This window comes from Chiloscyllium punctatum, chromosome 8, assembly GCF_047496795.1.
Source record: "Chiloscyllium punctatum isolate Juve2018m chromosome 8, sChiPun1.3, whole genome shotgun sequence".
Taxonomy (NCBI): domain Eukaryota; kingdom Metazoa; phylum Chordata; class Chondrichthyes; order Orectolobiformes; family Hemiscylliidae; genus Chiloscyllium; species Chiloscyllium punctatum.
This window is the reverse complement of record NC_092746.1, coordinates 59894581-59966669: the sequence shown is the minus strand read 5'-3', so window position 1 is coordinate 59966669 and position 72089 is coordinate 59894581.

The window sequence follows — 72089 nt, the reverse complement described above, 5'->3', positions numbered from 1 at the left end:
CTGGATACATGGGTTTGGACAAGTGTGACAGCTGGAGGCAAATGTTATTAGAATTTCAATGTAATATATCAGCACAAAAATATTCTGTCGAGAAGCAAAACCAATAATGTGTGATAATCTGACTTTGCGAATGCAGGATGATGAATGCATCTATAATTTATAATCAGGATATTTTCATGTTTAAGTTTGCAGGCAAAGCCAAAATATTTATGCAATGTTAGACTGATTCATAGAGTTGTTACATTTTCATTTCCACTGTAATTGCAGCCTCTTTGTCATTGCATCTGAAAAACACTGATGGAAAATAGCTTTAGGCTCCACTGACACTTGAGCTTGACTGGAAATAAAGCTACACACTGTCTGAATCTTGAAAGCCATATTAATCCAATTGAATGAATTTAGAAACAGTCATCCAAATGTATAGATTTACCAGCAAAGCAGTAAAGTCTATTTCCAATTTCACCTAAGATTAGACTCTCCACTTATATTCTAAGATTTGATACCAATTTTCATCTTCCTATTGCTATTCTACAATTACTAATTACTGCTTAAGAGTAGCTACCCAACATTTCCAACTTTTTCCCTAAGATAGCACAGGTACCCATGAAAAGGAAGCAGTTCAAAATGGTGGAGTTATTCATATTGCACACAAACAACGGTGTAAAGAGTTACTAAGAAATAACTCAATCTTCGTCCAGATGTTTGAGTGGACTGTAATAAATATATATTGCCATTAGTAAAAGGCCATTTAGTTGGTGATCAAAATGGTTTCCATCGAGGATATTCATATTGTGGATGTGTTGTAAACCTTTTTGCGATAAAAATGGCTTAGAAATTGCATGATTACAACTTACAATGAGGGGCTATGTGTATTGTTTATGGCACTGTGTTTCTGTTGAAATTGGCAAAAATAAAGTAGCAGCAAAATGATCCATATCATTCCTGCTTCCTTTAGACTGATTTGAAACAGTTTGGCCACAGCGCCAATCATATAGATCTAAGACTGTATCAAGTCCAGTATTAAGAACAAGAGAATCACGAGTATAAGACCATCAAATGTAGGGGCAGAAGTCAGCCATTCTGGTCATTTAAGTCTTCTTTGCTTTTTAATGAGAACATGGTTAATCTTTTAATCCTCAAGTCTGCTTTTCTGTATTTTCTCAAATCTTTGATTTCCATCAGTCTATACTTGGTCATCAGTAAAACAATGGAGGGAGTGATCAACAGTGCCATCCAGCAGCACCTACTCAGGAATAACCTGCTTAGTGACACCCAGTTTGGGTTCCACCAGGGCCACTCAGCTCCTGTCCTCAGAAGTTCAAACATGGGCAAAAGAGCTGAATTCCAGAGGTGAGGTAGGAGTGTCAGCCATTGGCATCAAGGCTACATTTGACAGTGTGGCATCAAGGAGCCCTAACAAAACTGGAATAGCAGTGGACAAACTCACCATTGATTGATTGGAATGATACCTGGCACATAGGAAGATGGCTATAGTTGAAGGTTAGATATAGTTTGTAGAAGAAACATTACTGCTTACAGACTAATGGATTTTACACCAAGTCCCCTTGCAGCCACTAAAGTGTTTTATTTTTTAAAAAGGCCTTTCTTCCACACTAACTCTAGTGTTCTGAGATTGTCATCATCCATTTCTTCCATTCTCTAATCATTTCAAGTAACAGAAAGAGCAGTCCGCATATCTCATTTTAAATGGCAAAATGAGACATGTAAACTATTTTTCATAGAATCCCTACAGTGTGGAAACAGGTTCTTCGGCCCAACAAGTCCACACCAACCCTCTGAAAAGCAACCCACCCAGACCCATTCCCCCACCCTATTATCCTAAATTTATCCCTGACCAATGCATCTATCCTACACATCCCTGAACACTATGGGCAATCTAGCATAGCTAATTCACCTAGCCTGTGCATCTTTGGATTGTGGGAGGAAGCCAGAGCACCCAAAGGAAACCCACGCAGACACTGGGAGAATGTGCAAACTTCACACAGATAATCGCACTAGGCAGGAATCAAACTCTTGGGGATGGGGTTTGAGGGCAGAGGTACGGGAAATGGAGGAGGTGCAAGTCAGGGCATTGTTGATCATGCGGGAGAGGAAATTATGGTCCTGGAATTAGGAGGACATCTGGGACGTCCCCAAGTGGAATTGCTCCTCCTGGGAGTAGATACAGCAGAGGTGGAGGAATTTGGGAATAAGGAATAGCTTTTAGGGGGAGGTGGGAGGTGGTATAATCAAGGTAGCTGTGGGAGTCAATGGGTTTGTAACATGTCGGTACTGATTTGTAATGGGAGAGGTGTCAGATGCTCCAGTTTAATTTGAGGTCAGGGTGGAAGATGTGGATGAACTGGTCGAGCTCCTTATGGGAGCATGAAGCAGCGTCATTACAGTCATCGATTTATAGTGGAGGAAAAAGTGGGTGATGATGCTAGTGTAGCTGCAGAAGAGGGACTGTTCCACATAAACTACAAAGAGACAGGCATAGCTTGGACCAATGCAGGTACCCATAGCCAACCCTCTGGTTTGTAGAAAGTGAGATTGAAAGGAAAAGTTGTGAAGGGTGAGAACCAGTTCTGCCCGGAGGATGAGTGTGTCAGTGGAGGGGAACTGGTTGGGTCTGCGGGAGTGGAAGAGATGGAGAGCATTCAGATCCTCCTCATGGAGTGTACAGGTGCCGAGAGACTAGACATCCATGGTGAAGGTGGATGAGCCGGGGAGCTGAAAGTCATGGAGAAGGTGAATGGCATGGGTGGTGTCCCAAACATAGTTGGAGTGTGCCCATAATGCCCATAATTTTAATGAACTGTGAATTTGTACAATGATTCAGTGTAGTTACATAGACTAAAGGCTATCATACAAGCTTTCAGAACAAGTGTGTGCTATGCCTTAAATGTATTCACTAAGTCTGTAATCATTTTACACCTATTCTGAGGAGCCTACAGTTATAATCTAAAATTGTGACGGCCATTTTTTTGCAATCTCTTCACTCAGATAATTTTACCTTCTAATTTACGTTCATAATTTAAATGCATATAGGCTCTAATGCAATGCTGGCAGAATTAGGAAATAAGTCAGTTTCCTTGTTTCCACTGTTCTACTTCAATACTGTCCCCAGTTACTATTGCTGAAAATGTGTTGCTGGAAAAGCGCAGCAGGTCAGGCAGCATTCAAGGAACAGATGCTGCCTGACCTGCTGCGCTTTTCCAGCAACACATTTTCAGCTCTGATCTCCAGCATCTGCAATCCTCACTTTCTCCTCCCAGTTACTATTGTCCTAGTATCTTTCCAGTTCTGACCATTATCCTAAAGTCTCTTTAGAAACTTTTTAAGGCACTGTCAAACACATCAAAATGATAGTATTACAAGGTGACTAGAATAGAAATTAGACTGGCAACACATGGAAATCCTTTTTAAAACAAAATACCCAATCTGGTTTTGATTAACTGTAATTTTAACCAGGGAGTTGAAGATCAACATGACCTTACACTCTGACAGAGTAATAACTTGTTTTGGTATACTTTAATTGGAGGTAAAAATTACATTGTTGAAAACAATGTATTACTGAAAGGAGGGTTGTTGTTTCAGTAATTCATCTTGCAATGAACTTTAGCGTGTGTAAATACAGCTGAGTAAAGCAATGACATATCCTACAACCTTTTGTTAGTTACCATCATTTCTTATGGTGTTACATATGTATAATCTGAAAATCTAAAATCACAACATGAAAGCAATATTTTGAACAAAAAAGGATAATATTGGAGGAGTGTTGCATTAATCTGAATGAAAGATGCCTAGGTACATTTTTCCAGGTCTATTTTTGATCATTCAATATCAATAACTCTTAGGTTAGCTATAACACAGCATCATACTCTTTTACCTCAATAACGCATTTACATTCAAACACAGCATGATAATCTTCTGAATTGTGACCATTCCCAGTTGATATCACTTACTATTATGGTATTTTTGAGTTGAATTATCAATTTTATGTTAGTTAGTCCAACGTAATGGTACCTTGCGCAGTGCATTCACACTACTGAGGAACCGAGTTGAATTAAGTCAAATTTGTTATCATTGAAGGCCTTTAAAATCAATACAATTTCATCCCATTTCTGCAGACTGATGCCAAGCTTTGTAAACATTAGGCTCATTTATGCAAGAAATTATTTGGAAGGAACAGATACTTTACACTTTGTGCTTAATGGATGAAGTATTCAGGTAAGCTAACAAAATGGTATGACACAGATGATAGTTATGTGATGATGCAATGGCTTTGAAACGGTTTCCTCATTCACTGTACATTATAGGTAATTTATTCACATGTCTCTGATTAAATATCTCACACCCGTTCTCCTGGAAAAGTTGTTATTCCTCTTCATGACAGTGAACTGTAAGATAATGGAAGGATGTTGTGAAACTTGAAAGGGTTGAAAAAAGTATTTACAAGGATGTTGCCAGATTCAGAGGATTTGAGCTATAGGGAGAGGCTGAATAGGCTGTGGCTGTTTCTCTGGAGTGTCAGATGCTGATGGTTGACCTTTTATAGAGGTTTATAAAATCATGCAAGGCATGGATAGGATAAATAGGCAAGGTCTTTTCCTTGGGGTAGGGGAGTCCAGAACTAGAGGTCATAGGTTTGGGGTGAGAGGGGAAAGATATAAAAGAGACCTAAGGGGCAGCATTTTCATGCAGAGGGTGATAAGTGTCTGGAATGACTTGCCAGAGGAAGTGGTAGAGGCTGGTACAAATACAACATTTAAAAGGCACCTGGGTGGGTCTGTGATTAGGAAGGGTTTAGAGGGATATGGCCCAAGTGTTGGCATGTGGGACTCAATTGGGTAGGGATACCTGGTCAGCGTGGATGGATTGGACCAAAGGGTCTGTTTCCATGCTGTGCATTTCTGATTCCATAACTCTATATAGAAGGCAGCGACAGGAAAAAAACATCAGATTGATTAAACAGAACACCTTGAAAGCTTTAGCTGAGGTGAAGAGGAGATTTGTTTAAGTCAAGATAAATGAACCACTGATATTGTTCCTTTTGTATATTGCTTTTTTTGCTATGTTGAGAGATGTTACACAGATTCAATTGAGTAACTTGCTCTGTCTGTTCACCCTTCTGTGAAATAAAGTAGCTTATAGATTGGGTGTTGAGCTCCATCTCAGAAAATGTTTGGTCGGTAAGGCTTCGAGGAAATTAAAGAAGAATACATGTGAAAGACACAAATATCTGATAATTCACAAGTAAAGCTTATTACGACACCCTGAAGTTGCATTATAGTGTAAATAGGTTCAGAAAACCATAAGACATAGGCACAAAGAAGGTCAATTAGCCCATCAAGATGCATTATATAATGAGTTTTGATTGATTTATTGTGTGTATAATTATTGTTGAGAATGTGGTGCTGGAAAAGTGCAGCAGGTCAGCCAGCATTTGAGGGGCAGGAGAATCGACGTTTCAGGCAAAAGCCCTTCATCAGGAATCCTCAACTCTGACCTCCAGCATCTGCAGTCCTCACTTTCTCCATTACAAAATAGGGTGAAAAATATTGTATAGTGTTGTCACTCCCCAGCACCATTTTAAAACACAGAAAAATAAACCAAAACACTGAATGTAATGGCAGAAAAATAAAGAAAGAAATAGATTTTTGGCTGATCTGATAAGCCTGAACCCCATTTTCCTGCCATTTCTTCATAACCCTTGATTCCCTTAGTGATTCAAAATCTGCTGCTCTCAACCTTGAATGTTAATAACAACTCAACTTTGACATCCCTCTGTGGTAAAGAAGATCACAGATTCACTACTCTGAGAGGAGAAATGCCTCTTCATTCTTGTCTTAAATGTGTGACCCCTTACTCTGTAATAATGCTGTCTGGTCATAGATTCTTCCACATGGGGAAACATCCTCTCAGCATTAACAATCTTATGTTTCAATAAGGTGCTATTTCATTCTTCTGATCTTCAATGAGTACAAGCCCAGCCAATTCAATCTCCCCTTACAAGAGGAAAAAAAAACATCCATAACCAGAATCAGCCTAGTGAACATTTTTTTGGACAGTCTCTGATGTCCATATATCTTGGCTCAGATTAGGTTACCATAACTGTTCATAATATTCTAGGTGTGATCTGAATGTTCCTTTGTGTAATTTTAGCAATATTTTCCTATTGTCATGAAGCCAAAAACTGTGAGTGCTGGAAATCTGAAAGAAAAACAAATTGCCAAAGATACTCAACAGGCAGCATCTGTGAGGAGAAAAAGAGTTAGCGTTTTGAGACCAATGACCCTTCTTCAGAACCAGATGTTGCTAGACCTACTGAGTTTCTCCAGCAATATCTGTTCTTATTCTCTATTTTTGTACTACCCTCCCTTTTTATTTTTGAAGATCAACATTCCATTTGCCTTCCTAATCAACCACTGACATTAGGTGAAAACTTTTTTTATGATCATGCATGAGGACCCCACCACCCTCTACCCTAATCCCTCTGTTCTGATGCTTTCAGTAGTCACTACTGATTTAAATGATATTCAACTTCTCAAGTCTCCTGCAAAAATTAGACCTCCCATTTTCTCATTATATTCCATCTGCCAAGTTTTTCACTACTCAATTTATCCCTCTGTAGAAAATCAAGAGCATTTCATTCCAGCTTTAAATACTTTTTACAAGCTGTAAAGTGAGATGCGAATTGATGGGCATTATCGTTGAGTCATAGAGTCATAGGAGCCTTTCCGAAACGTTTACCCTCCTGCTGTTTTGATGCTGCCTGACCTGTTGCTTTCTCCAGCTCCACGTTTTATCGACAAAGTTGTACGGCACAGAAACAGACCCTTTGGCCCAATTCAACCATGCCTACTAGGTTTCTAAACTGAACTAGTCCCATTTGACTCTTGTTCCCCTGAAAGTAGTAACAATAACTTGTTAACTGCCTTGTTAATGCTACAAGTTACTTCATTAATATTCAGCATTCCATCTTACCAAATGCACCAAACAAGCTAGATATCAGGAAAACTCAACAAGGAAACTGGGGTTTATTTCTTACTCTAAACAACCTCCATGGTGGATACTGGGCAATAATATCACGACAGGATCCTCAGGCACCAGTTGCACGCACCCTTCATCTACAGGCATTGACAGCTAGCATCAGTCTTCCCATCACAGTGCTTCGTAATACGCAGGAAGGTACATACAATACATAGACTTGCATTGCAGGGTACACCAGCAACTAGATAGCTGCAGCAGGGATACTCTGTACAGACATGCACCCAAATTGGCAATTAGAGTAGGCTGTATCTCAGGGATGCTCCTTCACTCATTTAATCATCAGTAACCTATCTATGCACCATTCAAACTAAGCCGTGCTGTGCCATACCATGTCTGTTAATGTGTTGGTGCTTCAACCAAAGCCAAAGGCTTTCACTACTGTTGTTTTAAGGGACTGCTTAACACCGACATGCTGCTTGCCTTGCTGGTCAGTATTGAATTGGCTGGGACTGGAATGGGTGACATTTGGATGAGTGGCACACTGAGACAGCAATATAACACAGACAGCATGCTTCAGCTGCCAGTCAGGTAAACACATGGCACATTCGTTCAACCAAATGGATATGTTGGAAATTGGTGGGGAATAGACCTCAGTCAGAATTCTAATCACTTCCACAACACTGAGGTTTGACTAACTGGCCTGTAATATCCTACTCTAAGCCTTTATACATTTTCTTTTATGTTAGCAGTCTTCTAGTCCTCTGGGAGGTCACTTGTGGCCAGAGGGGTTTTGAAAGTACTGCCATGATTGACCATGGTTAGTTTATCCCTCTTTCTAACTAGTATATATTGTTGCTGTGAGTCATGAATTAGTTTCTTAAATATTTTATTCCTAAATTCTGCCATGTTAGGGTCTTTTACTGATATCATTTTGTATACCTGTCCCATTACATATTACCAGATCCAAACTAGATCATTTCCTGGTAGGATCCATCACAGTGTTCCAGCATCTGTCTATGAATTCTTCATAGTGTCTACCTCTACTAATTTGATTTTCTCAATTTACATGAAAACTAAAGTTACCCATGATTTAATGTGCTCCTTTTACCACACCCCCTCATTATTAGTTTTTGTTTGTTTTTTATTCACTGTCTTACATTATCTCTTAGACCTATATATTTTGTATATCTAATCCTACTAGACCATAGGGCAGCTGTCTCATTTGATGGAGATGACTGCTGGTAAGGTTTACCTGAGGATCACTTATGCCTTAGTTGGGAAGGAGGACGAAAAGATGAAACCTTAATAGTAATTTTAGCTGATTCAGGAATTGAACCTGTGCTGCTGGGTGTCACCCTGCATCAGACAGCAACTGTCCAGTCAACTCAGCTAACTAACCCTTTGTACTACTCCCACAAGTGGCTTTTTGTGCCTATTTGAATACTGACAGAATATTTGTCTTGCCTTGCCTTTTTTACATTTTGCCTTCTCATTCAGAAGTTACAGGTTTACAATATTACTATCTTGCTTTGCCATTTAACACAGACAAATAGACAGGTTGTCATGTTTATCAGTAACGATCAATCAAGGGAGTGGACATGTTGCTGCATGGCATTGTTACATCGATGTCATAACTCTATCATGTGTCAGCAGTCAACATGACAAACACAGTAGATTGTGCTTCAGCCAAATAGTCGCAGCTCAAAGGGTAAGGACAGACACTGTATTGCCACAGTTGGTAAAGGGAATTGTTTGCTTTCATACGGGGAATTGATTAGGGATCTGAAAGGGAGGATAAAGGAATAAAACTGGAAGTGTAGCAAATGAAATGGAAACCGAATGGAGGCTGCTGGGGCAAATGAAGGGATGTCTTCAACTGAGGAAAATGAAAGATATTCAACTTGCACAATGTATCCTGGCACAAGGATTTACCTCTTTCATAATTGAAAGGTCCATCAACTCTTCAATTAGCAATGTATCTTTTAAAGAAAAACAAAGTAAATGTGGATTTTTACACCAAATAACATCCTAAGTACACGATGTGATATTGATAGCCATCTTGTTTAAATCAGTATTTATGAGATGAGAGCAGAAGTACAACTTCAATATGTACTTTTAGTGGTATCACAGTGAATCAATAAATAGCAGCAGAAACAGACGTGCACTGTAAGAACACATTGATTTCATCAAGTTATCTTCCCAGTTTCCCCCCTCATGTCTTCTCATTTTTTTCTCATTTTATCAGCAACTTGTCTCTGACCTAATTGAGATTTAATCAGATCATTTGATGCACTAAGCAGGCATATTATAGCACTACTGCAAAACTTGTTGGTGATCAATGGTGATTTCAGTGTGATAAATATGTGCCATTAGATAACATAGTTTTGGTAACCAAATGAACCATGGTTAAAGATTCAGAAGATTTAGAGATGTTTTGCTCATTCTTCGCACAGAGCCAAGGATTCCTTTTCAATTTAAAAAAAACACTTACTGATCAAGTAAGAAGAAAGCAAAGTCAAAAAACTGATTTCCTGTCAAAAGTTAGTCAGATGCTTGACTTTCATATTTGAGGAACTTGCTATGGACTGAATTTTAGTTAAAAATGTGGGTGGCACGGTGGCACAGTGGTTAGCACTGTTGCCTCACAGCGCCAGAGACCCGGGTTCAATTCCCGCCTCACTGACTGTATGGAGTTTGCACGTTCTCCCCGTGTCTGCGTGCATTTCCTCCGGGTGCTCCAGTTTCCTCCCACAGTCCAAACATGTGCAGGTTAGGTGAATTGGCAATGCTAAATTGCCTGTAGTGTTAGGTAAGGGGTAGATGTAGGGGTATGGGTGGGTTGCGCTTCAGCGGGGCGGTGTGGACTTGTTGGGCCGAAGGGCCTGTTTCCACACTGTAAGTAATCTAATCAGACTTGGAGAAGTTATTGGTTGAGCTGCAATTTCAGGGAGTTTCATGAAGGGTTGGTTTCTGGGAGCTCTAGCTAGTTATTGTGCGTAATTTTACACTGCTCACCTTATTACATATGCACTATTTTGCCTGATGGTGCCACTTTTGTACTAGTTCAAATTTACCAGCAGTGGAAGTACTCCCCAGTGCTGGGGTCTCCGGTGCATTCTGCCACCAGTGCCATTTTTAAAGTGAAACTGTATACTAGGACAATCACAGCCAGACATAAGTAACACTTCTCTGTGAGAGAGGGAAAGGACAAAGAAAAGCATTGAAGTGCACACGAGGTGTTTCATTGATTTAGAAGCTCAATTTCATTGTTTTGCTAATGTACATCATAACCTCTGAAACTGTGTCAATCATTGTGGCTTCAGCTACAAAAATCAAGCTATACAAGCTACTTGTCCTTATGGCTGAAGCTCGAGCCTTATCTAAAGGGAGTGCTATTCTTTCCTAATGCCCAGCATTGAACAATGATAAGATGTTTTACAATGTGAAAGTATCACATGTTGTAATACCTTCAAACAGTTGAAATGCTCACTTTTGCTGTTATTCACTAAAAACGTTAAGAAAAAAACTAACTGAGAAAAGTTGAATATGCTTCAGGGAAGAAACCATGTCTGCTTGCCTTTCAAGAAACAGCAAATTTACAGTCAATGAATGATCACTTCACCAACTCTTATCTATTGGAACTGAATGCCAATTGAATTCTGTTTGGCTTGTTGGGCCCGATCCTGCAGTGTGCAGTGCTCTGTCATGCAAGGGTGATGCTCAATGTCCTCATTCTCCTCAGAACACTGCTGCCATTCTGTCCCTCCCCCAACTCCACCGCCTTGATCAACCCAAGTTTAGGAAGCTATTGTCTGCTCCTCGGTGGCCCAGGTGGAAGAATAGGCTGCATTGTATGTATGCCCAGCCTCAGTCAGGAGATTGCACAATGGAATCATTAGCCTTGGTCACGGTGAGTAACCTTTGCCTCCCAGTAAGCATCTGACTCTTGAAATGAAGCAGCACCATGAGTGCTCACAGATATTGACATCAATTGAAGCTTAAAGACTACTTGACAGAAACTTTCAGGATGACATTTTACTCTGATGAAATGCAACCCTTCTCTGTTGATGAAGTCAATCACATTATGACATGGCACTCTCAGTGTGACTTGTGCACACAGTCTATAGTGACCTGACCAGGGGAAGCCAGTTATGTTAGCAAAGTCTGGGTTTTAGTGACTGTAGATGATCACTCATCTCACAGAATATGGTCTCTTTACAATTATTATCCCCTCTTTACCATAGCACGCTGCCTCCAATTCCTATGACCACCTTCTATAGGGGTGGATCCTGTTAAACCTCCTTGACTTTCAGTGAGTAGATTCTGCAGATCTGACAATGGCCCAGCCCCTAATAAATGTGAAAGAACAGTCGAACTGATGAGTGACTGGGTTCCTGATGGATGTATGTGCAGCTCTTTTGTTGACTTACTGCAAACTCTCAGACTTGTTGTTTTGGACCTGCATAACAGACCATGGTACACCTTCCAGACTGTAGACACCTGGATCCCTAACCACCTCAAACTGACTGTGTCCAAGTCATGGAATGAAAGCAAACAATTCCCTTTACCAACTGTGGCGATACAGTGTCTGTCCTTACCCTTTGAGCTATTTGGCTGAAGCACAATGTACTGTGTATGACATGTTGACTGCTGACACATGATAGAGTTATGACATGGATGTAACAATTTATTGAAGCTTAAAGATTTCCTGACTGAATCTCTCTCTCTATCTCTCTTTTCTTTTCTCTTCTCTTCTCTCTCTCCCCTCCCTCCCACTTTTGTATGAGCTTTGAAATAATGAAAACCTTTGATTTCAGGACACAAGCATACGTTACTTTTAGCATAAGTTTCAAGTTAGGAAACCCCTGTTTTAGAGATATAAAATGGGTGGGATGGACCTGCTTGTCTACTTCTGTCTTTTTGTTATAGTATGCTTGTATTTGAATGTTTTATAATAATCGTGCTGTATGAAAAATGTTGATGCATTTCAATGGGAGTTCTGCTAGTTGACTGTAGTAATGCCAGCTGAAGAGTGATGGATATTCTGGGGAAAAAATAATTGTATTTTCTGGAACTCAACTTTATTCTGGCAACTGCTACAATGCATCATAAGTCCCATAAAAATTCAGGTTCGATATATCTCTAACAATCTGTGTATTCTGAGCAGGAATGGATAAAGTGAGCTCTCTAAATATACTAAGTAATTAAGGAACAAATCTGCGAATTAAGAAATTATAGATATAAATTAAATGTAGGACATTGCTTCAGATTTTTTTTAGTTTGAAACCATCTAATTGCACTGCAGCCTACAGCTGCTTTTCTGAGGGTGGTGAGCTTCCAAGTTGTCCCAATTACTTTTGAATTATAAATTGCTTGATGCTGTGCACTCAAGTCCATTATAATCTGGGTTGAGAGTTTATGCAATTGCATCATTTGAGTATATTAGCTCCAGAGATGTTTGTAAAGTAAAAATGACTGATATTTATATAGCACCTTCCATAATTCTAAAATATCCCAAAGTACTTTACTGTGAATGACATAGCTTTGAAGTATGGTCACTCTTGTACCAAGTTTGCACACTGCCAATTGCCACAAAGAGCAGTGTGATAATAATTAAGTTACCCATTTTAGTAACACTTATTGAGGGATAAATATTGGCTCTGATATTGGGGATAACTCTTGTCCTTTGAAAGTATTAAATGGGATTTTCCCCTGCAATTGAGAGATCATAGGACCAAACTCTAATGTCTCATCCAAAGATGGCATCTCCTACTGAAGTGTCAGCCTAGATTCTTATGCTCAAGGCTCTGACATGGGCCTTGAAGTCATGGCCTTCTGACACAAATGTGAGAGGGTTATTTATTAAGGTATGACTGATATTATCTATAATTGCCTAGTAAATTTACATTCCAATCCCACTGCCATTTCTGGACAGACCTGATGTTTTGCACTTGCATTGCAAAATAAATTGTCAATTTTCTATTTATTAGAGTCAAGCTAGAAATTCCAGCATGAGTAGCAAAATAAAGTTACACGTAATGAAAATGGGTAGATTATCGTGATGAAGTGCAGGAATGAACAAAAGTGTCTTACAGTACTTGAATGTGAGCACTTAAGGCACAGAGTTATCTTTTGTTCAATATTTTCTACTAATTAGCAGAAAATTACATTCAGAAAATATTTCATGCATATGGAGTAAACTCTACATTTCGAATAAACATTTAACTGAGTGATCAATCTTTCTAGTACTAAGCCAACAGGTAATAAATGATTCTCTCCAAAGTGTACCAAATTGATCACTTATTCTTTTGTTAACATTGAGAAACTTATGGCTGGAGTAACTCATTTCTACCAAACTTAGTTTGTCCAGCACAAAATAACACTGCCTCATATTCATGTGAAGTGTAAAGATCACCTTTTGCGGGTGAATTCTGTGCTGGGTTAAGAAAGGGCTATTCAAAAGTACTGAAACTGAATGCCTTGTAAAATTTCATCTCAGGACTCTGGTATTTTGAGTTCCCATGTCCAGGTAGTCAGACAGTCAAATTTCCAGGGGCAGTATGCTGCTTCATTGGGTCCAAGACTACTGGATCAAGTAGGTGCTTTGGAACAGTGAAACCTCCGATGGTTCAAGATCACCATAGTGCTTACTGTCTATGCTTCTAGATCAGTATGGGCAGAGGTATTGTGATAGTGTCATGAGTAATCCAGAACCATAGGTTAATGTTCTGGAGACATGGGCTCAAATTGCCATGGCAGCCAGTGAAGTTTGAATTCAATAAAAAGTCTGGAGTTAAAATCTAGTGCAATTATGACTATATACCATTTTTTTAACAAAACTCCTATGGTTCACTAATATCATTTAGGGAAGGAAATCTGTCACCCTTACATAATCTGGCCAACAGAAAACTCTGGACCCAAAGCAATGTGGTTGACTCTTAACTGCCCTCTGGGCAATTAGAGATGGACAATGAATGTTCAAATAGACAGTGGTATCCCATGAATGAATAATAAAAATTCCAGCAACTTATTGGTGCAGTGTATGAATTCTACCACAGCTTGCATCAAAACATGACCAATATTCTATTCAAAAGAGCCAACCATTCTGTGCAATACTCATTCATCTGCGCCATTCGAGGTGTCATGGTCATGGACTTTGGGCATGTCACAAGATTACCCCTTCCCCAGTGCAAGGTGCCACTGTCATGTTTGTGACTGCCAAGGGCTCTACGAACAAGTCAGCAGCCTTCATCAACAGACAGAGATTCCATCACAAAAATATTCTGACTAATCTGTAACCACCAAAAACAAATCCTTCAAATGTGTATTCAGTTCCTAGGAAGCAGTCACAATGTCTATATACTAAGACCTTTTATGGTCCCAGGACTGTTTTGGCCAATTGGTGCCCTCGTGAGTGGATGTATGCTAGGAAACATGCCTGTGAGGAATCCATGCATCACAGGTGAAGAGACCCTGCCATGGGCCCAACTGAAAATCAATTGAGTTAGCCACTGTTTGGCTGAAGTCAAATTCAAGTGCCCAAATAGTTCTGGTGTAATGCTTCAGTTTTCCCTAGCAAGGATCTCAAGTCTCGGTGTTTTTCTATGCTCGCCCTGTGGGCAGACTAAACCTTGAATAATAAGGATATCATTGATCACCACTTCTCGTCTGACAAGACAGATCTGGAGGAAGCTGCTGAGCAGGTAGCATAGACTTAAAATACTTTGCCCATGGGACAAAGGTAAATAAAAAACACATTTATGGTGACCCTGATACCCTTTTCAGTATCAGTGCAATGAATCTTCTCACTTTTTTTCCCAGATACTTTCTGGTATCTTCATCTCACAAGAAAAAGCTCTTGCTCTGGTCACATCTGATGATCCAGCAGATCCCATTGAGTGAGAAGCCAGTAAATATAGATTCCCAACAATGTGAGATAATCTGTACCAATCAAGAGTGCAGAGGAATGATATGATATTGCACTCTCTGAAGAGTTCTCTTCATTCATAGAAATAGCCTGCTGTCCTTGACATGAATTTGATCTACTTGAATGAATGTGGATGTTAAGGGATTAAGGATGTCACATTTCCTCACTCTAGCCATGCCTGATGTGGAGTGTGCATGTCCAGTGGTGTCTCATGCATCATCCAGAAGTAATCTTGTGCTCCTTTGTCCACTCAATCCCTCCTGATGACTCTCCAGTTTCAACATTAACAAATGCTTGGGCACCTGGAGTACTAGACAGTTCCATGGCCACCGCTTCCATCAGGATCAGAATATGCAGACCTGGAATCCTCCTCCATTCTTTTAACTCTTTATTTGCAAGCATAGCACTACTACTGTTAGTTTCTTCATGAAGACGACTGCAACATATTGATAGCAACCCAGCTGTGATTGATGGCAATTCCTAAATGCTTCCTGTTTACATATAATCTTGAGGGACCTGAGGAAGAAAAGGAACCACAGGCAGGTTCCCCCTCACCAACATGCAGCTATAATTCTGACAGAAACTTGTGCTGCCTGACCACATTACCTCTGATTGGGTGGTCACTTTCCTCTCACATTATTACATGCAAGTTCCAAATCCAAGCTACGTGAAATACTCCTGATGAAGGGTCCTGCCCGAAACATTGACTCTCCTGCTCCTTGGATGCTGCTTGTCCTGTTGTGGCTCTTCCAGCATCACAGTTTATTGACACTGACTCTCCAGCTGCAATCCTCACATATATTTGAAATACTCACCTTGGCAAAGCAAAGGAGGTGATTGGCTCCACTGTGGCACTGTTGACCTCCTCTGCAATCTCTGTCTAGGCTTGCCTGGGTAAAGCTGTTGGTCGTCTCATCCAGTCCCTTGGGAACTGGACCTCTCACCTTAGCCTTCCAACATTGAAGTGACACTGCAAGGAGGCATTGCTGATGCGTGGGCACAGAGCCTTCCCTCTGTCATGGTCACTGCAAGCTCTGATTCAGCTTCCAGGGTGTCTCACTGCCTATTAGGTATGATCTTGCGATCAGTGACAAAGACGCTCCTTTGAGCAAGTAGAAGTGAATGGAGGGCTGGCAGCCTTTGAAACATGGTATCACCACCTGCAGTTGAATGCGGTATTGCTACTCTGTGTCTTTTTTCACCTCTCCATTTAATTAGACAGACCTGAATTTTCCTAACTTGATTGACTGACTACTGTATGATGACATTTGGTGAGCCATTTAACACTCAGTTGGAAGTGGCACTCTTCCTGATGCCAATACCAGGGCCCCTATGTAAAATTCAGCCCAAAAACCATGTATATTTTATTCCTCAAAGATGCAGCTCTACAGGCCAATCAGTAAATACCAGCATCTGTGCTTCACTCAAATGTCCTCTAATCCTTTGCCATCAAATTCATGATCCTATATTTCCTTCTCCATCAGATACTTATACAATTTTTTTCTGTAACTGCATGAATAATTTTCCTGTCAAGTGCTTGCTGTGGTAGAGAGTTCCATATTCTCACCACTTTCTGGGTAAAGCAGTTTCTTCTGAATTCCCCAGCTGAAGTCTCGGTAACTGGTTTATAATTATTTTTACCCAACCTGTTCAGACATGTTATGACACATCTGGGACTTGAATCAGGATTTTCTAGCCTTGAGGTAGGGAGATGACCACTGCACAAGTCCCTGTTGATGGTCTCGAGATTTGTGATTGCCCACAAGTGGAAACGCACTCTCTGGGGTAAAAACTAATTTATGTTCTGACACTTCAAAGAGTACCATGCAGACTATGTTGATTCCTCTGAGGCAGATAGCATTGCAATGGTGGCCTATAAATCAGCGCGATGTGATGTTTTCTCACTGATATCAATGCAAAAGAAATTGGCTGGGCTCTATGATTCACAGAGCATAGAATTCCTTGGGGTAGATGGCACTATGTAGTCTGTGTGATTCATTATGTGAACAAATATTCCCCTGGATGTGTCAATGCTATCAAAACCCATAATTATTTTAAAGCCCTCTATTGCATTGGCTCTCAGCCGCCTTTTTCGAAAAAGAGGGTCAACCTATAGAATTGTATATGGTACTCCATATATAATCTAACCCCTAAGGTTCCATACAAATTTAGTATGGTCTGTCTACTAATTCCATCTAAGTCAAAACAAACCAAAGTGCTTGGTTTCATTTTGTTATGGGTCCATTAACCTCAATCATCACTATTCACCATTTCTACTTTTGCACTCTATTTGAGTTGATTTTGATTTATTATTGTCACTTGTACTGAGATACAATGAAAAGTATTGTTTTGTATGCTCTCCACACAAATTAATCATACATGATTACATCAGGGTAATTGAACAAAATGCAAAATATAGTGTTACAGCTACAGAGAAGGTGCAGTAAATTATCCTTTGTTCCTCTTCATCATTTAAATTTTTATTTTCTAACTAATCTTATTCTTTTGCAGAAATGTAATGCTTTATGATTATCTGCTTTAGGCCTTTTACCATTAAATCCAACTATTTTATCTCACCTACTTGTCACGTCCTTACAACTGGGCCAGTCCTAAGACATCGGTGACTCGAAACCAGCTCAGTATTGCTGATGTCCGACTGTTGAAGCAATTACTCTTCCTGAATTTGATCATGCAGGACACTCCTATGAGGACAGCAGAAATATTTCAGGTACTTCCTCAAAGCGTCTCTGACACGGTCCAATATTCCTTCCACCTCATGGAAGATGTGTGCTTCAGATTGACCAAACTGGTGAAGTCTCATTTAAGAAAGCACTAAAGTTAGCAGGAACATATCGAGTTGAAGAAAAGGAAGGGATGCACAAACTTCCAATCAACTCATCTACCTAACTATATTCGAGCATTGCCTGCCTTGTATGTACTAGAGGGTATAGTTTCTGCATTGAATGTTTTAGCCATGTAACAACTCATTGAGCCAGAATGGAACAAGGCATCTTCAATCCTGAGGGAGTGCCTAAGAAGTAGCTTATGAATTCTCTATGCTTTCCTTATAGTTGATACAAACTACCTATGAATTGGATCCAAGAGAATGTGAGAGATATCATATAGTCATCATGGAACATCTATCATCTTCATGTGGTGAATCTAAATATGTGTAACAAGTTTAAAATCTCACAATACCAGTTTATAGTGCAACAGGTTTAATTGGAAGCACACTAGCTTTCGGAGTGCTGCTCCTTCATCAGGAGCGGTGCTCCAAAAGCCACTGCTTCCAATTAAACCTGTTGGACTATAACCTGGTGTTGTGAGATTTTAAACTTTGTACACCCCAATCCAACACTGGCATCTCCAAATTATGTGGAACAAAGTACTTCTGATATCTGGAATGGGGCTGAGTTGGCCTTTTCAAGTGCTGTTGCTATTAGTTACGCAATTGCTAGTAGACAATTGAGATGAAAAAAAAGCTGTATCTCCTTAAGGTCAGAGGAAAACTGTCTCATGCCTAGAATTTACAGCTCTGATCACTAGTTATATAAAATAGACCAAGTTATAGCTATATTTAGAATATTTGAAATAGTGAATGTGTTGAGTGAAGGTCGCTGAAATTTAAAATATACTTGCTTAAGGTATGGGCATCTCTGGCAATGACAGCATTTATTGCCCAAACCTAATTGCTCTTTAAAGGATATCAGTAAACCTCCTTCTTTAACCTTTGCAGACAACCTATTCAAGGATGTTAGAGATGGTCAAATGCTACAACCTGAATGTACTGTGTGTCATGGAATACAAGCAAAACTGCACTCAAGAGGAATTGAGGAAAACTGTCACTGGTTAGAGTGACAGTTTTCATGGGAAGAAGTGAGGACTGCAGATGCTGGAAACCAGAGTTTAGATCAGAGTGGTGCTGGAAAAGCACAGCAGGACAGGCAGCATTCGAGGAGCAGGAATATCGACGTTTCGGGCAAAAGCCCTTCATCAGGAATAGAGGGAATAGCTCTATTCCTAATGAAGGACTTTTGCCCAAAATGTCAATTTTCCTGCTCCTCAGATGCTGCCTGACCTGTTGTGCTTTTCCAGCACCACTCTGATCTAAACACTGGTTAGAGGCATACCACCTCACAAAAAGATGGTTGTGGTTGTCGGCGGTGAATCATCTCAATCCCAGAGGATCATTGCAGGAGTTGCTCAGGATAGTCTCCTAGGCAAAATAATGTTAAGCTGCTTCATCTATAGCCTTGCCTTCATCATCATGTCATGGGAAAGGTGAGCAGGATCTTAGAATCTCAACCACAGATTTCAGAGAAGTGTAACTCCCTGTGGCGCATTCCATTGTGGGACAGTAGACTCCCTCCTCCCCACCAAGACAGAGAGACGACTATGATCCCTGGTTCTGGACTTCCCAACATTGGGAACTTTCTTCCCGCATCTAGTTGGTCCAATCCCATCAAGATTTCTGAGATTTCTAACCCCCACCCCCTCCAAACTTCTAAATTACAGTGAGTACAAGCCCAGTCAATCCAGTCTTTCCTCATACATCAGTCCTGCCATCTTAGGAATCTGTCTGTTGAACCTTCACTGGATTCTTAGCAAGGATGTTCTTCCTCAGACCAGGAGACTAAAAGAGAGTCTCACCATCTCTACCTTAGATTCAATGGCATGACCATCATGAATCCCTAAAATCCATATCACAGGGATACCTATTGATCAGAAAGTGAATTTGCTAGACAACTATTGTGACTTCAAAAGCAGACTGAAAATGCTGCAGTGAATAACTCTTCTCCCAAAACCTGTCTACTATTATCAAGGTATAGGTCGGAAATGTGATGGATTATTTTCCATTTGCCTGGATAATTGGAACTCCAGCTACATTTGAGAAGCTCAGGACCATCTGGGGCAAAATAGTCCATTTGCCTCAACTTTAAAATTTACCTTCCCAATACTGTGGTTGTCTGACTAGCATTTACAAGATACGCTGCAGTAACTCACCAAGGGTCCTTCAATAGCATCTTTCACATTTACAACCTCTACCACAAGGAGAACAGGTCAATGAATACAAACACATCCATATTTATATCCAAGTATCAGATCATCCTCAACTGGAAACATCTCGCTGGTCCTCTGTTGTAATTGATTCTAAAGCCTGGAACTACCTTCCACTTTGGATGCATTAACACCAGATTGACTTCAATGGTTCAAGAAGGCATTTTGTAGGATTGAGTTATTTTTCAACTGTATATAAAATTGATTTGATTAAGCAAGCAAAGAATCAAATTACATTCATTTTGAAGGTGATTAGTTGTAAAACAGTTTCTGTTGGGGAGAAAAAAACATACAGCCCAGATCAGAAGCAAGGTCATTGGTTTCTGATTTTTGCTGTTGTTTTATGGCTCAGGTTAATCTCAGCCAAATAAATATGATGTTTTGAAGTAAAATGTTTTTACTCCATTACTAAGCTTTATTTTAAATCTGTTTAGTTTTGCGATTTTAAATTACGCAACTGGCCTATATAGAAATAAATATGTACAGAAATACATCACACAGGTAAGTTCTGTACTGAAGCTTGTAGTTTTGTAGTTGTCTTAATAGTTTTAAATAATGGGACATAGTTCATCACTAGGGGTTCACACTACATAGTCTAAGCAAGAACATAGCCCTACTGGTGTCAACGTATCTTGATTTAAAAACCTAATGACTTTTGTAAGCTAAGAGGCACACACTTGTCATTTTAAAAAAAAGTGATTTTCCAAAGTGATTAGCATGTCAAAGATTGAATCAGGAGACAATGGAGAGGGAATTGGCAAGATTGTAAAGAAACTAATTGTAAATTGGGGAGTTACTACCAGCTGATCCAAAACTGACCACATACTGTTTATGCACTAATAAGCAAACTGCAGCTCCAGATGCTCCTGTTCATACCACAGGAAGTGGTGTGTAATAAGGGTTAATAAAACCTAGCTATTAGTGGTTTGATGCACAAGAAAAGAAGTCTGAAGATAGAACTTCAGTGAAGAGAACCAGAATAATAAACTTGAACCAGTGTCATGACAACTAGTGTCATGAATTGCCATTGGAAAATAGATGGACTGAAAACTGCTGCTTTTAACGATTTTATTTGTACTTGGTATGGCAATCTTAAATTCTATAAACCTTGGATATATATTTTTATCTGGATTGAGTCTTATGTTGAATCGGTGACCTTCCCCAGGAAGTTCCACACACATTGATCAATATGCCAGCACATGGCATCCACTTTCAGAGGCTGGGGCAGCGCACAGACCATAGAGGTCTGCACAACAGATTTTTTTAAAAAAAAGGAAATGTAGCTAATCAGGACCAAGTAAAATATAAATTGGCTTTCTTAACTCTGTCGATAGAGCTCTTAGTATTAATGTTAAAAAGAGCCTGAAAATCTTAAAGTCACTGCCAGCTTTTGAAGGGGAATTATGGATGAACAGCAAATACTGGCCCAGGCAGCAATGGCAATATCCTTTTGAATAAATAAAGGAAAATAATACTTGGCTTGATTTCTGTTTTGTTCCAAGGTTGATCTGGAAGGGAAACCTTATGGTTTTGTCTCCACAGGGTCCAATTTGGGATCTGCTTTTTCTAAAGCGAAGGTTAAATTTGTAACTGTATGATAGTAACTGATTTAGAGCATATAAGTCACTCTCATCATTTTGACTGCGCACTTGTTCAATTTTGGTCAGATCAACAATGATAAAATTGAACATTAAGTCTTATTTCAGTGAAATTTGACTAGAATGGTATTTATTCCCTCTCACCCATCATACATTCTATTAATGACTTTCAAATACCAAATGCAAATGACTTTATTACTTTTTTTGATAAATTGATCAAAGATTTCACTTATTTCTTTACAGCTTGTGGCAAAGACAAATCTTTCGTAGGTTTCAGTGAAAGGACATCACTTTGAACATTTTTTAGTTTTACTGATTCATCTTCAAGCTGATAAATGTTGAAATGTGTGTGAATGTCTCTTCTCTAAATGACTCAATAAATCTACATTCTTAAGCAATATTTACAACTAAAATCTCCAATACATCATCCTCCTTTTTTAAAAATTTACTTTTGTATTCTCAAAAATTCTTACTTCCAATATTATATAATTGCCAATGTTATTTTGTTTGCCCCTGAGTTGTGAGGCAGACTGCATTTTAGTTCAAAGGGCATTATGAAGCAATGAAATGATTCAGGACTGGAGTCATCTTTAGATCACAATGTTAAGGCATCCCAGCCTGAATGACATTTAAATTGAGACAGATTACAATCCAATATCTTTTACAGTCACTTTCAGAAGGTAACTCTCAAATTAAGTGATTTATTAGCATTAGTTTAAGCACTTTCCATGTTGGGATCTGGATAGGAGCATTACCATCACCTGCCATCTCATTTTCACCTTGGTGGGAGCATGGGGGTGTGTGCTGGTGGAGGGGTAGGAGGTGACACTTTTTTGCTGTTCCTTCGAGTTACGCTAGAATTTTTATATCTAACATTTCCTAGGTAACCACTCTCGTTAAGTCTCAATAAATTGCCCAAAGTCACTGAATTTAACTCCATTTCAAAGACTTTCACAAAGGATACTGGGGAGCCGGGGAATTGCTCATCAAAAGTTCAAACTTCCCGGACAACTCCCACATAAATCAGAAGGAGGACCCCAAAAGGTTTAGCCGAAGGTGTATTTCAGTATATAATTGATCAGATAGTGAGCTCTACTAGAGGAAGGAAGTTCTGCTTTCAACAGTTGGCCAACTTGATGATCCTTACAAACAGTTGTGAGGACTTCCAAACTTTAACATCTGTTGAGTGCATTTCAAAATGACACACACCCTAAATGCCATGTTATGTACATAAGGATTTTCAACACAAATAGAATTCTGCAGATACCAGAAAACTTAGCAGGTCTCACAGCAATTATGGAGAGAGAGAGAGTTAACAGTTCACTTGACGAGGATTTTTCAATTTCTTTTGCAGGAAAGTAGCATGTAAATGCTTCACCCATCACAAATTGCACTTTACGTTGGGTTCAATTCCTGCCTTGGGTGACTCTCTGTCTGTGTGGCTTTTACATATTCTCACTGTGTCTGGGTGAGTTTCAGTTGGGTGCTCTGGTTTCCTCCCACAGTTTGAAGCTGTGCAGTTTAGCTGGATTGGCCATGCTAAATCATCTGTAAAGTCAAGGGATGCATAGGCTAGATGGATTAATCATGTTAATTATGGGGATTGGAGAGGTTTGGGTAGGATGCTTTTCAGTGGATTGGTTCAGACTCAGTGGGCCAAATGTCATCATTCTGTATTGTTGGGGTTCTTGGATTACTTCAACAGAGATTCATTGAATTACATTAAATGATTATTGCCCCTGTTAAGCGATGAATATTCTGCCTTTATATGATCATAGCTCCATGTTTATTTCAGAGCTAATTTGTTTTAATGAGACTATCAGATGCTATAGCCAAAAATTAAGTAAAATTATTTATAGCTGGCAATCCTAGATTATCACTTATTCAACTGAAATGGCATTTTAACTTGCAGCTTTTTTTGTTTTTTAATGTCCACCACCTAAAATGAATCACTCAAAAATATTAAATGTGCTATATTTGAGTGGGAGGAAACCAGATATTAATCCTTTGTTTCTTCTGTTTTCTAAATTATTTGCAATTCAATCCAAAGCTGTCTATGTTGCTATAAGACAACCAGCAATGCAATCTTTAAAACTCAGATTTCAAATTTATTTCTTCTACAGTTAATGTGCCAGTTTTCCCAGTTGAGTTGCACTTTGACAGGTTCACACTAAAGGATTTGAAATGTAATCACTGCAACCCTTTAGGGCTTTGTGTTACTGCTTTCTGCCTCCTTCTTTGGTGGAAGATTGAATTAGCGTGCAGCTGTGCTATGTAATTTGATGTCTGCGTGCACTTTTATCAGCTCGCTACTATATTGGCTGCTGCTACTATTCTGCAATCTGTTGTTCTTAGGACTCCTACTACCATTTGACAATCTGTGACCTATAACTGCAGTATCATGTATACCACTTGAGATTGAGTTTTATTTTTAGTTCACTCCTTCAAAATTGGTTCATTTCCCAAAGTCACTCAAACTTTATAATTTTCTTCATCTTAAAATTTGAAATAAGATGTATTCCCCTCTTAACTAATGCAATTTATTCACTTTCCTTCCTTGTGTTCAGTTTAAATGTAGCGATCTTGTTCACATTCTGGACATTTGTATACCGTTGGTGGGATTAGTAAATTTTGGCTTCACAAAACAAATGCTGACAGTTATAATGGAGTCTTTGCTTCATTCCCTCTGTTTCCCTCTCTATATTTTTCTCTTTTTTTTAACTTTAATTGTGGCCATGGTAGATTCCTCAGTGTCCAGGATTGTGCAGCTGAGGTGGTGGTAAATGCGGGGTTACAGTGATAGGATGGGGGTGGGATGTTCAACTAATGACATATTGGGGAGTGTTGCTGAACAGAGACCTAAGGGTGCAGGTGCATCATTCTGTGAAAGTGTTGCCATAGATCGTGTGATGAAGAAGGCATTTGGCACACTTGCCCTCATTGGTCAGAACATTGATTGATTATAGGAGTTAGGATGTCATATTACAGCTGTACAGGACATTGAGGCAACGTTTGGAATACTGCATACAGTTCATGTCACCCTTCGATATTGTTAAACTGGAGAGGGTGCAGAAAAGATTTACAAGGATGTTGCCAGAGTTGAAGGGTTTGAGTTATAGGAAGAGGCTGAATAGTTTGGGGCTTTTTTTTTACCTGGAGCATTGGAGGCTGCTGGTGACCTATTTATGGAGGGTCATAAAATCATGTGGGGCATGGATAAGGTGAAAAGCAACACCTTTTTCCTAGGATATGGGAGTCCAAAACTAGAGAACATAGATTTGGGATGAGAGGAGAAGGATTTAAGAAGGACTTTGGGGTAACTTTTTCATGCAGAGGTTGGTCTGTCTATGGAACAAACTGCCAGCGGAAGTGGTGAAGGCTGATACAATTACAACATTTGAAAGGCATCTGGATGGGTATTTGAATAGAAAGGGTTTTGAGGGATATGGGCCCAATGCTAGCAAATGGGACTGGGTCAGATTGGGATGCCAAATTGGCTGGATGAGTTGGAGGGCAGGGTCTGTTTCTGTGCTGTATGACTTTATGACTCCATGACTCTAAGTTATATCTTCAAAAGACCTCTTCACAAAGATACTTTATGAAGAATTCCTGCTACATCACTAATGTCTTACAATTTGATCGAACACCATCGTTCTGAAATGTTTCTCCTCAGATACTGGCCAACCCACTGAATATTTCCTGTAATTTTTGCTTTTATTTCAGATTTCTAGAATCGGCAGTATTTTGCCTTTATTGAATAAATTCAACAGGGAAATAATGAATAATTACATTGCTAGTGAGAATTGTTAGAAACTGGAGTTCCCTCACTGCTAGTTTGAAAGAATTGAGCCATCCACGCAGAGGAAGTCTCCTGACACCAAGAAGCTTGAGCCCTACTCCCACAAGTCCTTGCAGTCTATGTAGTCCACGACATGCTTCTCACTTCTGGAGGTAAGGGAATGATACTGAATTGGTCTGCCAAGGAAAAGCTGAATTAGAAACAATGTTTATCTGTGCATTGAGGAAGGACGTCCAGTTTTATTATTGATATTAAGTGTGTGAATGCCATTGTGTTCTCATTCCCAATGAATTTGATTATTTTATTCCTTAAGTATATACAGTTGTCATTTTTTACGTGTTTTATTTGACAGTTTCGTTTTGCCCTTAGCTCCTTTTTTTTTTACTGCAATTTCTACATATTTTTAATTGCCACACTTCCCATTGTCATTATTTTCATTCCATCATTAATATGGATCATGTTCTCCCAGTTGTCAGCTGAACTGTAGTCTATGTGACATACTGACCATCTCCTGACCACTGGGAACAATGGAGCCCGAGCCCTAGCCCTAACCCTAACCCCCCCTAACCCATTGTTAGGGAACTGAAGTAATTTGCTTGTCTGCCTGTTTTGCACCTAACCGATTTAATTTGTTTTGTCTTATTAAAAAAAACACAAGAAGCAAAATTGGGCACTATGTTAAAGATTGAATCTGCTCACGTTATTTTCATCACTGGATGGTTTAGGTTAAAATTACTCCCTCTGAGGATGTAGCAAAAATAATGCTTGAAAAATTACTGAGGTCTATATAGCTATCTGATATTTAATCTAGTATCTAGGCTGGATCAATAAATGATATAGTTGCTTGTAGAGATGAATTACTCAATTTAACCTATATGTTTATACTGATGACTTCAACCCTTTTTGGGTTGTATTTTAATTTTTGTGTACGATATTGTTTTTCTGGACTGCTTCCAGTGTACATGGGGTTCTGATCCATGGGGCTGAATGTCATTCCATACCTCCAGCCACGTGATCACTGTTTACTCTGAACTTTGCCAGTAGATTTCTTTGAGTGGAGGAACTACCTGTGTTAGCCTTGAAAACTAGTAAAAGCCGATCCACAGCCTTCCAAAAGCAAATGCTGCATAAGGAGGTTTGCAGCTCAAAAACAGGCATGACTTCAGACTGTCTGACTGAGAGTGCAGTGGGGCATGAGCTTATTGTTATGAAAGGTGTGTTTTAACTTTCCCTCTCTCTTTATTAAAAACATTCCAATAGGAGATAAAATATGCAAATGTTTAATTGATAGAATGAATGAATTTTGCAATGATTGATATTGCATGTGAATCCTTAGTGTTTAAGGAATGCCACTCCAAATACCAGTTGATCTCACATTGTGTATGGCACGTTGAGATCTGATGTATTTGGGGATGAAGTGGAGTATCTCTCATTGGACTAGAGATGCAATTCATTTTCAAATCATACATTGCTTTTTTTTTTAATATTTTCATTCAAAAATGGCTTGACTTATAATGAAGGCTGTCCACATAAATTTGTGGGGATGACACAGTTTGGCATTAGGGAGTCTCATAAAATTGAATGTAACGAGAATCTTGAAAATGCCAAGTGTGAATTTATAAAGGAAATAGTTGATAGCTTGCACACATGACATCATTTGTCATGTTCCAAGGTTAAATCGAATTCTTCTTCACTCCAACTTCATTTCCCCTTGAATTTCCAAATTCTGACAATTCCATAAATATAAAAATGAGTGTTGAAATGACGCCAGTTAATGTATTCCTACCAGGAAAACAATAGTCTGGATTTTTCAATGACCAGGCAGTCATTATTTTAGCTAGATGGGAGTTACACATGGGCATCCTGCAGATTGTCATCATTGAAGTCAATTGTAGCAGACTCTGAAGGAATTGGGGATTCCTCTGGGCAGATGGTCTCCATTTGGTGGAGGGTTAGAAAGTGTGGTGCTGGAGGGGTGTGGCAGGTCAGGCAGCACCTAAGGGGCGGGGGACTCTGTTTTGGGCACAGGCCCTTCATCAGGAGGGGCTTGTGTCCGGGGCGTCGACTTTCCTGCTCCTTGGATGGTGCCTGGCCTGCTGTGCTTTTTCCGGTGCCGCACTTGTCGACTCTTTGGATGGAGACCACCTGCCCAGATAAATCTTCAGCATCTGCGGTCCTCACTTTCTCCATTTAATAAAGCAGAGTCATGGAATATTGTATATTGAAACTGGACCTACAGCGTATTACCCTACAGTCTGTGCTGGTCATCATCATACTCTAATCCCATTCCCTGCACATGGCCCATAGCCTTGTATGCTATAACATCATAGTTCCTGTCTCTACCACTCCTTCAGTCAGTGGATTCCAGATACCCACCACCCTCTGTGAAACAAAACTCTCCTTAAATTTCCCTTTATTTCCTGTCCCCTTCCATAAGCGTGTGTCCCCCTTATAACTCAACCCTCTACTAAGTGGAAGAAATGATACCTCTCATGATTTTGTTGACTCCAGTATGATCCCCCTCCGCTGTCTCTGCCCCATGGAGAATTTGCAGAGTTCCAAAGAAGCTAAGTAAATAGCTACTCAGCAAAGGTTGGCCCAACTCCTTAGTGACTATTAAATGGACCCCATGCTTCCCTCAACTGAAGCCCTCCCCTAACCCTCAGCGACCCTTCCTGGTCAATTTTGCTGTTGTACTCTTACCTGAGAGCACTGGAATCTAAACAGTATTATGCCCCTCCACCCTCATCAATACCACTACTACCACTACAGAAACACTGAACCTTGCCCACTAGTCCCTGCTGTAGACCAGACCCCCCACATCTCTGCTCCACAAACCCTCTCCCATTATCTGCCCTTGGCCCAACACTCCCCACCCCTCCCCAATCTGGACGCGGCCCCTGCTTCATCTCCTCCTGACCAGAGGCTTCCCTTTGATCTGCTGCGAGTGAACTCCCCTTCACACTTGGTACAGACTCCCCTTTACTGCATCCTAATAACCCCTCCCCCCCATTCCATTTTGGAACCACGCTCCCCACAGTAGGCTGTTATATAAAATGCAGAGGAATGGGATTGTGAGAGACATAGCAGTTTGGACCAGTAATTGACTTGCTGAAAGAAAACAGAGGGTTGTAGTTGATGGAACATGTTCATCTTGGTGTCCAGTTCCTAGCGGCGTACCGCAAGGGTCGATGTTGGGTCTGCTGCTGTTCGTCATTTTTATAAATGACCTGGATGAGGGCTTAGAATGGTGGGTTAGTAAATTTGCGGACGACACTAAGGTCAGTGGAGTTGTGGATAGTGACAAAGGATGTAGTAGGTTGCAGAGAGACATAGATAGAATGCAGAACTGGGCTGAGAGGTGGTAAATGGAGTTTAATTTGGACAAGTGTGAGGTGATACGCTTTGGATGGAGTAATCAGAATGCAAAGTACTGGGCTAATGGTAAGATTCTTGGGAGTGCAGATGAGCAGAGAGATCGTGGTGTCCAGGTACACAGATCCTTGAAAGTTGCCACCCAGATTGATAGGGTAGTTAAGAAGGCATACAGTGTTTTGGCCTTTATTAATAGCGGGGTTGAGTTCTGGAACCAGGAGGTTATGCTGCAGCTGTACAAAGCTCTGGTACGGCCACACTTGGAGTATCATGTATAGTTCTGGTCACCGCATTATAAGAAGGATGTGGAAGCTTTGGAAAGGGTGCAAAGGAGGTTTACTAGGATGTTGCCTGGTATGGAAGGAATGTCTTACAAGGAAAGGCTGAGGGCCTTGAGGCTGTTCTCGTTAGGTTGAGAGGTGACTTAATAGAGACATACAAGATAATCAGAGGGTTAGAAAAGGTGGACAGGGAGACCCTTTTTCCAAGTATGGGGACGGTAAACACGAGGGGACACAACTTGAAAGTGAGGGGAGATAGGTATAAGACAGATATCAGAGGTAGTTTCTTTACTCAGAATAGTAAGGGTATGGAATGCTTTGCCTGCAACGGTAGTAGATTCGCCAAGTTTAAGTGCATTTAAGTCATCATTGGACAGGCAAATGGACGTACATGGAATAGTGTAGGTGGGATGGGCTTCAGATTAGTATGACAGGGCGGCGCAACATCGAGGGCTGAAGGGCCTGTATTGTACTGTAATGTTCTATGTTCTATTACAAGAAATGATAGAGGCAAATTGCTTAAATGCTTTCATTAGGCAAATAAATTTGCATATGAATGAAAAGGGAGTCAAAAATCTGTTGAAAACCAGAGTCATAGAAATGTCCAGCACAGAAACAGACCCTTTAGTCCAACCTGTCCATTCTACCAGATATCCTAAATTAATCTCGTTCCATTTGGCCCATATCCCTCTATACCCTTCCTATTCATATACCCATCCAGATGTCTTTTAAATGTTGCAATTGTACCAGCCTCCACCATGTCTCCTGGCAGCTTATTCCTTACACGTGCCACCCTCTACATGAAAAGGTTTCCCCTTAAGTCCCTTTTAAATCTTTTCCCCCTCACCCTAACCCGATGCCCTCTAGTTCTGGACTCCTCCACCCCAGGAAAAAGACCAATTACATCCAAGGCAGAGATCTATGGTACATGCTTGTCAGCAATTCTAAACATTGTCAGATGGATCATCTATTTAGTGCTAAGTGACAAAAACTTACCAGATGCTAAGACAAAAGTCCTCAAGGAGCTGCCTATTGAAAGCTGAATGTTACTGTCTGAAGGATCCAGGGCAGCAGGAAGAGTTTCCGGACCTGTTGTACGGTGCATTGTAGCAAGTGCCCAACACTGACGTCATCTCCATCAAAACAACTACAGCCCGTTGTCCTGGTAACCTATGTATCAACCTGGGCTTACTCCACCACAGAACCAGGAATAACTTGAAGTCAGTGACACCCAGATCCATGCTCTTCCTGAATGGAAACAAGGAGACTTTCATCTCCTACTCACATACTTGGTGAATGATGGGAATGCACCATCAACTGAAGGCTGAGTTCAAGTGACACATCTGTGGCATGAAGAGCAATTGCTCCTGACTAGCATGACATGCACAACTTCACTAAGAGCACCAAGGCAATGGACAACATTCAACAAAAAATACTCTTCAGTCTTAGCTTAACTCCTCAATTTGATGATACCATCCTTTAGCATTGGAAGCAGCAAATCAAACTCCTTAAACAGGTGTTTGCCATATGAAGGATCACTCCAACTCCTCCCACACCACCCCGTGGACCATTCCATTGGTGATCTACCAGCTATTGATGAACTTAAGTGGGTCATCCAACAGAGGAAAACTAACAAAGTCTGTGGTCTATTTGGTCCACTCGCTGTGATCCATCATGCCAGCATCTATTGACTCATGCACTGATGGAGTCATCTTCCATGTCTCAGATGAAGAGGAATTCAAGAACATGACCATTATGACTATCTACACAACGGACTAAACCTGTTTGTGGAAAATACAGAAGGATTTCCCTTTCTGCATCAGAGGTAAGATCCTGACTCTCATCCTCCTGATCCACCTTCGTCCTGTCACTGTCCAGTTTCTCCTGGCAATCCAGTGTAGCTTCCAAGCATCCTGTTATACTGTCAACACAATCTTATTTGCTAGACAGATCCAGGAAAAATATTTGGAGCTTAATCTAGAATTGTTCCTTGTCTTCATCAACCTGACACAGGCATTAAGGAGAAGATGTTAGCAATTTTGGAGAGGGTGAGAATAGATAAGTCCCCTGGGCTGGATGGGATTTATCCTAGGATTCTCTGGGAAGCTAGGGAGGAGATTGCACAGACTTTGATCTTTATGTCATCATTGTCTATAGGAATAATGCCAGAGGACTGGATGATAGCAGATATTGTCCCCTTGTTTAGGGGAGTAGACACAACCCTGGTAATTATAGACCAATGAGCCTAACTTTGGTTGCGGGCAACGTGTTGGAAAGGATTGTAAGAAATAGGATTTATAATCCTCTAGAAAGGAATAATTTGATTAAGGATAGTCAATACAGTTTTATGAAGTGTAGGTCATGCCTCACAAGTCTAATTGAGTTCTTTGGGGTGACCAAAACATGAATGAGGGTAAAGTGGTTGATGTGGTGTATATGGATTTCAGTAAAGCATTTTGATAAGGTTCCCCACAGTAGGCTATTGCAGAAAGTACAAAGGTATAGGATTGAGGGTGATTTAGCAGTTTGGATCAGAAATAGTCTAGTTGTAAGAAGACAGAGGGTGGTGGTTGATTGGAAATGTTCATTGTGGAGTTCAGTTACTAGTGGTGTATCACAAGGACCTATTATGGAGTCACTGACATTTGTCATTTTTATAAATTACCTGGATGAGGTCATAGAAGGATGGGTTAGTAAATTTGCAGATGACACTAAGATCTGTGGAGTTATGGACAGTGTGGAAGGATATTGCAGGTTACAGAGGGACATAAATAAGCTACAGAGCTGAGCTGGGAGGTAGCAAATGGAGTTTAATGTGGAAAAGAGGGAGGTGATTCACTTTGGAAGGAGTAACAAGAATATAGAGTACTGGGCTAATGGTAAGATTCTTGGTAACGTGATGGGCAGAGAGATCTCGGTGTCCAAGTGCATAGATCCTTGAAAGTTGCACCCAGGTTGATAGGGTTGTTAAGAAGGCGTATGGTGGGTTTGCTTTTATTGGTAGAGGGATTGAGTTTCGGAGCCATGAGGTCATGTTGCAGCTGTACAAAACTCTGGTGTGGCCATACTTGGAATACTGCGTACAGTTCTGATTGTCGCACTTTAAGAAGGATGTGGAAGCATTGGAAAGGGGACAGAGGAGATTTACCAGGATGTTGCCTAATATGGACGGAAGGTCTTCTGAGGAAAGGTTGAGGAACTTTTGAGGCTGTTTTCGTTAGAGAGAAGATGGTTGAGAGGTGACTTAATAGAGACATACAAGATGATCAGGGGATTAGATCGGGTGAACAGTGAGAGCTTTTTTCTTGGGATGGTGATGGCTAGCATGAGGGGACATACCTTTTACTTGAGAGGTGATAGATATAGGACAGATGTCAGACATAGTATCTTTACTCAGTCGTAGGAGCGTGGAATGCCCTGCCTGCAACAGTGGCAGACTCGCCAATGTTAAGGGCATTCGAATGGTCAGTGGATAAACATTATGGATGATAATGGAAAAGTGTAGGTTAGATGGGTTTCAGATTGGTTTGAGAGGTTGGAGCAACGTTGAGGGCCGAAGGGCCTATACTGTGCTGTAATGTTTTATGTTTTAGATTCCCTTAATCGTTAAGTCCTTTAGATTTTCTCCAGCATTTTTATTGTCCATTGGTACTTGTTGCCATTATGAATCTCCTGCAGGACACAGGCTCACCACTGCCCTGATGGAAGATATGAAATTGACACCTTTTACGATCAGATGAGGGTCAAACAGCACTGTGATTGAACCCCACCTTGACCATCATTCACATGAAGGACATCATCCAATCATCCACTTCATCAGAGATGACCTACAATCCAGTATCAGTATTCAACATTATCTGGACAGAAAAATCTTCAACATTGGTCTCTTTCAGGCAAAACTTTAAGTCACAACCTTCTGCTTGTGAATGACAGTGCATGACCGTTCACCCACATAGGACATGCAAAAGGACATTTGACCTTTTCAGCATCTCAAATATGATGCTCAGTTATCTTTGGTAAGATGAATGAATTCCACTAACCACCTCTGGACCATCCCTTGTTTCATCGATGTAGACGGACTCTGGAGTATGTGCAGCACTTCATATACCTCGGAAGCCACATCTTGCAAGTGAATATTGTTTATAAAGGTGTTCAACATCAAGTCAACTGTGTCAGCACTTCTTTCATTAAGCTGCAAAATTGTGTCATTGACAACAGAGATCTCTGGAAGTCAATAAAGATTGTTGTGCTGAATACTCGACTACAGCAAAACATGGATCGTCTATCAATATCACATTGAGGTTCTTGACAGCTTCCATCAATGGTGCCTACATTTAATCCAGGAGATTAAATGGAAAGATCATTGGAGCAATGCTAGTGTCCTCCATGAAACTGTAAATACTATATCTACCAGCATCAAAGCCTTGCTCCTGAGAAACCATAACACCGATGGATGGAACCATTCTGCTGGATGCACAAAAACTAATTTCCTCTTCTTGCAGCTATCTCTTGGCTAAGACTCAAAGGGTTGCCAAAGAAAAAGGTATAAGGGTGCACTCGATGTTGGCCTGAAGCACAGAGGCATTGACTGCACTGACTGGAAAAAGAGTGCTGCCAACTTTTCGACATGGCATTTACTGATCTCTCAAGGTGCTGGTCATTTCAAGATCACTGACTCGAACACAAAATGGAACAGTGATAGCAGATAAAGGAGAAAGGAGCCAACCCAGGACTGTAAACTGTTATACCTCACACAAAAACCTGCTCTTTCCCCCCCACCCCCCCCACCCCCAACACTGTAGAAAATCTTCAAGGTAAAATCAATGACTGCAGATGCTGGAAACCAGATTCTGGATTAGTGGTGCTGGAAGAGCACAGCAGTTCAGGCAGCATCCAAATAGCTTCGAAATCGACGTTTCGGGCAAAAGCCCTTCAATAAGAATAAAGGCAGTGAGCCTGAAGCGTGGAGAGATAAGCTAGAGGAGGGTGGGGGTGGGGAGAAAGCAGCATAGAGTACAATGGGTGAGTGGGGGAGGGGATGAAGGTGATAGGTCAAGGAGGAGAGGGTGGAGTGGATAGATGGAAAAGAAGATAGGCAGGTAGGACAAGTCCGGGCAAGTCAAGGGGACAGTTACTGAGCTGGAAGTTTAGAACTAGGGTGAGGTGGGGGAGGGGAAATGAGGAAACTGTTGAATTCCACATTGATGCCCTGGGGTTGAAGTGTTCCGAGGCGGAAGATGAGGTGTTCTTCCTCTAGGCGTCTGGTGGTGAGGGAGTGGCGGTGAAGGAGGCCCACGATCCTCCAATCCTGGCACTTTCCCCTGCCACCGCAGGAACTGTAAAACCTGCGCCCACACCTCCTCCCTCACCTCTATCCAAGGCCCTAAAGGAGCCTTCCACATCCATCAAAGTTTCACCTGCACATCCACTAATATCATTTATTGCATCCGTTGCTCCCGATGCGGTCTCCTCTACATTGGGGAGACTGGGTGCCTCCTAGCAGAGCGCTTTAGGGAACATCTCCAGGACACCCGCACCAATCAACCAAACCGCCCCGTGGCCCAACATTTCAACTCCCTCCCACTCTGCCGAGGACATGGAGGTCGTGGGCCTCCTTCACCGCCGCTCCCTCACCACCAGACGCCTAGAGGAAGAACGCCTCATCTTCCGCCTCGGAACACTTCAACCCCAGGACATCAATGTGGACTTCAACAGTTTCCTCATTTCCCCTTCCCCCACCTCACCCTAGTTCTAAACTTCCAGCTCAGTAACTGTCCCCTTGACTTGCCCGGACTTGTCCTACCTGCCTATCTTCTTTTCCATCTATCCACTCCACCCTCTCCTCCTTGACCTATCACCTTCATCCCCTCCCCCACTCACCCATTGTACTCTATGCTGCTTTCTCCCCACCCCCACCCTCCTCTAGCTTATCTCTCCACGCTTCAGGCTCACTGCCTTTATTCTTATTGAAGGGCTTTTGCCCGAAACGTCGATTTCGAAGCTATTTGGATGCTGCCTGAACTGCTGTGCTCTTCCAGCACCACTAATCCAGAGACTGTAGAAAATCTTGTAGATCCAAAATTGGCCTCCTCAGTCATCTAAAACTTCTGTTAGCATTATAGGTATCATATCAATTTTGAGGGACCACCATAACAATGATAATTTTAACTGCAACATGAAGCATGTTGTCTATGGGCATAAAGCTTTCTGGAGGTCTTGCTGCTCTAAGAATTCAGGTGACTTGTTTGGCAAGTATTGTGGCTGACACTCCCATAACTTGCTAATGCTTCACCCATCATTCTTCATCAGGCAGCTTTTATATAACAACAATGATGTGGTGAATAAGATTTAATTATAAAAGAAATTGACGACTTCAAAGATTGTACAAACTGAAAGGCAGACTGCACTAGAATGTAAGTACCTCAGTGAACATAAATGACAGATGATCATTGTGTGTTATCACAGCCCTCACACAGAAACTAACACAGTGACTCAAACTGATTCATTTAAGTTTACTTTAAGTGAAATATTTATGCACATTTCAGTTGTAAATTTCTCCAATTTTAACAGGTGATCACTCATTTTTTATTATGTTTTCATTTTATTTTCAGCATTGCAGTTTTACAGTTTTATCATCAGGTTCACTATTTTCTGAACAACCCTCAAAGTTAATCCTCTTCAAATATGTTCAATTGCTTTTTGAAAGTTACTGTGGAACCTGATTCCACCAAACTTTCAGCCTTTTGCCTCTGACCATAATGGACCATATACGACAATTTCTTTAATTTCCTCCTGGTTCTTTTAACAAGTATTTGAAATCTATGACCTGTGCCGAACTGTTTCAGGCTTGAGTCAGCTCATGATTTTTGAACAGATCCATTAAGTCTTTGTTAATCTTTTGAAAGAGATCAATTCTGTCCCTTTTTCAATCCCTCCACACTGCTGATCCCTGCCATCATCCTGGCAAACGTCCACTGCACCCTTTCCAATATCTGACGTCCTGCCTAAACAAGTGCTCAGAATTCTTCATAACACACTCTCTCTAGCTGAAACCCAACCAGTAATTTGTAAAACTTGAGAACAATTTTCTTGTTTTTTTTTGTGTTTAATAGTCCTAGTTACAAATCCAAATATTCCAAACACCGTGTGCTGTGTAAGATAAAATTATACATCTCTGACATCACTGAATAAAATTCAAGATGAGAGAAAGCAGCAAATGTATGAGAAGTTGCAAATATGGATGAGTAGAATTGGGCAGCACAACCAATTTCAGCTCGCTGAGGAATCTTCCACTGATGTTTTTTTCTGGCACCAACGCAGCCTGGTGAACGAATTATAAACTTGAAACATGCTGTTACGTCAGAGAATGAAATGAGACTTGTCGGAGAGGAATATTTCAATTTTTCACGCTTCAAAGAAGTGTTATCTTTTCCACTAAGTTAACCACTAAATTAGCCACAATCTTTGTATCCTTGCTCTGGAGAGATCCTGGAGAATCGGCGAGTAGCTAATGTTGTGCCTCTGTTCAAGAAGGGAAATAGGGATAATCTGGGGAAACTATAGACTGGAGAGTCTTACATTTAGTAGTTAGGAAGCTAATGGAGAGAATTCCTAGGTATGGCTTTGTGCAAGGCTGGTCATATCCTACTAACTTGATTGAAATTTTTTGAGGAGGTGAAGGTGATTGATGAAGGTAGAGCAGTGGATATTGTCTACATGGATTTTAGTAAGGTTTTCAACAAGGCCCCTCGTGGTAGGCTCATCCAGAATATTAAGATGCATGGGATCCATGTTGACTTGGCTGTTTGGATTCAGAATTGTCTTGCCTATAGAAGGCAGAGAGGGTGTTTTTCATGCTTGAGGTCTGTGACTAGTGGTGTTCCACAGTGATCTGAAGTGGGACCTCTGCTTTTTGTGATACATATAACCGATTTGGATGAAAATGTAGATAGGTGAGTTAGTAAATTTGCTGACGATACAAAGATCGGTGGAGTTGTGGATAGTGTAGAAGGTTGTCAAAAATATACCACAAGATATAGATCAGTTGCAGTTATGAGCAGGGAAATGGCAGATGGAGTTTAATCTGTGTAAGTGTGAGGTGCCGCACTTAGGGAAATTAAATGTTAAGGAAAAATGTACAGTTAATGGCAGGACCCTGAACAGTTACAGAGAGATCTTAACGTTCAAGTCCATAGCTCCCTGAAAATGGCCACTTCAGTACAATGGTAAAGATGATGTATGGCATGCTTGTCTTTTATTGGCCAGGGAATTGAGTACAAGAGTTGGGATGCCATGTTACATCCCAACTCTTTGGTTAGACCACACTTAGAGTATTGTGTTCAATTCTGGTTACCATGTTACTGGAAAGATATGGAGGCCTTGCAGAGGGCGCAGCAGAGGTTTACCAAGATGTTGCCTGGGTTAGAGTGTATGAACAACAAGAAGAGGTTAGAAAAACTCAGGTTGTTTTCTCTGGAGTGGTGGAGCTGAAGGGAGAATTGATAGAAGTCCAAAAAATTGAGATGCAGAGATAGGGTTGATGGTCAGAATCTTTTTCCCAGAATTGGAGTCTCTAATACAATGGGGCATACATTTAAACTGAGAGGGACAAATTTTTTAAGAGTGGTAGGAGTCTGGAATGCACTGCAAGCAGTGGTGGTGATAGAGGCAGATACTATAGGGGCATTGCAGGGACTTTTAGATAAGCACATGACTATGCAAGGAATGGAGAGATATGGTAGAAGGGATTAGTTTACTCTGGGTGTCATGTTTGGCACAATATTATGGGCTGAAGGGCCTGTTCCTAAGCTGTACTGTTCTATGTTCTATGATCATAGAAGGCAAAAGAATATACTCATCCTAATCATCAAGTTGAAATAAAAAGTTTACACATGTCCACACAGGTGTATCAACAGATTGAGCATAAAGATCTGCTTACACAGATTGGAGGCAGGCTGTATACAACCCCAAAAGAGTAAATTCTAAGGTGCAATGACTAACATCCACAGATCCAAGGTATGTCCAAGAAAAAATTGCCTGACCCATGATTCCAGGATCCTGCAACAAAAGGAGAAAATTTTTAATGGTGCAGTTGGTATCAATGAAGAAAACTTATGCAATTCAATGTCCCTCAGATGGTGTCATGGGGCAACCACCAGATTCAGCAAGGAGTGAATTTACGAAAGAAAATTGGGAGATAAAGGAGCCTTGAAATAAGGGAAGTGCATTGAGTTTGGTGTTTGGAGTTCATGTTTGGCTGTATAGGACATTGGTGAAGCCACGTTTAGAATGCTACATTTCAGCTCTGATCTTTCTGCTTCTCAGAAAGATGCTGAAAAACTTGAAAGGCTTCAGAAAGAAATTACAAGGAGGTTGCCAAGATTGGAGAGTTTGAGCTGCAGGGACAGGCTGAATATGATGGGGCTTTTGTCTCTGCAGCACCAGAGGCTGAGGGATGACCTTATAATGGTTTATAAAATCATAAGGAGCACCGTCTTTTTCTCCGATTCAAGGAGTCCAAAATCAAAGGGAATAGGGTTAAGACAAGAGGGAAAGATTTACAAGGGACCTAAGGGGAAACACTCTTTCATGCAGAAAGTGGTGCATGTATGCAATGAGCTGCTAGGGGAGGTAGTGGAGGCTAGACCAATTACAACATTGCAAAGGCATCTGTATGAGCACTTGAATAGGAAGGGCATAAAGGTATATGGGCCAAATGCTGGCAAATGGGATGAGATCAGTTTAGGATGCCTAGTCAGCACGAATACGTTAGCCCAAAGGGTCTGTTTCCATGCTGTGTAATTCTGTGACTCTTTGACTCTATGACTCTATATAACTGAGTACCTGGTTTAGCAGGGGCAAGGTCCTCGATGAAGAATATCCACTGAATAAAATGGCTTCCAGTGTAGACAGATTATACATCCCACTTAAGATCAAGAACAGAATCAATATCAACAGTACAGAAGCCACCCAATCTGAAAATGAGATTAGGACTTGGAAAGATTCACAACCTATTAAAGTGAAGCAATTTCACCTCATCTCAGTCCTAAACGATCAGCCTCTTATCCTTCGACTTATGTTGTAGATTCCCTAATCAGCGTAAATAATCTCTCGATATCTACCTTGTCAAGTCTCTTCAGAACAGGAGCCCAAATCAAAACCCGAGTCATCCAGTTCAGAGTCTGGGAAACTATATTGAGCTCACAGCTATTCTCTTCAGAGTCAGCCACCCTGTTATCAGCTCAGTACTTAGACCCATACCCTCATCTCCATTCTCTTGGGCTGCATGAAATGGTGCTGAAAACCATTTTGCCTGAAACGTCGATTTTACTGCTCCTCTGATGCTGCCTGAACTGCTGTGCTCTTCCAGCACCACTAATCCAGAATCTGGTTTCCAGCATCTGCAGTCATTGTTTTTACCCAGTGCTGAAAACCAACCCTGCCTTCTGATTCAGGGGCAGGAATTACCTTCATAAGATAAAGGCTCACACCAACTGCTAGCATGCCACAATATTAACCTGATTTTCTCAAATATACCCAATTGTTGGGTACATCGAACCTTTCACACCATTGAGTTCTGCATTATTTCCTCAGGAATATCTTTAATATTCTCTTTTCAACAAACATGTTGATATCACCAAAATAATCTTAAAAACTATTAACTTTTATTACTGGTGACAGCACAGTTTATTACATATAAATTGTAAATACTGTTTTTGAGAATTCATCTTTAAATTATTTTGGGTTTTTTTCTACAACCAGCAATCTGTGTGAAATCTCATGATACAAATGAATGGTTCCTTTTATAACTGCAAATTTTACTTATGCTGTAAAAATGCTCTGAGTAAATAAGTAACTTTGGATTTAAGAGCCATTACAATCTTGCAACATGAATATTAGAAACTTTGGTTATTTTTCTTTTAGAATTGTGGTACATGCTTAGCTTCAACTAAATTAAATGTTGACTTTTTCTGCTCAAACAATGTGATGAGCTGAGAATTTTGAGCACTAATTGTCACTTAATTTTAGTTTGTAGCACAGAGCATTCAAAGTCTGCTCAGCTGATTTCAGATGCCTTATATGGCAGATAACACCCAACATTGACCAAGGACATACAAGAAACAGGTTAATTTGGTATTTCTGAGGCAGATTTTATGAACTTTATACAAAAAAACACAGCATTAAATTATTAGTGCTTTGTAAAATGTATGTGCCACAATAATTTAAATTCATTCAAAATGTTAATTATTTTCAGTATCATAGCTTATTTGAATATCAAAAATACATATTCCATATCATCCTTATATTCTAAGTGTATTTCTGTGAAGAATTGTGAAGTGAAGAATAAGTGTTTATCTTGCTTCAAAAGCATTCTATCTACCAATAGAAATAATTAGATGGACTAAATAAAAGTATATAAAACAATTCTTGAAAAATTCTCATTTTGCGATGTAAATGTAATCATGTACAGTATGTGGTCTGGGAAAAATATTTTCCTTGTTATGCTGTGCATTTGAAATATCATTCTTTTCTCAAGTATGTTGTGCTAATCCAACCAGAACTACATTTCCACCAGCAGTCAACAGTTTACAAATATATCAAAGACTTGATTACCATCAATAACCATGGAAACTCTGCAACCGTGAACGTCCATAAGAATTCAGCGGAGCAAACAATAAACTCAAATAGAGGAAGAAAAATTCAATATCCTCCCCAGAGGTAGGTGAGGGATTGGATGATCGTTTAACCCCTACTTGTTTCTTTCAATGTGGGCAGAATGCAAATTTCATTTGTTGCTATTGAAATAATGGTGGAACATAGCCCAGTGCTAAGCACATTGGCTTGCACACTCCAGTGTGTGGTCCAGATTCGTGCAGGACTATTGTCATGACCGAATTAGAAATAGTGCACCAATAATCACCTCTTGTGTAGAAAATCCCATTAGCACCACCAAGGTGGCCAATTGCCCTCACTACCTATTCAGGACTAAAGCAACTTATATGAAGTTTCATCATTTGTCCTTGGCAATCACTCACTGATGAAAAAGTTACCATAGTCCCTGAAGACTGCTCTTGCATCAGAGAGAGATAACTAGGGCTGGTTTAACCTGAGAGTTAACCAAGGACAGAACCCACCTGGTCCTCGCCTTCCACCCTACGAACCTACACATAAACCACATCATCCGTCAACATTTCTGCCACCCACAAACAGACCCCACCACCAGGGATATATTTTCCTCCCCACCCCTATCTGCTTTCTGCAAAGACCGTTCCCTCCGTGACTACCTAGTCAGGTCTGCACACCCCCCAACAACAACCCATCTTCCCCTCCCACCACCTTCTGCTGCCACCGCAGGAATTGCAAAATCTGTGCCCACATCTGCCCTCTCACCTCCATCGAAGGCCCCAAAGGAGCCTTCCACATCCATCAAATTTCACCTGCACATCCACCAATGTCATTTATTGTATCCGTTGCTCCCGAGGCAGTCCCCTTTACATTTGCAGAGACTGAACGCCTTCTCACAAAGCGCTTTAGGGAACATCTCCAGTACACCACCTCTCACCAATCGACCACACCGCCCCGTAGCTGAACATTTCAATTCCCCCTCTCACTCTGCCGAGGACATGCAGGTCCTGGGCCAACTCCACTGCCATTCCCTCACTACACAACGCCTGGAGGAATAATGCCCCATCTTCCGCGTAGGAACACTTCAATCCCAGGGCATTAATGTGGACTTCACCAGTTGCCTCACTTCCCCTCTTTGTACCACCCCCCCCCCCAACTCCCTCCCACCACATTACTCCAGTTCCAACCTTCCAGTTCAGCACCATTCTCATGACCTGTCCGACCTGCCAATCTTCCTTCCACCTATCTGCTCCACCCTCCTCTCCAACTTATCATCTTCATTCCCACCTCCAACTACCTATTGTACTCATAGCTACCTTCTCCCCAGCCCCACCCCCCTCCCATTTATCTCTTCACTCTGGAGGCTCCCTGCCACATTCCTGATGAAGGACTTTTGCGCGAAACATTGGTTTTCCTGCTCCTCGGATGCTGCCTGACCTGCTGTGCTTTTCCAGCACCACTCTAATCTTGACTCTGATCTCCAGCATCTGCAGTCCTCACTTTCACCAAATGGATTTTAACCTGAGAGTCACCAAGCCTCAGGTGAGGGGCAAGTTTGAGAAGGCAGGACCCTCATGGTAACTTCAGCTGGTACAGCATTTGAATCTGCAATGTTGTTATCATTCTGCATTATAAGCCAGTTGCTTAGCCGATTAAGCTAACTGATTAGTAAAGTAGTTGTTTAGACAATAGGTGCAGGACTAGGCCATTCTGCCCTTCGAGCTTGCACCACCATTCAATATGATCACGGCTGATCATCCTTAATCAGTATCCTGTTCCTGCCTTCTCTCCATAACCCTTGATTCCACTATCCTTGAGAGCTCTATCCAACTCTTTCTTAAATGAATCCAGAGACTGGGCCTCCACTGCCCTCTGGGGCAGAGCATTCCACACAGCCACCACTCTCTGGGTGAAGAAGTTTCTCCTCATCTCTGTCCTAAATGGTCTACCCCATATTTTTAAGCTGGGTTCTCTGGTTCAGCACTCACCCATCAGCGGAAACATGTTTCCTGCCTCCAGAGTGTCCAATCCTTTTATAATCTTGTATATCTAAATCAGATCCCCTCTGTCTTCTAAACTCAAGGGTATACAAGCCAGTTGCTCCAGTCTTTCAGCGTAAGGTAGTCCTGCCATTCCAGGAATTGACCTCGTGAACCTACGCTGCACTCCCTTAATAGCCAGGATGTCTTTCCTCAAATTTGGAGACCAGTACTGCACATAGTTCTCGAGGTGTGGTCTCACCAGGGCCCTGTACAACTGCAGAAGAACCTCTTTGCTTCTGTACTCAATCCCTCTTGTTATGAAGGCCAGCATACTATTAGCCGCCTTCACTACCTGCTGTACCTGCATGCTTGCCTTCATTGACTGGTGTACAAGAACACCCAGATTTCTTAGTACTGCCCCTTTACCTAAATTGATTCCATTTAGGTAGTAATCTGCCTTCCTGTTCTTGCCACCAAAGTGGATAACCATACATTTATCCACATTAAACTGCATCAGCCATGCATCTGACCACTCACCTAACCTGTCCAGGTCACCCTGTAATCCACCTAAAAAGAAAAAGAATGAATTCCTAGTCAATGACAATGCAACTTAAACTATACCCATTTTCTGTAAACCCAATGCACATAATCATTCAGGATTAAGACAAACCAAAGATAGATGGTTTTACACACATTATTAGTGGGAAAAATATACATGGAGAACAAAATTCTAATAATGAATAGTCCAGATCATAAGGATTGGTTTGCAATAATAATGCATTGTTATTTGTATTCTGATAGTTAGTTATTCTTTGGTTCAGTAGTTGATCTGGTGACTTGACTTGTTCACACACACTTTTAATTCGATTTTCCCTTCATTTTACCCCATAGAGGGGGAGAAAGAAATATTAAGTTTGCACGCTCTGTGTGCCTCTGGCTGCCCTGTGCTTAAAGCCACATTAAAATGCAGCTCAACCAGAGGGCTGTCTTATCTTAAGTCAAACACTCTTGGTGTCACTCTGTTTCACTGCTTTGAAAATGGACATCATCTTACACAACCAAAATGTGCACTACTTGATTTTGTAAAACTCTCCTGGTGTCGTGGCTGAATTCCACTCCAATTTATGATACGAAGAGTAAAATATGTAGTTCCTTACACTGGGACCTCATAAGTATGAGTCTGTGCTATTAAAAGCAATCCTACAACTATTAGATGTGTTGCAGTTTTGGTCAGGGTCAGTAATTAGTTTTAGAAGATGAAATCTGAAATCTCAACTACATCGTAAAAGAATGAAGCCACAAGATTCTAGTTTTAAACCGATGCATTTTTACTATATCAAGGTTAAACAAATCAAATACTAATCAAACTAATACTAAATATTATCCTGACTAAACACAGCCATCTAAGTTAAACATAGTCGTAAGTTCATGGAATGCCCTGCCAGTAGCAGTAGTGGACTCTCCCTCTTTATGGGTATTTAAGCGGGCATTGGATAGGTATATGGAGGATAGTGGGTTAGGTGGGCTTTGATCGGCGCAACATCGAGGGCTGAAGGGCCTGTACTGCGCTGTATTCTTCTATGTTCTATGTTCTATAAACTCACAGTCAAATTATGGTTGTTTATAAGCTCGAAGTTATACCCTTAATGGCAGAAAAGCTAAGACAGATATTCTAAATTAGCTCAGCACTGTTCACTCTCCTCAATCTCAGTTATGAAGGATTTCAGTTCTTCTTTAGGACTTAACCGACCTGAGTTCCATGGACACAGTCTCCCTGAAACTGGCATATCTCTGTAGAACCATTTCAACCCTTCGCAAGAACAGTGTGGTTGGCATAGAACCACCAATGTTATCTTCCAGTCACAGGAGCAGCTGCAGAAGAGATAAATCTATTTATTCTTAGCTTCTGGAACTAGCCTCTGCCTTTCTTATGTTATGATTCCAGCTGATGATAATACTGGACGTTGGATGTCTGAATCAAATTTGGCTTCAGAGATCATATATTCCATGTTTGCAGTTGGTTAAAGTGGTGGTCAGGCCCTGCAGCATTTTCATCTGAGGCTGCAAAGATTTTCTATATGTATATTATGGTTAGAGAGGTTTCAACACAAACCACTGAAACAAAGTTGCAAGATTTTTTCTCAACACCATCCATTACAAGGACTAAATCCGATTAGAAATACTTTTCCTACCTCAGCTTCTCCAGTTTCTACTTAACTGACTCCATCCAGCTTTTTTTTCCTTGTACTGTGCAATTTGACAATTTTTTTTCCCCAAGTCAGGTGGCATGAACTCTCTCAATTCTGATGGCCTATAGTTTCTCAGTTCTCCCAAATTGAAGATTTCTGTGTAAACTTTCCTGGCTTAAAAGGAACACTTCTGTTGAAGGTGACTGGTCTCCTGAATTGAACTGAACCTTAAAACTAAGTCCTGCTAAGGAAATAACTTTTCTATTTTGAACTACATTCTTGCTTTCTTTTGAATTGAAATCAAAACAAAACTCTTGACTTTGTGATGTTTAGACTGCCTGTCATAAACTCAAAAGTATAATCATCTTCAAGAGTTGACCCAAGTACTTGGTTGCAATAATATCTCTTTTTGGAACTGAGGCACTTTGATCACTGTCTAAATGACTTACTGACTTAAAAAAAAATCAAAAGAACTACAAATGCTGTAAATCAGAAACAAACAAATTGTGGGAAGAGCTCAGCAGGACTGGCAGCATCCGTGGAGAGAGATCAGTGTTAATATTTCAGGTCACTGAACCCACAATGTTAATTTTGATTTTTCTCCGCAGATGCTGCCAGACCTGCTGAGCTTTTCCAGCAACTTCTGCTTTTGTTTCTGATGTTCTGACCTGTATGAAAATAAAATCCTTCATATTACTAACCATCTGGTACCAAAAATATACACACATCCTGCTGACCTAATTTTGGAAACAAAATGGCATCTGGAGTACCAAAAATGCAGAAAGAATTCAACAAAGCAGTATCTAATATCCAACTAATATCATGTAGTGTACATATATAAACATGTTCCTTCTCTGCATCATGCTTTGTAACCAATCTTTGCATCTTCCTCCACGCAAAAAGAAAAGTAACTGAGGACATAACACATCATCCAGCAATGTAGTGCCAGAGCATTATATCAATTTGAAATATCAAGTGGAATTTAGTTGCCTGATGTGGGGTCTCTGTGGCAGATTACAGTGTTGTTTGGGGTGAAAGTACCTGTCGAACACAATTTCCGAGATGCTGCCAGACCTGTTGAGCTTTTTCAACAACTTCTGTGTTTGCTTCTGATTTACAGCAGCCACAGCTCTTTCCATTTTGATTTAGTATTTAACTCACTGCCATATCTCTCCTTGCTATGACCAACTTGAAGATGTTGGATGAGAAAAATTTCTGGCTGTAACAGGCTGCTCCTTTTATTTTTGAGGTATTTTAAATGTTGGAGGTGATTCCCTTATTCCAGGAGCAGCAAATATTGGATTGTTTGGAACGTTGGAGAAAAAAGAAGTCAAAACAACGGCACTTTTTAAAAGGGAGAGGGACAGACAAAGGCAGCACATGATGAGGTCGGTGCAGGAGAGCGAGAAAGAAACTCTCAGTGCTACCTGACACATCAGTGAACCTGCATAGCTATTGCCTCTGCAGTTTGAATTCACATATTGCTGGATATCAGAGTACATTTTGGAAAATTAAAAAACAGTGAAATTCACAACTGATCTTGGAGGAACCTGTTTGGGAGAGGTCACAGCACAGAGACAGGTAAGTGAATAGTATTAGGTGTAGCCTTGCTGTAAATCTACGATAGTGAATAGAGCAGCTTCTTTCTTGATGATATGTTTTATTTGAGATGCGTCTCTTGATTTAAACTTAAAAATATAAGGCATAAATTTTAAGTTAGCCTGGAGCAAGTTGTTAGAGAAATAAGATGGTGCTATTTTCAGGGTCAGTAGATTGGCAAAAGCAAAACTGACCCTTAGTAGAGTGATATGCTCTTCCTGTTAACTGTGGGAGTTTAGGAAGAGTTTACTTGTTACTGAGGATTATATCTGCAATAAATGCTGTTGATTGTGAATTGTATCAGATCAAATGGATTGGTTGGAGTAACAATTAGAGGCAGCAAGGAATTAATAAGTGCAAGGGGGTGTGATGGATGGCAGCTATAGGAAGGGAGAAAAGTCCCTTCATACATAGATGGGCTAACTCCAGGAAATGTGAGAGAGGTAGTGCAGGAGTCTTCTGTGGTTAAACTAATTTCAAACAATTACGCTGTTTTGGAAAATGTAGGGAGTGATGGATTCTCAAGGAAATGTAGCACGAACAGCCAAGTTTCTGGTATCGAGACTGGCTCTAATGCAAATGAGGGGTATGTCAGCTTCCAAAAGATCCATTGTGTTTGGGGACTCTCTAGGTCAGAGGCACAGACAAATGTTTCTGTGGCCAGCAGTGAAAAATCAGAATGGTGTGTTCCTTTCCTGGTGCCAGGATCAAGGATGTCTCAGAGGGTGCAGAATGCTCTCACGGGGGAGAGGGACCAGCAAAAAGTCATTGTACACATTGGAACCAATGACATAGGAAGGGAAAAGGTTGAGATTCTGAAGGGAGATTACAGAGAGTTAAGCAGGAATTTAAAAAGGAGATTCTCGAGAGCAGTAAAATCTGGTTTACTCCTGGTGCTATGAGCTAATGAGGTTAGGAATAGGAGGACCTAGATGAATGCATGGCTGAGGATTGTATGGGAGAAGAATTCACATTTTTGGATCAATGGAATCTCTTTTGGGGTAGAAGTGACCTGTACAAGAAGGTCTGATTTCACCTGAATTGGAAGGGGACTAATATACTGGCAGGGAGATTTGCTAGAGCTGCTCTGGAGGATTTAAAAGAGATCAATCTGAGACTGGTAGAGATGAAAAAAGAAGTGAGTCAAACAGTCAGGGCAAGCAGGGACAAAGCAGAGAACAAGGTAAGACTGATAAATTAAACTGCATTTATTTCAATGCAAGAGGCCTAACAGGGAAGGCAGATGAACTCAGGGTATGGTTAGGAACGTGGGACTGACATATCATAACAATTACAGAAATATGGCTCAGGGATGGACAGGACTGACAGCTTAATGTTCCAGGATACAAATGCTAAAGGAAGGACAGAAAGAGAGGCAAGTGAGGAGGGGGCAGTGGTGTTTTTGATAGGGGATAGCATTAAAGCTGTAGTGAGTTAGGATATTCCTGAGAATACATCCAGAGAAGTTATTTGGGTGGAACTGAGAAATAAGAAAGGGATGATCACCATATTTGGATTGTATTATAGAATCCCTAATAGTCAGTGGGAAATTGAGAAGCAAATTTGTAAGGAGATCTCAGTTATCTATAAGAATAATAGGGTGGTTATGGTAGGGGTTTTAACTTTCCAAACATCGACTGGGACAGCCATAGTGTAAAGGGTTTAGATGGAGTGGATTTTTAACTGTGTACAAGGAAATTTTCTGATTCAGTTTGTGGATGTACCTATGAGAGAAGGTGCAAAACTTGACCTACTCTTGGATATAAGGCAGGGCAGGTGACTGAGGTGTCAGTGGGAGAGCATTTTGGGGCCTGCGACCATAATTCCATTAGTTTTGAAATAATGATGGAAAAGGATAGATCAGATTTAAAAGTTCAAGTTCTGAATTGGAGGGAGGTGAATTTTAATGGTATTAGGCAAGAACTTTCAAAAACTGATTGGGGGGCAGATGTTCTCGGGGAAAGGGATGGCTGGAGTCAGATGTACAGCATGGAAACAGACCCTTCGGTCCAACTTGTCCATGCGGACCAGATATCCCAACTCCATGTAGTCCCACCTGCCAGCACCTGGCCCATATCCCTCCAAACCTTTCCTATTAATATACCCATCCAGATGCCTTTTAAATATTCAAATGTATAAGCTTCCATCCCTTCCTCTGGCAGCTCATTCCATACACGTACCACTCTCTGCATGAAAAGGTTGCCCCTTAGGTCTACCCAGGGAAGAGACTTTGTCTATCAACCCTATTCACGCCCCTCATGATTTTATAAACCTCCATAAAATCACCCCTCAGCCTCCGACGCTCCAGGGAAAACAGCCTCAGCCTATTCAACCTCTCCTTACAGCTCAAATCCTCCAACTCTGGCAACGTCCTTGTAAATCTTTTCTGAACCCTTTCATGTTTCAGAATTTCCTTCTGAGCTGAAGGAGACCAGAATTGCTCACAATATTCCAACAGTGGCCTAATCAATCTCCTGTACATCCACAACATGACCTCCCAACTCCTGTACTCAATACTCTGACCAAAAAAGGAAAGCATACCAAACGCTGCCTTCACTATCCTATCGACCTGAGACTCCACTTTCAGGGATCTGTGAACCTGCACTCCAAGGTCTCTTTGCTCAGCAACATTCTCAGGACCTTACCATTAAGTGTATAAGTCCTGCTAAGATTTGCTTTCCCAAAATGCAGCATCTTGCGTTTAAACTCCATCTGCCAGTTCTCAGCCCATTGGCCCATCTGATCAAGATCCTATTGTAATTGGAGGTAACCTCCTTCGCCGTCCACTGCACCTCCAATTTTGGTGTCATCTACAAACTTATTAACTATACCTCTTATGCTCATATCCAAATCATTGATATAACTGACGAAAAGTAGTGGATCCGGTACTGATCCTTGTGGCACTCCACTGGTCACAAGCCTCCAGTCTGAAAAACAACCCTCCACCACCAAACTCTGTCTTCTACTTTTTGAGCCCGTTCTGTATCCTAATGGCTAGTTCTCCCTGTATTACATGAGATCGAACCTTGCTAACCAGTCTCTTTTGGGGAACCTTGTCGAACACCTTACTGAAGTTCATATAGATCATGTCCACTGCTCTGCCCTCATCAATCCTCTGTTACTTTTTTTTTCAAAACACTCAATCAAGTTTGTGAGACATGATTTCCCATACACAAAGCCATGCTGACTATCCCTAATCAGTCATGAGAAGCCTTCAGAAATGAAATATTGAGAGCCCAGAGACAGTATATTCACATTAGGGTGAAAGGAAAGGGTGTTAGGTGTAGGGGATGCTAGATGACTAGAGAAATTGAGGTTTTGGTTAAGAAAAAAAAGGAAGTATATGTCAGGTATAGACATGATAGATTGAGTGAATCCTTAGGATATAAAGGCAGTAGGAGTATACTTGAGGGAAATCAGGAGGGCAAAAAAGGGACATGAGATAGCTTTGGCAAATAGGTACAAGGAGAATCCAAAGGGTTTTTTTACAAATACATTAAGGACAAAAGGGTAACCGGGGAGAGAAAAAGACCCCTCAAATCAGCAAAGCACCCTTTGTGTGGAGCCGCAGGAGATGGGGAAGATACTAAATGAGTGCATCAGTGTTTACTGTGGAGAATGACATTGAAGGTACAGAATGTAGGGAAATAGATGGTAACATCTGGAAAGATGTCTATATTGCAGAGGAGGTGGTGCTGGATGTCTTGAAATGCATAAAATGGATAAATCCCCAGAAGTACCCTAGAACTCTGTGGGAAGCTAGGCAAGTGATTGCTGGGCACATTGCTGAGATATTTGTATCATCGATATTCACAGGTGAGGTGGCAGAAGACTTTAGGTTGGCAAAAGTGGTGCCCACTGTTTAATAAGGGTAGTAAGGACAAGCCAGGGAACTATAGACCAGTGAGCCTGACAATGGTGTTGGGCAAATTTTAGATTAGGTTACTTTACAGTGTGGAAACAGGCCCTTTGGCCCAACAAGTCCACACCGACCCGCCGAAGCGCAACCCACCCATACCCCTACATTTACCCCTTACCTAACACTACGGACAATTTAGCATGGCCAATTCACCTGACCTGCACATCTTTGGACTGTGGGAGGAAACCGGAGCACCCAACTATGGTCCTGTTCTACAAAATTATAAATACCTTCTTACATTTTAACACAGACCTTCTCTGTGTTAATGAGGTTTAATTTTATGTCATCTAAAAATTTTGAAATAGTACTCAAACTCTTAAGCCCAAACATCGATATAAGTGGTGAACGCCAGTGGTCCTTGTTTAACCCCCTAATCAATACCTATTTTCCAAACGTTGGCCTGTCTAACTAACTTTAATCTCTACTATTGTGGGCAGCACGGTGGCACAGTGGTTAGCTCTGCTGCCTCACAGTGCCAGAGACCGGCGTTCAATTCCTGCCTCAGGCGTGGGTTTCCTCCGGGCTTTGAATATGGCACCAGCAGCAGAAATCCCAGACGTTCCGGAACACTGGTATGTACTTCTACCACTGGTTGAGCACACAATAGCGAAGGTGCAGCACCATAGAGACCTGGTCCATGGATGTAGGCTTGCTCGTTGAGCCGGAAGGTTCATTTTCAGACGTTTTATCACCATACTAGGTCACATCCTCACTAAGCCTCTCGATGAAGCCTCACTGAAGAGGTGACCTAATAAGTTGACAAAATGTCTGAAAATGAACCTTGCAGCTCAATGAGCAAACCTACATCCAGATCCTCAACCTGAGCTATAAATCTTCTCAAAACTCACTAACATAGTCCATACATAAAGAGTTGAGCAGCAGAGAATTGAATGAGATAACTTGTTAGAGCTCACTGAGAGAAACCCTCCATGAAACTCCCTAAGCTGACATATGCCATGTTTGATACAAATCCAACTTACATTCCAAGGAACATATTGGTCTCCTGATTCTTCCAATGACAATTTACCAACTCTCACTTCTTTGTGTTGAAGTTCATGTCCCAACTGTGGAGGGAAATTAAATTGTTGGAGGGAATCCTGAGGGACAGGATGTACATGTATTTGGAAAGGCAAGGACTGATTGGGGATTGTCAATATGGCTTTGTGTGTGGGAAATCATGTCTCATGAACTTGATTGAGTTTTTTGAAGAAGTAACAAAGAAGATTGAAGGCAAAACAGTAGACATGATCTATATGTACTTCAGTAAGGCGTTTGAAAAAAGTTCCACATGGGAGACTGGTTAGCAAGGTTAGATCTCATGGAATACAGGGAGAACTAGCCATTTGGATACAGAACTGGTTCAAAGTTTTTCAGACTGGAGGCCTGTGACCAGTGGAGTGCCACCAGGATTGGTGCTGGGTTCTCTACTTTTCATTATGTACATAAATGATTTGGATGTGAGCATATGAGGTATAGTTAGTAAGTTTGCTGATGACACCAAAATTGGAGGTGTAGTGGACAGCAAAGAAGGTTCCCTCAGATTACAACAGGATCTTGATCAGATGGGCCAATGGGCTGAGAAGTGGCAGGTGGAGTTTAATTCAGATAAGTGTGAAGTGCTGCATTTTGGGAAAGCAAATCTTAGCAGGACTTATACACTTAATGGTAAGGTCCTAGGGAGTGTTGCTGAACAAAGACACCTTGGAGTGCAGGTTCATAGCTCCTTGAAAGTGGAGTCACAAGTAGATAGGATAGTGAAGAAGGCATTTGGTATGCTTTCCTTTATTGGTCAGAGTATTGAGTACGGGAGTTGGGAGGTCATGTTGCAGCTATACAGGACATTGGTTAGGCCACTGTTGGAATATTGCATGCAATTCTGGTCTCCTTCCTATCGGAAAGATGTTGGAAAACTTGAAAGGGTCAAGAAAAGATTTACCAGGATGTTGCATGGGTTGGAGGATTTGAGCTACAGAGAGAGGCTGAACAGGCTGAGGCTGTTTTCCCTGGAGCGTCGAAGGCTGACGTGTGACCTTAGAGGTTTATAAAATTATGAGGAAAATAGATAGGATAAATAGACAGTCTTTTCCCTGGGGTGGAAGTCCAGAACTAGAGGATATAGGCTTATGGTGAGAGGGGAAAAATATAAAAGAGACCTACGGGGCAACGTTTTCACACAGAGGGTGGTACGTATATGGGATGAGGAAGTGGTGGAGGCTGGTACAATTGCAACATTTAAACAGCATCTGGATGGATATCTGAATAGAAAGGGTTTGGAGGGATATGGGCCGGATGCTGACAGGTGGGACTAGATTGGGTTGGGATATCTGGTTGACATCAACAAGTTGGACCAAAGGGTCTGTTTCTGTGCTGGACATCTCGATGATTCTGGTTTGCTCCTCTGACTGGATTTCTTTCCAATCTTTTATTCCTGTGCACCAACATTAATTTCATTGTCACTGCTGGTGTATGACCAGGTATCTACTAAAATTTGTTTTCACAGCCACATCATGTTTCTCAGTGACCGCCTCCAGCTCAGCCTCGCCCCATGTTGATTTCAACTCGAGTTTATCCTTCTTGCTATAAATCCACCCAGAATCACCGAGATCTCCGTGATGCTCAACATTGCACTGACTGCTGCACTCACTGCATCCTGAGATCCACACTCCGTGCCATGCGACTTCTCTCTCTCCAACAGTATCACAAACATTCTCATTCAGGGCTGCATCACTCCAAAGTTCCATTTCATCCTCTGGCTCATTTTGCCACGCTAATGAGAAACTTTTTTCTTTTCCTTTTCAGGCATGAAGGCCAACAAGATGCAATGACTCAGACCCAAGGCATTCTGGAAATGTCTTCCCTCTGACTCCATCCCCCTCTCCGACTCTATCCCCCTTCTCCAACTCCATCTCCTGTGGGGGTATTCACCATCCCTCCTAACCTCCTGCTCTCATACTTTCAGGCATGATATGACGTCAAACTCTTCTTTTGTAGTCATCGCCTCCATGCCCATTTCTTTGGTCAAGAGACCTCTTCCTGTCCCACAGACCCCTTTGCCCAGCTCTGGCACACTCCCTCCATTTGGACCTCTCCCTCTGACTTTTTTTACCTGCCCTCAATCTGTTAATTGAAAACAGTCAATCTGACGCTGGCTGCCTCAATTTCTCTGCCCCCCTCACCAATCTAATCTACCGTCCTCCAAACTGATGGCACTCTGTGCACTGAAATCCAACCCTGTCTTTGTTATTAAGCCTGCCGATAAGGGTGGTGCTATTGTTGTCTGGCGCACTGACCTCTACCTTGCAGAAGCTGAGTGCTAGCTCTCCGATACCACTACCTATCTCCCCCCGGATCTTGACCCCATCATGATACATTAGGCCACTGTATCACCGATGTTCACTGTCCTAATTTCTTCTGGCAGTCTTCCCCCCCCCCCCCCCCCACCTCGAAGCCCATAGTCCCCCAGCCCTGCACAGCTCACTTCCACCTACTCCCTAAAATCCACAAACAGAGCTGCCCGGACAGACCCATTATTTCAGTCTGCCTCTGTCCCTGCCCCACAGAACTCATTCCTTCCTACCCTAACTCAGTCTTTTCTCCCCTGGTCTAGTCCCTGCCCATATATATCTGTGGTTCCTCTTCTGCTTTACGCCAGTTTTGGAATTTCCAGTTCACACGCTCTAGCCGCCGCCTCTTCACCATGGATGTCCAATTCCTCTACACGTCCATCCTCCACCAGGATGGTCTCTGGGTTCTCCGCTTGTTCCTGGAGCAAAAGCCTGAATCATCTCCACCCACCACCGCACTCCTCTACTTCAATGAGCTAGTCCTCACCCTCAACAACATCTCCATTAAACTCCTCTCATTTCCTTCAGATCAGAGGGGTGGCCATGGCTACTCACATGGGCCCCAGTTTTGCCTGTCTCTTTGTGGGGTATGTGGGACATTCCTTGTTCCAGTCCTATTCTAACCCCCACCCACAACTCTTTCTCTGATTATATCAATGATATTATCGGTACTGCTTTCCTCTCTTGTCCGGAACTGGAAAGATTCATTGATTTTTTTTTTGTTTTGTTTTTGTTTTTTTTTTGCTTCCTATTTCCACCCCACCCTCACTTTCACCTGGTCTATCTCTAACTCTTCCCTTCCCTTCCTCAACATCCCTGTTTCCATTTCTGGGGATAGACTGGCAACTAATATCTACTATAAGTCCATTGACTCCCATAGCTACCTGGACTATACATCCTCACACCCTACTTCCTGTAAAGACTCCATTCCATCCTCCCAGTTCCTCTATCTCCTTTGCATATATTTTGATGAGGCCAACTTTGACAAGCGACCCTCAAAAATGTCAACCTTCTTCCTCAACCGAGGATACCCCAGCACTGTTCTCGACATGGTCCTGAACCGGGTCCAACCCATCTCCCACATTTCCGCCCTCACCCTCTCTCTCCTCTCACAAAAGTGATAGGGTTCTCCTTGTCCTTACCTACTATCCCACCAGCATCCACATCCAGAAAATCACCAGTCGCCATTTCCACTACCTCCAGCTCCACCAGACACAAGTTCCCCTCTCCTCCCTTATCTGCGTTCCACAGGGACTGCTCCCTCTGCGACATCCTGGTCCACTCTTCCTTCACTCCCAGCATCCCCTCCACCGCCACACGGCACCTTTCCATGCAACCATTGAGGGTGTAATTCTGGCCCATTTACCTCTTCCTCCTCAGTATCCAAAAGCCCAAGTATACCTTCCAGGTGAAGCAATGCTTTACCTGCAATTCACACTATCTAGTCTACTGCATTCGCCACTTACAATGTGGTCTCCTCTACATTGGAGAAACAAAGCGTGAACTAGGTGACCACTTTGCAGAACATCTAAGTTCTGCCCACAAAGAGGCCCTGACCTTTCAGTCACCTGCCGCTTTAGCACACCACCATGTTCCCTGGCCAACATCTCTGTCTCGGGCTTGCTGCAGTGCCCCAGTGAAAGTCAGCACAAGCTGGAAGAACAACAACACTTCATTTTCCACTTGGGATCCTGCAGCCTTCTGGACTGATTATAGAGTTCAATAATGTTTGGATCTGAACTCCCACATGTCCTAGCCCCCTCCCCCACACACCGGGCCTTATGATCACTTACTCAGCCATTACACACGACCTATTGTTAGTCACTAACAGTCTCCATTAACAGCCCAGCCAGGTCATTATTGACACCTTTGTCTGTCCAACTGGTGTCTCTCTTTTTGTTATATATCCACCTATTGTTTACCCCTTATTCCCTCCCCCAACTCTATCTTCTGCATATGAACTGACATTTTCCAACATCACCGGGCAGCTCGGTGGTTCGCACTGCTGCCTCATAGCGCTAGGGACCTGAGGTTGATTCCAGCATAGGGCAACTGATCATAGCATGGAGTTTTCACATTCTCCTGTGTCTGTGCGAATTTCCGACGGGTGCTTCGATTCCTCCCACAATCCAAAAATATGCAGGTTAGGTGACTTGGCCATGCTAAATTGCCTAAAGTGTTCAGGGATGTGTAGGTTAGGTGTATTAGTCAGGGGTAAATGTAGAGTAATAGGCTTGTGAATAGGTCTGGGGTAGATTAGTGGTGCTGGAAAAGCACAGCAGGTCAGGCAGCATCTGAGGAGCAGGAAAATTGACATTTCAGGCAAAAGCCATTCCTGATGAAGGGCTTTTGCCTGAAACGTTGATTTTCCTGCTCCTTGGATGCTGCCTGACCTGTGCTTTTCCAGCACCACTCTAATCTAGACTCTGGTTTCCAGCATCTGCAGTCCTTGGTTTTTACCTAATGGGTTACTCTTCGGAGAGTCGGTGTGGACTTGTTGGGCTGAAGGGTCTGTTTCCACACTGTAGGGATTCTATTCTTTGAATACATTAACTTTGATTTCTCCTCACAGATGCTGCCCTACCTGCTGAGCTTTATCTGCAGCTTCTGCTTTTGTTTATAATTTCAATATGACCAGCCTGTAAAGATGATGGAGGCAGAGGCCCAGTGAATCAAATGACAGATGGCCAGGGAAGTGTCAATTCAGGCAACAAGTGATGTCAGCGTGGGTGCTGGTGCTGTTTATAAATGACAGCCAGAGCTCATTTAGAGTAAATGATTCTCCAAGGCAATGTGGGAGTCCCTGAGGTATTTAGCTTTGTTGAATCAAAAGTAATTTCACATTTATTGCCCCTGAAGACCTTTTCAATTTTATATCCCAGCAGTATTACTTTTTGGTTAGAATAATGCTTAATTTTCAATCTTTGACTTACAAACAGCTGAATCATCCTTGGCTATCACTGAAACATAAGAACTAGGAGAAGGAGTAGGCCATCTGGCCCTTTGAACCTGCTCTGCCCCTCAATAAGATCATGGCTGATCTTTTTGGGGCCTCAGCTCCACTTACCTGCTTTGTCTCCATAACGCTGCATTCCTTTCCAATTCAAAAATTATGTATCTTATATTTAAAAGCATTTCCTGAGGAAGGCTCAACCACTTCACTAGGCATGGAATTCCACAGATTCATAACCCTCTGAGTGATGACATTCCTTCTCAATTTGACCTAAATCTGCTATCCCTAATTTTGAGGTCATGTCCTCTTGTCCTAGCTTCACCCACCTGTGGAAACATTCTCTCTACTTCATTCTTATCTATTCCCTTCATAATTTTATGTTTCTATAACAAACTCCCTCATTCTTCTAAATTCCAATGAATATAATTCCACTCTACTCAATGTCTCCTCATTGGCCAACCCTGTCAACACCAGAATCAACCTAGTGAACCTCCTTTAGTGCCAGTATATCCTTTCCCAAGTAAGGAGACCAAAATTGCATGTAGTACTCCAGGTGTAGCCTCATTAGCACCCTATACAGCAGCAAGATAACTTCCCTGCTTTTAAGTTCACCCCCTTTAGCAATGAAGGACAAAATTCAATTTCTTAATTACCTGTTGCACCTGCAAACTAATCTCCTGTGATTCATACGCAAGGCTGCCCAGGTCCCTCTGCACAGCAACATGCTGCAATTATTTACTTTTCAAGTAATAGTCCATTTTACTGTTATTCCTACCAAAGGGGCTGACCAGAGATGAATGGTTGGCTTAAGAGAATCCTGGCAAATACTTTTCCAGTCAGATTTTTATTCCAACGTGTGCAGCATTACTTTTAACACCACTGATTACTTGTTCTCCGTATATACACACAGATAAGTTCTCACCCATTTATATCTTCAATAACACACTACCATTATCTGGTCCCCAGTTCCATTTGACCTCAGGCATCTGGATCCTTCTGGATAATACCATTAATGGGGCTCTGGCCATAACCATGCAGTCAGATGTAATGACAGACAGAAGTTCCTTTGCTGAAGCTGCCAGAAGCACACTGCAGACTCTACAGCCAATGGAGCAGTGCATCAAGGTCATGCATTCTGGCATGTCTCAGCACCCGGCCCATATCTTTCCAAACCCTTCCTATTCACATATCCATCCAGATGTCTTTTAACGATTGTAATTGTATCAGCCTCCACCACTTCCTCTGGCAGCTCATTCCATAAGTGTTCTATCCTCTGCTTGAAAAGGTTGCCCCTTAAGTCTCTTTTTTTTTTAATCTTTCCTCTTTCACCCTAAACCTATGTCATCTAGTTCTGGACTCCGCCCCACCCCAGGGAAAAGACTTTGTCTATTTATCCTATCCATGCCCCTCATAATTTTATAAACCTCTATAAGGTCATTGCGAATTGGTTCACATAGAGGAAATCTTTCTCCATGAGGAATTTCTGATAATAGTTGGTGCATGTAGAACATGCTGCAGAAAAATGATGGGGAAAGTTTTGGTAATATAGAGCTAAATCTGACCTTTGCACAAAATAGCAGTCAATTCTCAGATGAAGTAATTGAATAGAGACTAAAAATGGTAGAAATATCTAAATCAGAATCAAACAGTGGAGCCTCAGAATTCCTGGTGTGCTAACTTCTTATCATCTGGACAGCCTGGGCCTGAGATAGAATTCAGTTAGAGCAGTTATCAGACTTCATTTTTGAACTTTCTACTGGATATCACTAAAAGAGACCGAAGGAGTGATAGGGTATCGTCCTTCAAGTTTCACAACAGGTCTCCAGATAACGCATGCTGACATGAAGTAGGTGAACATCCTCTTCTGGAATCTAATGTATTCATGCCCTTAATCTTCAGGTTTGGGATCTGTGAAGTTGTGCAAATACTACCGCTGGATTGGTATAACCCAGTCAGCCACACCCTCAAGAATACACCTCGGTTTGGTTATTTTTCACACCGTTATCACAACAAGAATTCGATTATGTTAAGTAGCTGCCTTTCAGAGTCTTTGGGTTGTTTTAAATCATGATTTCAATTTTTACTTCACAGAAGTTTTGTAGTTATTTTCAGATATGTCACATCACAAAGTAGCTTTGAAATGTATTCTGTAGTATGTCATAAAATTTTGATGGAGTACAGTGTGACATGTACATCTGAAACCAGAGATTTCACTGCAGAGAAGTGTTGGGACTGACATTTATGATGAGCAAGAATGACACAGCTTGCAAGTCATTCAAACATATGGGGCTGTGTTTACTTAAAACAGTGACACATTTCAATATGGGTTTCATTTTTAAACCAAAATGAATAATTGCTGCTATTGATGCATGCTGCTTTGAAGGTATCCTGAACTGTTAGGGCAGGTTGTTATACTGTCGCATTTCCAGGATCCCAGTTTTGGTATTGACAAAGGCATGCGCTGTCCACAAGCAAACTGTATTATAAGGTAAAAATCATGATCTGCATAATTTAGACACACTCTCTATTTCTAATTTTAACCTGGAGCAAGTGTACTTTACCAGACACATCATTGAAATCCAACCTGCCAGTAGCAATTTGCTAAGAAATGGTCTGGAAATTTTAACGCAAGGCTTATTTCATAGGTGTTCCCATGAGCTACAGATTCGAAGTCTTCTTCTGTATCACACAGGATATCGGTGGTAGCCCCTGCACTGGATTTCTTTCCTCAAGCCCTGAATGCAATCCCTTCTGAACCCTAACCGACAATCTCCCTTACTACCCAGAACAGAACCTGCAGGTCCCTGGGGATGACGCTAGCTATCTGCTCATTATATTGTTGACCTAGTGATTCCCACTGGGTTCAGATCAAAGTCCTTCTTGCAATGTTATAACGAGGCCTAGGAGAATGGTTCAGACCTTACCCTGGCACAGTGCTGAGAGTACCCATTTACTACCTACAAAACTTCAAACTTTAGTTAAAATTGAGGCTTTATTTTTAACATCATTAAAAAATGTTTTAACTGTCAATAAATAGGAAAACCTATCTTGAATTGAGCTAAGCAAGTCAAGAAGATCTAAAGATTGATTGCTGATCTATGTTACATTCATTGGCTATATTAAGAGTCATTGGGCTTGGCATCCCTTAGTACCAAGAATAGACATCAGTCTAACAGTCCAATTTTGGTCATATATTCCCCATCAGTAGTGACTCTTGGCTGAGGCCAAAGTTTGGCTGAAAACCAGAAAGATGAGCCTATGTTTATATGGAAATCTTCCTCACTTGAGCAAGTACTGAAGGAAGACTCCAGCTACAAGGCATACCACAACAATGTACGTTGGAAATCCTTTGAAAAAATGAAGGCTTGAAATAGAAATTTATTATTATTTATAATGAAATGCTAATGGCTTGACAACAATTAACTGTTTTTTGATAATAAGCTTAATTTTAGGGAAATAAATAGATGGCCATAAAATTAGAACTTCCTTTCCCCCAAACACACTATCAGTAGTCTAACAGTGGGAACAAATTATAACATAACTATCACATTAAGTCTTAAATTGTTCCATGAAGTTTATAATGAAAAAGCACAGCATGTTCTCTTCAGCTAAAGGGAATTTTTTTCTTTATTGCAAGACAGCATACGTCTTAAGCTAAATTAAAAGGCAAAAATTAATCATTACGAAGTTCTGAGGCTCATTCTCTGAGTTCATCATTTATGTTTTTTTAAAGAAATACTCACCAACAATTGAGAGAGATCATTCTTTCAAGGAAGCTGAAACTGATATTTTCACCTGCGCATTTGAGCCATGACAAGATTAGGCAGTTTTCCCTTCAAGAGATGCCTGCAGGTTTACAACCAACTGGACTCTGCTCAGCATTGGGCAGGCTGTGCAGTGGATGAGCACTTTGCTCCTCAAGGATCATGTACACTGAAAAATACCTCCAAAATACTGAGAGATTCCTTTTTGATCCAAAGACATAAATATCTTGTAAATGAATGCACAATGCAGAAGTAGAGTTTCTGCCTGGTTGCATTGGTTTTCCAGAGTAATTTGTTCCAATCTAGGTTCTTTCCATCTACATGCAAGCTCAAGCCAGATTTTTAGGTTACTTGAAAGCAAAGTCTATTCATGTGTGCGATGATAAGGCGGCAGAGCAGCACGATCTACACATTATAGATTTAACCTCCTAGCAGACTACGAGCATATGACTACTGAGGTCACTTTTACATCAGAGCTTACCTTAGAGGCATAGGAATGCATTGTCTGACAACATGGTGGAGGCAGATAAAGGTGAAGCATTAAAGACTGTATTGGATGAAAATTTGGATAGAAATGGTGATAGTGATATGGGGAAGAAGCAAAAGATTGAAACTAGAAAAGAGAACTGACGCAGTCATGATGGGCCAAATGGCCTGATTCTGTACCATAACATTTCTGTGATTTTTGTGAGATATTAGTGTCCAACACTGAGATCCTCTGGGACAAACTGCAAACTGAAGTCTTCAGTAATATACTTTGGCTTCCATGTCAAGAACTGCCAGCATCTAATTTTTCAATATGTATGATAAGGTAGACACTGGATATTAATTCAGCAAGTTGGTGGGTGACAAGGTATTTAAAAAGCAATAATCTCCCTTGATGGTCAACTTGCTGCTGTTTAGTGAGGAACTCATCTCACTGCTCACCAAGATTAAAAGATGCAACAAGTTATTTCTGATACTAGATTAGCTTTGTTGGACTTCTTACCCAATTCTGCCACAAATCTAGTCCATGTTATTCAGGCCCCTATAAGGTTCTACCCATTTTGTTTCTTCATGAACACTGTTGGTCTCAGAATTAGGGGAAGGTGTAGAAATCTACTCCCTCAGTTGTGGAAGAGTATCAGAGGAATCTTAATGTATTGCTGGTACCAGAGTATTCTCTTTTTGAAATGGCCAAACAAGGCCTGACAGTAATATACTTTCAGGGTCATCCTCTGGGCATGTCTCCTGGCTAGGAATTTCCAGAGAAAGAAGCTCTTTCTCTCCAAACATGACTTGAAGAGTTCCATAATGCTGATTAAACTTCTACAAAAACTAAAAGTTCTTCACAAAATAGATTCCAATCTTTTTGGCATAAACTTCAGTAGGCAGAGGAAAAGACAGGAAATGTTCATAAATGTTTTTCATTTTCTTTAGTTGAAAGTTCAATCTTCTGTGGAGGCTGAGGTAGTTCCTCACAAATTGAAATGTAATCACCTCATTTACGTGGAATGTCTTTGATAGAGGCCAAATTATTTAGTAAGCACTGTCAAAGGCCTGCCTACTCATTAAGGGATTTGGTTCTGATTCCACGGGACTGCAATATGCTCCATAATAACTCTACCATTGTAGGCAAGTGTTGCATCAAAATTATGTTTAACTGAAAGCATGTGGATTCCCAAACCATGCATCTTGATTTTTGATGGTTAAAGCATATTGCTTGAAGCAATTCAAAACTATTAAGCAACACAGTTTTGCTGGTCCTGAAGCACAAAAGAATTTAGCAATAAAATTCTGAACATTTAAGATTACTAACCAATAATTCTGGCCCAGATAACTATCTTCTCCTGTTGGACTAATAACATCAACTTGACCAAGAAATTATATGATCTCCACGTCTGCTGCTTTTTCAATTCACTCAAATCTCCTTCCTTTTTGAGGTGAACTGTTTGATTTATTTTTAGATGTTGTTTCATTGCAAAATTACCAAAAGTGGTCAAATTCTCTGCTGTGAAGATATTCTACATCTTTGTTGGACATCTTGTCATTTGCATTACTTTCTTGTATGGAGATACTTTTCCTTCAAAATGATGGTTTGTGCATTTCCTTCATTATCATGGACTTTTTGTTGATAAAGCAGCTACCTTTGAGCCTAGCCAACTTGTGGGCTCCGTCTGAGCCCACATGATTTGTGCCAGATCACCCATCGGCATGGAACATCATGCTCAGCTTATCCCGCCAACTGGATCACCTACTTCACCATTAATTCGAAAGAATGATGTCAAGCATTCAAAATGAGCTCATCCTTCAATGCGACATCATTGCAGGAAATGGTCACTTGATACTAAGACAGCAAGGAATGTTCTAAAGACTGGACATATTCAATTTTTCTTGTTAATTATTCATGGATGTGTGTTATCACTGGTTAGGCCATCAATTATTGCTCATGTCTAATTACCCAGGAGTTGATCACATTGCTGTGGATCTGGAGTCACATGTAGACCAGATTAGGTTAAGAATGTGGGAATTGGACCCATATCCCCTGTTGGTTTGAGATTAGGGATTATTAGTACAGTAAGAATACCATTATGCCACTGCTTTCCCACCCCCCCACCCCCACACCCACAGCTGTAAGTCCAATAATGAGGTCTTGGGACAAAAAGCAGTATTGATTGACTACAAATCTGTTGATGTTTGATCCACACTTTGTCTGATAAGACCTTTGGCAATAGGTCTCAAGCATGTAAGAAAGTTCTGACCTGAAGCTGTTAATGCTTTAAATGGAGATCAGAGATTGTTCTGTTCCTGTGAAAATGCATCTTTGACAACTGACAGCCAAGTGCTTACATCAATCCTTTGACAGTATCATCAGGCTTCAGAAGCAGATTGGGAATTCTCAGCCGTTACAAATGTTTTGCCCCTTTGGAGTACCTTTCAGGTAAGTCTTCAACTTGTTCACCTCACTTCAGATAAGCCTTCAAGATACTGTCTTCAGGTGAAAAAAGATTTTCATGTGCAATTTACATTCAATGCAGATTGAGTTGCTTCAAAGTTTTGCACTATTTTGAAAACTATTTTGTTATTTGTCTTTTAAACCTGGCCACAATCCCCAAATCAAACAAATGATGAGTTTCTTTTCATTTTTTTTCTGTTTATCACCCTTTGAGAAGCCTCTTACAAGTGAAATATTACTTTTGTTAAAAAAGGCCATAGTAGATAAGTTTTAAAAGCTATTAAAATTAAAGATAATATTTAACTTAACTGTAAACCACACAGTTGTCTCAAGTAAAAGCATTAAAGAAGTAATAGATGGTTTAATATAGTTCTTCTAAAGGCAATTTCAATTAAAATAAGATTATTACAGCTAGTTGTACCTGACATTTGTTTTCTGAAAAATGTGTTTCTTGTGATAAACATACTTTTAACTACAGTAATAAACCTCTGCCATGTTATACAAACAAAAATTCCAAAAGAAAAACAGCAGGTCTGTAATCATCTGTTTAGAGAGAAACTGAGTCAACATTTTGAATCCAGTGACCCCTCTTCAGAACTGTGCTTTTCTATTACTCCTCACTGCTCAAGGACTTCTGTTTAATACACAGACAAAATAGAAACAGTTTTGTTACAAAATGTTGCCCAATTGAGATTGTTCAGTGAAGATCCTGGTCTAAATTTTTGTGGACTGGCAGAGAGTTCATAAAATGGTAAATGGAACCTGATTCCACAATTCCCAATCCAACACCTCAACTGGTGTAGATTCCATTCTGAATGCAGGTGTAGATTCCATTCTGAATGGGCCAGTTTCGTTGCTACGTTAGGCATCATCTTGCCTCTCAGTTTTTGTGGAGTTGTATCAGCTTCTCATGGACTCTAGATTCACGGTCCCATGAATGGTAGTGAACCAGGGGTATTCCATTTTGGCCAGAAAAATAAAAGGACAAATTGTTATTTAAATAGGAAGTAGATTTAAAGTGCATCAGTTCAGAGGGATCTGGGCACCTTTGTGCACGAATCTCAAAGTGCGTGTGCAGATGCAGCATTTAATAAGCAAGGTAAATAAGAAAAGTGTTGTTACAATTATATAAGGCATTGGTGAGACCATGTCTGGAATATTGTGTCCTGTTCTGGTCTCCTTGCTTGGAGTAGGATGTGCTGGCACTGTAGGCAGTTCAGAGGACGTTCACCTGGTTGATTCCAGGTATGCAAGGGCTGTTGTGCAACGAGCGGTTGAATAGCTTGGACTTGTACTTGCTGGAGATCAGAAGAATTGAGGTGCAGGGGTGGAAATCTGCCTGAGTATATAAAATGCTAAAGAGTATTGCTAATGTGAATGCTGACCAGATGTCCAAAATGGCAGCAGAGTAGGACTTCTGAGCTCCAGGCCTCAACCACCCTGTCCGCTTTTCTTTTGTTTTCTTTTTCTCATTTTTGTTTCTCTTTTCTTGTATTTACCTCTTGTTTAAGAGCTTCATTCATGGCAGCGGCAGCGGTGAGTGGGCCTAGCGTGGACTCATGGCTGTCGGCAAGTGGGCCCAGCACAGACTCAAAGTGAGCCCAGTGGTTCTGCATCACCAAGGCAGTCCTAGTGCTGATGTCTGCTGCGGCGGAGGCAGGTTTGGATTCCTGGCGGTATCTTCATCCAATGTAGATTCATGGGGGCAGCAGCAATGTCATGTTTAAATAGGTGCCCAATGGCATTAGCGAGGTCCTGTGAGGACTTATAGTGGCAGGAGCATTGGTCTAGATAAGATGGCAACGAAGATTGATGACTTTCATTCCAGGGTGGCAGTGTAGTGAGGGGTACTCACGCTTGACCACCAGGACCATGAATCATGGCGGAACACGAAACAAGAAGGACTGGAAAGTCGAACATATTTCTTTGTTTCTTTACTTTTCTTTTGTGTTCTATGTTTTGGCTTATTTTTCTGTGTTTTAAGACAGTGTCGTCACTCTCTGGTACTGAACAACGCTTTTCACTAAAATACACATATCAGTAAATAAATCAATAAACCAGATGTTTCCCCTTGTGTGACAGTCTTGAACAAGAAATCATAGATACAGGGTTGATGAGGAGAAACTTCTCTCAGAGGGTTGCGAATCTGTGGAACTCATTGCCCCACAGTGCAGAGAAGGATGAATCAATCAGCTGTTTCAAGAAAGAAAAAGATATATTTCTGATGAAAAGTGAGATAAAGGGCTGTGAGGAGTAGGCAGGAGAGTGGAATTGAGACTGATAAGATCAGCTACAATCATATTAACTGGTAGAGTGAGGTTGAAGAGCTGAATTGCTCACTCTCTCTCCTAACTCCTATGTTCTTGTAAACCATTGTCTGTCTTGCCCACAACTCCCTTGGCAGCTCATGCCCTCTCACCCACCCAAACGATCCCTCGTATACTCCATCTCAATCAATGTCTGCCATTTATCCTCAATGGTCCCTCTCACCGTCCACGTCAGCTCTTAGCACCTCCATATCCATTCAGTCAGTGTTTACTCTGTATAAAATCAATAGAGCTATAGTAAGACTGGCACATGTGGACAGACTTAACAAGAAAAAGTATAAATGCCTTTAAGATTGGTCTTGTAAGAAACTTATAAAATCTGAACTTAAAAGTATCAATAACAGAAACAGCAATCCCTTCATCTCTTAATCTGTTTATTTATTATTGGATTTTGTTGTCACGTGTTCTTGAGTACAGGAATACAGAAGTACACTGAAAAGTGTACAAGTCACCATTCTCCAACACCATCTTACAATACAAAAGATAGGATTATAAAAACAAGCAGAAATAAAAGAAACAGCTGAAAGAAATGGAAATGTCCAGATCACTCCCCCACCTCTACCATGAGTCCTCATCACCAAAGAGACAAAGTCCATCCCAGAGACTGTGAACACTCAGGTGCCCCCAATTCTGTGTGAATAATGAACGAACTACAGCAAAATAAATCTTTAAAAAAGACTCCAGCTGTCAACCATGTGATAGTTTCCTTTCTGCGCACATGTTTCAACCGAGTAAAAGAAATCTGGGACAGAAACAGAAATTGCTGGAGGAACTCGGCAGGTTCGGGCAGCATCTTTGGAGAGAATGCAAAGCTATTCTGAAGAAGGGTCACTGGCCCCAAAATGTTAACTCTGCTTCCTCTCAATAGATGGTGCCAGACCTACCAAGTTTCCCCAGCAATTTCTATTCTTATTTCAGATCTTCAGTATCTGCAGTTCTTGGTTTTAGTAGAGGGAATCTGGTCTTTGATTATACTAGGAAGGTGGTAGCTACTGTTCATATTATGCCCACCTGTGTAATGTGTGTGGGAGGGGGGAATGGCAGATCACATGTGGTGGTCATATGAATGCAGGGAAGGACAGGGTCATATGAAGGACAGGGAATAACTTTCAGCAGTTCTCCCACCTACTTCTCAATACTGGGACCTTAATCAGGTACTGAATGCCTTTGAGCAAGTAAATACATCAGGGTTTGCTTGTCATGCTCCCCCCATGGCAACTATTCCACACATATATCATTGCTGTACTTTCCATTATCATGAATTTTTGTCAAACCTTGCCATTCTAGGTTTAATCTCTTTTAAAAGTTTGGCAACTTCTAATAAATGAAAGAGCCTACAAGATGGTAGATGGCTGTATTCCTGAGTTGGGGATAGCAGTCAATGTGGATCACTTTTAGTGGCAGTTCTGTGAATATTATTAGACTAACTAACAGAAAAAGAAACAGAATCAGACATTGGAGTTTGACTTTGTTCATGACCTAATTAATTCATATGTAACATTTTTAGCCACTTTTGTTTCTAAAACTGAATGAAACTGATGGATGTTTGCCTGGCTCTCATCTAAGTATATTTGGACAAATGCCAGACTGAAGAGTTTCAGCTACACACACTTGTTCCCTGCAGCCTGACCTAATTTTTTTTTGGTATTGTCCTCAAACAAGGACGAGAGACAGGCTCCATACCACACATCTGTCACTGTTTCTGACCTTGAAAAATAGGGACAATAGACTAAAATTGCAACTTGTGGGTTTAAAGTATTACAGTTTCAGAACTTATGTTAAAATGACTGACTTGAATAAAACTGAAACATGCCAGGTGTAATTTGTAGTGATTTTATATTTTGAACCAATTAAATACTGCTATAAAATGTGTTTTGTTTATGCAAATTTGTTGTAACGTGATTGATGAATTGAGGCTACTGTTTCTATAGGGGAAATGTTTAAAGCATGTATCAGTTCTAACATGCTTCTGTTATTTTAAATGGTGCTGCTATTACGCGATTTTCTTATAACACAGTGTTGCACGAGTACGGAACCACTGTGTTATAGGTGAACTGATGGTAAGACAATTTATCATTCCATATTGGAATATTCAGATATCAGGCTTCAATCGTAACCATGGCTCATGAATGCTGTCTGGTAGCTTTGACTGAGTTGTCAAACCTCTGTGTCTGAAAATTGTGGGTTCAAGTCTTGCTTCAAGAATAAGTTCATAAGCAAGACTGATACTTCCATATACTACTTAGGAACATAAGCCAATGGAACAGGAATAGGCCATTCAATCTCTTACGCTTGTTTCACATTCAATGAGATAATTGCTGATCTATGGTGGAACTCAATACATCTGCCTTAAACCCATATCCTTTGTACCTTTTTTGTTGAACAAAAATGTGTCTACCTCAGGTTTACATTTAACAACTGCTCCAATATCAACTGTAGTTTTTGAAGAGAGTTCCAAATCTCCACCATCTTTTATGTGCTTTCTTTAATCTATCCTGGACAGTCTGGCTCAAATTTTGTGTTAAAATCAACAAGGTAAAAACAATGACTGCAGATGCTGAAAACCAAATACTGGATTAGTGGTGCTGGAAGAGCACAGCAGTTCAGGCAGCATCCAACGAGCAGCGAAATCGACGTTTCGGGCAAAAGCCCTTCATCAGGAATAAAGGCAGTGAGCCTGAAGCGTGGAGAGATAAACTAGAGGAGGGTGGGGGTGGGGAGAGAGTAGCACAGAGTACAATGGGTGAGTGGGGGAGGAGATGAAGGTGATAAGTCAAGAAGGAGAGGGTGGAGTGGATAGGTGGAAAAGGAGATAGGCAGGTCGAACAAGTCCGGACAAGTCAAGGGGAGAGTGCTGAGCTGGAAGTTTGAAACTAGGATGAGGTGGGGGAAGGGGAAATGAGGAAACTGTTGAATTCCACATTGATGCCCTGGGGTTGAAGTGTTCCGAGGCGGAACATGAGGCGTTCTTCCTCCAGCCGTCTGGTGGTGAGGGAGCGGCGGTGAAGGAGGCCCAAAGGTATGCAGGTTAAGTGAATTGACCAAGCTGAATTGTCCATGGTGTCCAGGGATATGTAGGTTAGGTGCATTAGTCAGGGAAAATGTAGAGTAATAGGATACGGTAATAGGTCTGGGTGGGATACACTTTGAAGAGTCAGTGTGGACTTGGGCTGATTGGTCTGTTTCCACACTATAGGAATTCTAATTCTAATTCCAAAACTTCAACCAGATCGCCCCTTAATCTGTGCAATTCTAACCTGAGTGCCTGACTGTCTGAGGTGCCACATATAAGATGCCACAATGATATGCGAATTCCTTCTCACATGGACGTAAAGATCCCACACTACTATTTGAATAAGAGATGAATTTTGGTACATTGGCCAGTATTTATCCCCAGTCAACAAACTAAAAAATAGACTATCCGGTCATTTATCTCATTACATATCTCACCCTTGACTCTCACCCGTGTGGTGAAAGATGTCAAATAAACACAGCTTTCCTTTTTTAAATTGGATTTTCCATGCTAATTTACAACACACTAAGCGCCCATTTGGGAACTCAAGACATAATAGATGCAACATTTTTTCAAAAGCTTTCTAATATAGGGAATTGTAACTTTGGATTATAACTTGTCAAATATTACTCTATTAGTTCAAAAGTTTAGGGAAGAGAAATCTGCAGACTTGCAATTCTGAAGATGGGATATATTGCATTTGAACTCTGCTAACTCTGTTTTTCTCTCTCAGCAGATTCTGCCAGACCTGTGGAGTTTTTCCAAAACTTTCTGCTTAAATATTATAGACCTGAAAGTTTAACATCAATAATGGGAACATTACTAGAAGTTGGAATTTGAGAGAGAGAGGGATGGTACTCTTGAGAAAGTATGAGTTGATTTTAAAAATTCAGCATGAAATTATCACTGATGGACCATGTGTCAAATGCAGTATAGTATTTTTAATTCTTTGCTTATGGAGTGTTGGAGACATTTGCAATTATTGGCCATCCCTAATTATTTTTAAAAGGGTGACAGTGAATAGTCTTTTTGAACCACAATAGGCTGAAGATTGCAACTGCCATAGTCAACAGGGAGAGCCTGTGCATTGTGTCTATACAGACAACCAGAGAGCATTTTAGAGCACTCCTCACATGTCAATATTGCCAAAAATGAGAGCTTGAAATTAGTGGTACTTTTTGGTATGGATCTCTGAATAGTTGGGAAGTTGGAGACAAAGTTATGGTTTTTTGATCCCAAGAGAAGAAAATGGAGGCCACTAGTGATCAAAAATATTGACTCTAACTGGTGTGACAGTTTCTTAATACTGTTCCTGGAGCTCAAAGTTAAAAATCACAACACCAGTTATAGGCCAACAGGTTTATTTGGAAGCACTAGCTTTCGGAACACTGCTCCTTCGTTAGGTGGTTGTGGAGTACAAGAGCGTAAGACAGAATTTATAGCAAAAGTTTACAGTGTGATGCAACTGAAATTATATATTGAAAAAGTCCTGAATTGTTTAAGTCTCTCACCTTTTTGAATGACCATGTTGGTGTCAGTTCTTTCATATGTAAATTCCATAACTTTTTTAAAAAGCAAAATAAAATATAATTCAGCAAGTATTTTACTCAAAAAATGCATGAATCCATGTAAGATGCTGTAAATCCCTTTTATTAGAAATAGGATCAGTCTGAACATTGGGGCACAGACAGCCTCACACAGGGCACCTCACACCTTCAATGCATTATTTGAGATGACATGGCACCTATTGTTAAAGTTCACTTGAGAATGTAACTTTTAAAAAAGGTTCTGGAATTTACATATGAAAGAACTGAAACCGACATGCTTATTCTAAAAGATGAAAGACTTAACAAACAATCCAGGTCTTTTTAAATATATAATTTCATTTAAATCACACTGTAAAATGTTGGTATAAATTCTGTGTCTTATGATCTTGTACTCCACAACCACCTCAAGAAAGAGCAGCGTTTTGAAAGTTAGTGCTTCTAAAAAAAACCCTGTTGGACTATAACCTGGTGTCCTGTGATTTTTTAACTTTGCCCACTCCACTCCAACACTGGCACCTCCAAATCGTTCCTGGAGCTGGTCATCTTATGCTGATGCTGATGAGTAGACAGTCCTCTGCATAGGCCAGCAGGTCTTTGTGGTATACTATCATCCTAAATAGGCCACTTCATTGCTGCCACCTCAAACTACAGCCCTAGGAACCACTGAATTACGTCACTTCCTGCTTTCATCCTTGGCACCAGGCCACCTTTTCCCATTGAGGAAATTTAGCTCACAGTTTTGGAACAGCAACAATTGTTGGTGTATATTTAAATTTGGAACTTTACTATCCAATGATGTTGTATATTGAGATATTCATAACAAAGTTATATTCCCTAATAAAATAAGTCAACTTGTTATGTTCAAATTTAATAATCTAATAACTAACACACACATTGAGCTGAAGAGTCTTTATCCATGCTGTGAAAACTCTATACACATCCTTTTATAATTTGATGTTAACTGGTGTGGAAATATGGTTTTCTCTATAAACCTGACATATTTTAGCTGCAAAAGTTTAATGCAAATCAAACACCATTATACTGGACACCACACAAGGAGAGAAAAGAATGCAAGAGGCTGAGATAAACCAAAAATATTCAATAGGTGATGAAAAGTTTCGATATTAAAAATGTTGAAACACTGGTTAGAAGAGATAAGAGATTCTATAATTTTCATATCATAGCAAAAGATTACTTCGGATAGGAGACCTGATCACAAATTACACTGGGTTTTATTTCTGTTTTGTTTTGTATTATATTGTTTAATCAAATAAAATTTTCAAAGCCATTAACTTATTTATAATAAAATTAGACTACTACCTTGTTGAGAATAGGGATGACCAAAAAATGTCAATATCATTTAAAAAATGAATCTACACAACTTTAAAGTGAAGAAACAGAGAGAACGTAATGAGAGGTTTATTTACACTGAGAGGGGTAAGGTCTAAAATGTATGGAAATCTGGTGAAAGCAGATCCAATCATGGTTTTCAAAGGAAATTGGTTAATTAATTGAGGATTATTTTGCAGGATTACGGGGAAAAGATATGGAAATGGGATCAGCTGAATTGTTTGCACAGAAAGCTGACACAGACATGATGTAATAAAGGCCCATTTCAATTTTAGTTTCAAATTTTTACAGATAACAAAATAACGTACCTTTTTCCTTAGTGCTATGTGTAAAACAAACTCAATGGACAATGCCTGAGGTATAGACTGTGGAAAATATTTGACATCAGGTTTACATATGGTTGTAAATTGATCAAATTAGAAATTGAGAAATGAAAACTTGTGGCGTTTTGCCAGAGATTGTAATTAGAATGTTTAAGATTAACTCTCTTTGGTACAAGTTATGATCA